At 47.9% G+C, this 71,635-nt stretch overlaps 3 protein-coding genes across 5 annotated transcripts in view; 1 reads left to right on the top strand and 2 right to left on the bottom strand.

The window, feature by feature from the left end:
* SEPTIN8 (septin 8) overlaps positions 1–4,271 on the bottom strand; it is a 23,330-nt gene extending 19,059 nt beyond the window's left edge. For both annotated transcript variants that reach the window (XM_080923599.1, XM_080923600.1), the window contains exon 1: positions 4,007–4,271. In XM_080923599.1, the coding sequence (XP_080779725.1) occupies positions 4,007–4,036 (30 nt within the window). In that variant the 5' untranslated portion in view covers positions 4,037–4,271. The remainder of the gene's footprint in view (positions 1–4,006) is intronic.
* Positions 4,272–41,336: 37,065 nt separating this feature from the next.
* SOWAHA (sosondowah ankyrin repeat domain family member A) lies at positions 41,337–42,995 on the top strand (the record flags this gene model as incomplete). Its single annotated transcript, XM_080924526.1, has 1 exon — positions 41,337–42,995. One exon carries the CDS (start codon positions 41,337–41,339, stop codon positions 42,993–42,995), a length of 1,659 nt encoding a protein of 552 aa, XP_080780652.1.
* A 10,362-nt stretch (positions 42,996–53,357) lies between these two features.
* SHROOM1 (shroom family member 1) lies at positions 53,358–56,955 on the bottom strand (the record flags this gene model as incomplete). 2 transcript variants are annotated; one of them, XM_080922807.1, is made up of 7 exons in its annotated part: positions 53,358–53,690; positions 53,798–54,070; positions 54,193–54,331; positions 54,424–54,975; positions 55,152–55,343; positions 55,894–55,949; positions 56,032–56,955. In XM_080922807.1, the coding sequence occupies 7 exons, from the start codon at positions 56,953–56,955 to the stop codon at positions 53,358–53,360; spliced, it is 2,469 nt and encodes an 822-aa protein (XP_080778933.1). The 2 variants fall into 2 exon arrangements, with proteins under 2 accessions (XP_080778933.1, XP_080778934.1); XM_080922808.1 differs by lacking the exon at positions 55,152–55,343.
* Positions 56,956–71,635: the final 14,680 nt, after the last annotated feature.

Here is a 71,635-nt window from a genome sequence, read left to right as displayed (position 1 = left end):
GCTAATGGAGAGCATCCCAGCTCCTAATAGGGCATTCTGACTCTTGGAGAAATCCCATTCCTCAAACAGATGCGTGTTGCCCCTGCCTAGCCAGCTCCACATCTGGTTAACCACAAAGCTAGTGCATTGTAAGATGTGGCTGGGGGGTCCCAGAACCCTGAAGGCTTCGCAGAAGCAGGAAGCTGAAGAGGCCCTGAGAAACACCTGGAGGCCAGCTGGTCCTTGCTTCTTTGCCCTGGGGAACGGCCCTAAGGAAGCCGGGCTTCAGTCATAAAGACATCCGGCAGTTACTGTCCCAAGCACAGACCACTCCCTAGTTCACCCTAAGGGCTCAAAAGTCAATCACCTCAATGAGCCCTCAGGTGGAAGCTAGTCTTTGGATATTGGGCCCATCTTTGAAAGGTCAGCAATGAAAATCTGCTTCCTCACCCAATCTCAGCCTTCTGACATCAAAAAGACAATGAGCACAAAACATCCATTGCCCATCCAAAGCTTTTGGACAAGCCCTGAGTTCTCCTCTGCTTATTCTCATTGGTCAGTCTCTTACCATAGTCTTTCTTCCTGTGCCAAACTGTCCGCAGTCGGATGCTCCCTTGGGTTATCAACCCCTCACCAGGCTCATAGCTCCGAACCATTCCATAAGGTCCCAGTAAGGCTGGTCCCTAGTGTGTTCGGTAGAAAAGGGAGGAAGGAAAAGGCAACCCTACCTCCTGGAGAAAGGTGAAGGGCTATGGCTTTGCCTGTGGCATTCACATGTGACACCCTTAAAGCCAGGCACTGGGGGCTACACAAGCACCTCCCAGCTATCATTTCTGCCCAGAAAGGTTCGCCAAGGTCATTTTCACAGGATAGGAAGATCTCAGGGGACAGGGCCCTTGAGCCACACTGGGGTGAGAAAGCTGCCTCCCACGTCGAGCTTCGGGACAAAATAGGCACTCCTTGGATAGCATGCTTTTTGGGGAAGTGTCAAGATTACAGGGTGACAACGGATGTAACAGATGGTGCTGAGGATAAAGCAGAGATGGGGGGTGAGCGACTAGCTGGGAAGAATGCCAAGTATGAGGCTGTTTCACGTTTCTTCCTCTCCCCCGCACATCTTTGCTTTGCTGGGACCTACAGGGTCCCTCACCTAGGAGTCTGAACCTTGTTCTATTAGATGCGGACAGGAGTCGCAGGGGCTGGTCAGAGTTCGAGAAGAGTGAGCCTCAGAGTCTAAGAAGAGAGGGACCCCAAAAGTGTGCCAGGAGTCCAATAGCCCAAGGAAGACAAGAGATGACAGAACCCTCTGAGGGCTGGCCCCGCACACATATACAACAGCCATCGACCTAAGCCTCTAAGCTGACCTAAGGCTGAGTAGGATCCAGTCAGAGGTCAGAGATGTGGGGCCAGCAAGACGGCACCTGCTATCAAACCTAACAGCCAAAATTCCATTCCCAGGACCCATATGATGGAAAACTTGAGAGTTGTCCTCTGACCTCCACACGCATACCATCAAACAAGCACACTGCATACATACAGACTGAGATACACACAAATTAATAAAATATAATCAAGATAGGCCTACGGTACGTAGGTCGTGCTGGTAAGGTAAGTCAAAATATCAACATTGTCAGGCGTGGTAGCGCATGCCTTTAGTCCCAGCACTTGGGAGATAGAGGTGGGTGGATCTCTGTGAGTTCAAGGTCAGCCTCATCTACATAGTAGGTTCCAGGACATCTAGGACTATTTAGAGAGACACCCCCAACTCACAAACAACAAAGATACCAACATACCTCTATCTTCAAAAGTTCATTGCTGTGAGAGTTCATCTTAAATTCTAGGCAGCACGGGTGGTTGAACTCAGGGCTGCCTACACAAGTTAAGTAAGCCCTCCACTCCAAACCCTTCTGTATAATCTTGTAGACAGTTTGCAGGTCGACAGGGGCCCCTATGACCACCTTTGCACAGCCAGAGGGGTCAGGGGACACCTTCCAAACGTGCCACCAAACCTTGCAGCTGGCATGTCTCCAATAAGCCAAAAACTACAGTTAACCATCCAAAAAAACTCTTTAAGGAATCAGTATGGTTATGCACAGGATAAGGGAGCAAATTACTTTCCCAGAATGATAAGGAAGGGAAGAAAGAGACCAGACTTCGAAATTCCAGCCCAACTCCACCCAGCATCTCCACCCAAATTCAATCCTACCAGTCCTCCCAGGAGGCAGATGGCCCAGAGTGCAGAGGGCGGGAAGGCGTCCATCCCTCAGGCATAGCCATCACACTAAGTAAAGCCCCAAGATTCCAGCACTAGCTGAACTTGAGTCCCTGCTCTGTGTTTTGGCTCACTGTCGGGATAATATGAAGACTTCCCACAGACATGATCCAAAAGCAAACAGAGGCAAGGTCTTCCCAAGCCCCAGCTAAACAATGTCGCAGCTGGCCTCCTGAGAATATCTCTGGCCACCACGCGACCAAGGCAAACACATTTTCTGCAGCTCTCTCTCTCTCTCTCACACACACACACATGGCTGGGTAACACGGAGGGTTAAACAGCTAGCCAGAGAGGTCCCATGACCAACAAGTGGCATCTCTAGGAATCTCTCAGGACATTCGATGCTGGCTGCTTTCTTTACACATACTCTCATCTGGGCAAGATCAACTGTTAGACAAACCTCTGACCTCAATACAAAACAGACATAACCTTTTCTGGTCAGCTAAGCACAGAAAACACAGTGCTCAGACACAGAAACACACACAGAAACACACACAGACACACAGACACACACACACACACACACACACACACACATACACACCCTTGGGTCTCCATCCACCAGGCAAGTTTAAAAGTACTCCACTGTTTTCCTGCAGTACATAAATTCCATTTTACAGCCACGGGAGTGAAGTGGACCTTGGTTTGGCCTAGCCTCTGCATCTCTTCCCCATACAGTCAAACTTACTTCGAAGACACTCAGCCCCCTCCCCAGGGGGCACAGAACACACCAGTCTATACATTATGAAACCAAGAGCTCCTGCTTTGTTATGCATATTCGCAAAGACCAACAAATGTATTTTCAGATTAAAGAAAAAATTTGCATATATAAATTCAGATGACAGTATTTATAGCAAAATTACATAAGTCCTGGCTCCCTTATTTAGCCCCAGAACCAATTCGTTATCGGTCACACATTCAGAATTCTCCCTCCCTCCAACAGCCCTGGGCCCTCCTCCACCTCCTCCCTCCCCTCCTCCCCTTCCAGCCGACCAGGGCCTCACATGCTGGCAAGAGGACACGGCTTCCTTCACCGTCACAGCCTAGCCTCTCAGACACACCCAAATCCAGCCTTAGACAGCAGACAACCCCGAAAGGCCTCCCTCCACATGCTATGGCCTGTCTCAAGTCCACAGACACCCCTCTTAGGACCACCAAGGACCGTCAGCCCAGAGAGAGGCAAAGCCCAAACACTCAATGGTTTGTATCTGGAATCACTTCAGCTCCTGGGAATGGCTGCCGCAGAGCCAGAGCCTACCACTGAGGCCCTGGACTGTCTGGAGTCACATCCAGGATCCAGGTTCCCGGGAGGGCAGTGGAGATGAACAGTGGGCCTGGGTTCTTCCCACCCAAAGTCTGCAACTCCCCTAAGCTCTTTCGAGAATGTATGTGTGTGTTCTGGGGAAAGAAAAATCCCTGGGTCCCTGGGGCTCTATCCTCACTCTTTGCACCCAGATACCAGCACCTGCGCGGCAAAGGCAAGTCCCCAGAGGTGCAGGAACACCCTGGGAGAGAAGAGTCAGGGGCGTCCAGGATCCTCCCCTCTGGACACGAGTCTGTCTGTCTTCACACCTGCCCAGATCAGCCAAGATCTTGGCTTCTTCCCGCGAAAGGAGCTTACGTCTCGCGAAGCCCAACACTCCAAGACACCCTCCCGGGGTTGGCTCCCAGGTCCCCGAGTTCGAGACCCCGCCGCGCGGTGCTGACAGCCCGCCTCGCGCCCCCTCCCGTGTCCCTGCGCGCCGCAGGCCTCACCGAGATGCGTTCCAGATCGGTGGCCGCCATGGCGAGCTACGCACCGGGCGGGCGGGTTGCGGGGAGCGCCGGGGCCGCGGCAGGGACGAGCCGGCTGCGGGACGCGCTCCGCCCGGGCGGCTGCGGCTGAATGGATCCAATATGGCCACTTCCTGGAAACTCCCCTTGGCGGCGGCGGCGGGAGAAGCCGCGGAGCCGGCCCCGCCCCCGCCCGCGGGACCGGCCTCCCTACGGCTCGGCCCCAGCACAGCGCGCTCCCCGCGGCTGGGACCGACCGGGGGTCTCCGCGGCTTGGCGGGAGGTACTAGCTGCGGGTGCTGCTGGGACTTGTAGTCTGCGGGGTGGGGGGGTCTGGATTGCCACGTCTGGGGGACCCGGGCCGCTCTCCGAGGCCTGCTGCGTGTCCCTGGGAAACTGGATTAGAGCATAGCAACGAGGGGTGCTACGTGTGCCCTGGGGGTTCTGCCTCCAAGCTGACTGTCTCTTCTGGAATCTACAACCGCACTGGGACAAGTCTGAGAGAGACCCCTCAGCCTCTTCTGCCTGTGCCATAGGTCCCACCTGATGCTCTAAGCCAGAGCTAGGGCGGGAGCCCTGGGCTGGACCGGTGCATCCTGCCAGGCAGCCTTTGGCTCCTTGCGCAATGATAAACCGGAGAAAGATGCAGCACTGTTTGGGAAGCGGAGCTCGACCGGCTACGTAGCATATTGCTAGTGATCCTCACCTTGTTTGTCATACGAGTTTGGAGTTGTGTCATTTTGCAAAGAGGACCTTGGTTCTTACAGTACGCACATCTTCTTCGCCAACCATACCACTCAAAAAACCTGCACAAACGTCTCAAGGGGCTGCGTATTCTTTTTCAGTGACTACAAGATCCAGTTGTCCCCGTCTTCCTTTCCCTCCCTTTCTCTCTGGTCTCCCTGATAGTAAGACAAACTTTGCATCCGTTCCTCCACTGCCCACTAGTGTGCACCCCGCCCTCAATATCTTCTTGAGAAACAAGGCTGTCCTCCCACTCAGTGGATATGTATGCCTGCTGGAGGTATCTGAAGACCACATCTGTACTTGGCACACCCCATGCTGTAGAACACTTCCTGCCCCCTCCAACCCCCCATAGCTTCGGTACCACTCACCCTCTGTCTCCGAAGAGGCTTTTTCCATCTTCCTTTACAAACCATAGCTTGTCTCCAAGGTACCCAGCTTCAGTACCTTAAAATACTTAACTGTTTTTATTTTGCTGGCTGCCTCACCTTGCTGTTGTTCCTTGTACACTGCTCTGACAAGAAATCCGGCCCCATGCAGCTCAGTTTGGTAGAGTGCTTGCTAGCTAGCATGCAGGAAGCCTTGAGTTCTGTGCCCGGCACTACATAACCCAGATGTGAAGGAGCTCATTTATAATCCTAGTATTTGGAAGTTAGAGGCAGGACATTGGCACAGCAGCACTCACTTTTAATCCCAGCACTCGGGAGGCAAAGGCAGGTGGATCTCTGTGAGTTGAGGCCAACCTGATCTACTGAATACGTTCTAGGCCAGCCAGGACTACACAGAGAGATCCTGTCTCAAAACAAAAGGAGCAAGGGATGGAGAGACCGCTCAGCAGTCTTTTGGAAGACCCATATTTGGTTTCTAGCATCCAAATCGTGGGGCAGCTTACAACAGCCTGTAACTCCAGATCCAGGGGTTGTCTGATGCCTCTGGCCTCCTTGGGCAAACAAAGACACACACACACACACACACACACACACACCACCTGTACCACTCACTGAATACATTAACACACACACACACCGAAACATAATTTAAATTCAAACAAGTAAACAAACACCTACCTCTAGCAGTTCTAATCAGTAGCTGAAATGGAAACACACACACACATACACACACACACACCGGGAAGACAGGTGACTTCCCTCTCTTGAGATGTGTCCACTCTCCTAGGAAAACTTTCTCCTCATCTCCAGGCCTCCCTCCGATTTCTCATATTGTGGGTGTCACTCGGTTCATGCAGCTGTGGTTTTGCACTTCTGAAGGAGTAAGGATTGTCTGTGGGGACTGAGGGTGAGTAAAATGAATGATCTTTTCGTTTGTAGCAGAGGGTTTTCTACAGCAATATTCCATGTGGTCCTTATACACACCCAGGGATACACCTAGGGCACACTGGTCCCAAAGTCACATGATCAAAGGCTAAGAAGTCCCTTAGGAAGTCCTTAGAGCTTTTGGTTGCCTGAAGAGCATTGTCCCAGAGAAGGCCAAGGATACCGCTCTCTACCCCACCCTACCCTGACCCCAATCCCTCCCCCATATGCAAAGCCAGCAGGAATCTAAACAAGGCAGACCTCACTGCAGGAAACAGAGCCTTCCTGGCCTCTTGCTTCTCATGTGTCTGTTGATAGTTTGTCATTTCTTTTGTTGCATAGAGGTTTCGATATTTTTCATGGTTCTCCTGTTATTTTTGTTATGACTTTCATTTTTCTTCTTTAATAAAAAGCCTGGAATGTATCTCTGGAAGGGGTTGCCTGACTCACAGGAACAAGGCCCCTGGACTTGCTCCCCAGCACTGGTGGGGAGGGTTGTAAAAGAAGTTCTTGATCTTTATCTCAAGTTCATAAAATGTTCAAAGGGTGGGAGGCCAGGGTGTGACTGAGTGGCAAGGCACTTGGGTAGCAGGAGCAGAGCCCTGTGTAGCATCCCCAGCACCAGGGCCGACCAGCTGTGCTCTATCTAGTTCCTGCTGAGCCCACAGACCTCTTATAGTGGATTTACTAACTTTGTTTCTTTAATGTTCTGTTCATATTTTATTTCCTATCCCTGTTTTAATTATGTGTTTGGTGAGGAGGGTGGGGTGAGACTGGGTCTCACCATGTTGTCCTGGCTTTTGTAGAATAAACTGGGCTTAAAGTTGGTAGAGATCCTCCTGCCTCTGTCTCTTAAGTGCTTAGATTTCATGGCAACCATGGCTGGCTTCAAACCCCCTCCATGTGTGTGCATGCGTGTGTGTCTGTGTGGGTGTGTGTCTGTGTGTGTGTGTGTGTGTGTCTGTGTGTGTGTGTCTGTGTGTGTGTGTGTCTCTGTGTGTGTGTGTCTGTGTGGGTGTGTCTGTGTGTGTGTGTCTGTGTGTGTGTGTCTGTGTGTGTGTGTGTGTCTGTGTGGGTGTGTCTGTGTGTGTGTGTCTGTGTGTGTGTGTGTCTGTGTGTGTGTCTGTGTGTGTGTGTGTGTGTCTGTGTGGGTGTGTCTGTGTGTGTGTGTCTGTGTGTGTGTGTGTGTGTCTGTGTGGGTGTGTCTGTGTGTGTGTCTGTGTGTGTGTGTGTGTCTGTGTGTGTGTGTCTGTGTGTGTGTGTCTGTGTGGGTGTGTGTTGGAGATGTATATGCACAGGTATGTAGGTATACTCCAGAGATTCTATCTCTTCCCCACTTTTTTTTTTCTTTTTTGAGTCAAGGTCTCTCCCTGAACACCGAGCTCCCTCCCTTTTCCTCTAGACCTGATCTCTAGGATCCACCACCCCACCAGCCTTTTCATATAGCTGCTGGGGATCTGGACACAGGTCCTCATGTTTGTACGGATGAGCCATCTCCCTGACCCTTTTTCTTTTCCAGGCTGGCCTCACATCTGCAGCCATCCTGTGGCTCAGCCTCTCAAGTTCTGGATTACAGACGAGATCTCCGCCCCTCCCCCATGCTCAATTGTATATTTTCCTATGAAAATATTTTTGTCAAATGTAGGTGACATGGCTAAGAGTATGCCAAGCCAGCTGCTTCATATCCTGTGCTGACATACAACATAAATGGAATTACGAGCTACATCTCTGTGTGTGTGTAGGTCACATGCTAGTTAGAATTAGATCAGTCGCTTCAAAACATTAAAGTTTCTTCCTCCCTCCTCTCTTCTTCCTATGTTGTCCAGGATAGCCCAGTGCTCAGTTGACTTTTCCACACTGTTGTTGGTAACCATGGCTTTGCCCTCATGGTCCAGTGTGGTGGTGACACCGTGTCTGTGAACCAGGGATGGAAAGAGAATGGAGACGGTATGGGGGAAATGAACACTCTCAAATGATTCCTTCCAGAGGCTGCCATGGGGCACTTCCGGTACTTCTGCTTGCGTTCCATTTGCCAGAGCTGGAAAATGAGGTATTTAGTCTGCTTGGCATGTATATAGCTAAAGATTCCATGAAATGCTAGAAAAGGAACTGGGACTAGCTCCAGTCTGCAAAGAACCTGCTGCGTAAACACAGAGATCTGAGTTCAAATCCTCAGCACCTAGTCCTGTGGGGGTCAACCTGCTCAACTGTATAAAAACAATATGTATACTTTAAATAATTAGGCAGTACGATTAAGTGTAAATGACCCCAATGTCACCACCCGGAAATGAACAGTACAGTGTCACTTTACATTATTCTAGAAAGCTCTATGGGACTGCTTACAGACAGGAGGAAAGATAACAGATATTTTATAGATGTGTCCCCTGTGGGCCAGCGAGATGGCTTAGCGGGGGAAGGTGACAGCCCACTACTCTGATGATTCCTGGAACTCCCATGGTAAAAGGGGGAACTGCTTTGTTCTCTGACCTCCATGACTCTGTGGTCTGAACAAACACACATGCCTACAAGAAACAAAATAAATGAAGGTAAAACAGGCACGGTGGTACACACATTTAAGCCCAGTACTTGGGAAGCAGAAGCAGGTGGATCTCTATGAGTGCAAGGCCAACCAACATTGATCTTATCTCAAAAATCAAATAAATAAATATTTGATCTGTAATACCAACGCCTCTAAAATAAAGCATATTGCTTAACGTTCCTTAAACTTAATGGAAAAGAGAGTTGGAGGGGAGTCTTAAGAAAGAGTTGAACCTCAAAGAATGTTTCCTGATTGCACGGGACATTACTTCCTGAAGACACATTTGAGGCTAAACACAAAGTTGCATCACCGTCCAGAGATTTGTTTACATTTCTATTGTATGTAGGTCTTGGTTCCCCCACCTTCACAGCTTTGTTAATTGTTAACTTTTGCAGTGTCTGGACTAGAAACAATCACATTCTCTTCTGGAAACAGAATTCCCCAATTACTCAGAGAATAGAGTTTAATTAATTTGATGCTCATCAACTAACTGTCCTTTCACAATACGCTTCCATTTGCAATTAAAATAAAATCAGTTCAGCTCTTAATGGGAGGGATTTATTTAGTTGTTTTTCCAAGAAGGGTTAGGATGCTTAAGAATGTCAACCTTGCTGGGCATAGTGGCACTTGGAAAGTAAAGAGAGAACCAACTTCCACAAGTTATCCTCTGACCTCCACAGATGTTCTTTCCCTCTCAAAACCCTTCCCTCTCTCTCACACACAGACAAAAAAAAATTTTAAGTTATTTTAGAGAATGTCAATTAGCCAGTAGGAATGGGTGCACCTTTATTCCCAGCATGAGGCAGAAGCAGGAATTCTTTATGAGTTTGAGACTAGCCTGGTCTACATAGTGGGTTCCAAGCCAACCAGAGATGCACAGGCTGACCTTTTCTCAGAAAGCAAAAACAAAATGAAACAAACTTGAGTGTCAATTGCCTGTACCTGGGAACCGGGTATGAACTGGGTAAAGAGGTCACTATTGCTATTTTGTTCTGCTGGGGATTGAACCAAGGGCCCCGTGCACAGTATCAAGTCTTCTACCTCTGAGCCTCATTTCCAACCCTGTTTATAATACTTTTAAAATTGTAACTCCTTTCCTACAGACTATGGTAGGTTTGCCTCTTTTTTCTTCTAGGAAGATATCTGATGCCAGCCTCAGTTTTTTCCCTCAGGGGCGATGCTTTTCTCTTTGGAAGAAGAAAAAAATTAGTTTCACCTTATTTATTGATTTATGTGTTTGTTTGTTTGTATTAGACATTATCTCATCATAGCCCTGGTTGTCCTGGAACTTATGTAGACCAGACTGGCACAAAATTTACAGAGATGCACCTGCCTGGCCTCCTGAGTGCTGGGATTGATGCTGTGCACCACTGTGCATGGTCCATTTTAAACAATGATAGTTATGAGATGTCTTAGTATTCCACATTCGCAACTGTCTTTCTGGAACATTGTCTGACCTGAGTCTGCAGCAGTGTTTGCCTTGTCTTGGTGCACTTCGGTTTTCTGCAGTAGAGGAACTCTGCCTTGGCCCTGGCTTTGGCTTCTCCTCTAGAGCATCACCACGTCGTCCCTATTGTCCTTTGTGCCCCAAGAACTGCTTTCATCTCTTCATCTTTAAAATAAATACTTTAGCTTTTTGTCCTTAGTGGGTACCACCCTTTTGCTTTTAGTTCTAATTGAACGATCTGCTCTGTAATGAGTTTTGTCTTCAGCTTGTTTCTTTTTCCTCCCATTTTCTGGTTTTATTTTCCCCCTCTTTGAACATTCTATTTATTAAATTAATTGATGTATTCACTTTTAAAGTGTTTTCTTATTAGTGTGCATGCATGCATGTGCACAGTATGTGTGTGTATGGAGATCAAAGGACAACTGTCAGGAGTCAGTTTTCTTCCTTTCCTACCTTGGGTCCTGGGGATCGAACTCAGATCTTCAGATCTTCAGGCTTGGAAGCAAACACTGGTTTTTTTTTTGTTTTGTTTTGTTTTTTTTTTTGTTTTTGTTTTTGTTTTTGTTTTTTGGGGGGGGTAGAATTATGTATTTATTTAATGTTTAGGAGTACACTGTAGCTGTGTCACCATGTGGTTGCTGGGAATTGAACTCGGGACCTCTGGAAGAGCAGTCTAACTCTTAACCACTGAGCCATCACTCCAGCCCCCATGTGTTCTTTTAACTGACTTTATAGCCATTATAAGGATCTCCTTTTATTAGACTCTTTTAGAGGAACTTACTCTCTCTTGCCCTCTGTTTTCCTGTTATTAATCAGGGTACTTTGCTCTCTGCTGCCATGAACAATTTTTTGTTTGGTAATGTTCTCTCTGTCTCTCTCTCTCTGTGTGTGTTATTCTGTCTGTCTGTCTGTCTGTCTGTCTCTCTCTCTCTCTCTCTCTCTCTCTGTGTGTGTGTGTGTGTGTGTGTGTGTGTGTGTGTGTGTGTGTTGAGATAGGATCTCTTAGTAGCCCAGGCTGGCCTCAAATTTTCCATGTACCCAAAAGTGATCTTGAACTCCTGATCCTCTTGCCTCCCGAGGGCAGGGATGTGGAAGGACCTGTGTGCACCTCCAGCCCAGCTTTATCCATTTCCCTATGCTTCTGACAGACTTTCTGACCATTGTCCCACTGCCTTCCAGTCTGGTTTTCCCTCTGAGGGCAGTACTGGATCTCTCTTTAAAGATTTGGGAGAGTTTAGCAGCAATAGACTACACACTCTGTTGTAATCTTTGTGTAAAATTCAATCCTGGTTAGTGTTCTCTCTCTCTCTCTCTCTCTCTCACACACACACACACACACACACACTAATAAATGCAAAGTAGATATGAAGTTAGCTACTTACTTACAATTAAAAATATACATAACATGTTCAGAAGGGACACCAGCCAGTGAGAAGCCTGGAACTAGAAGTCTCCTTGTTTTTCTGTGGCCCAAAGAGCCTCAGGAAAGGAACAACAAAGATACCCCAAGACCTCCAGTGCCAGAGGATCAGTACTGCATCCCTAAGGTCCACAGTGGCCCAGCAGGGAGGAAACTCCACTCCAAGCCTGTCTGGAAGAAGCCTTCAGCTTTGTAAGGAATGTGTAATTTGTCTATATCCTCTGCCTGTGGCCTGCCCTGCCCTTAGGCTCACTAGGACTCTGATTTGCCACAGAGTGAAAGCTTTCTCTTGTTTTATCTATGGCCCAAAAGAACTTTTTGGATGGGCTAGGAGAGTGCCAACTATCTAGTAATCAAAGAAATGCAGCACAGAGGACTTTATGTTGAAGTGTGGATTCCAAGCATCCATGAACAGGTGAGATAGAAGCTGGCAGGTTACCTGGCAGGGATGATAAAGTTAAAATCTTTCTCTTCCTTCCTTCCTTCCTTCTTTCCTTCCTTCCTTCCTTCCTTCCTTTTTTTTGACTTTATTTATTTATTCACTTTATGTCACAATTGCAACCCCCTTCCCTCCTCCCCTCCAAGGCCCACCTTACAAATCCCTTCCCCCATTATGCCCCCCCCACCTTCTCCTTAGAGAAGGAAGTTCTCCCTTGGGTACCACCATGCTCTGGGACATCTCATCACAGCAGGATTAAGCATATCTTCTCCCACTGAGGCCCAACCAGGCAGTTCATTGAGGGGAAGGGAGTCCAGTGGCGGGCAACAGAGTCAGAGACAGCATTCACTCTAATTGCTAGAGGACCCACATGAAGGCCAAGCTGCACATCTACAAAAGGGTGCCTAGGTCCAGCCCTTGCCCTTTGGTTCAGTCTCTGTGAGCTCCCATAGGCCCAGGTTAGTTGACTCTGTAGGTCTTCTTATGGTGTCCTGACCTCTTTGCTCAGCTCTTTCTTCTACTCTTTCACAAGACTCCCCAGGCTCCACCTGATGTTTTGGTCTCTGCATCTGCTTCCATCACCTGCTGGATGAAACCTCTCAGGAGACAGTTACACTAGGTTCCTGTCTGCAAGCATAGCAGGGAATCATTAATAGTGTAAGAGGTTGGCTCTCTCACATGGAATGGGTCTCAAGTTGGGACAGTCATTGGTTGGCTGTTCCCCAGTCTCTGCTCAATCTTTGTCCCTACAGATCTTGCAGGCAAGACAAATTTTGGACTGAATGTTTTGTGGGTGGGTTGATGTTCCCCTTCCTCCACTGGAAGTCCTGCCTGGCTGCAGGAGGTGGTCACTTCAGTCTTCATATCTCCTGCTGGTAGGAATCTCAGCTAGGATCACCCCATACACTCCCCAGAGCCTCCCTTGTCTCAGGTCCCCAGCTAGTCCCAGATGTCCCCCCAATAAACTAAATAATCCAATTTTCAAAAATGGGATACAAAGCTAAACAGAAAATTCTCAAAAGAGAAATCTCAAATGTCTGAGAAGCACTTAAATGTTCAACAACCTTAGTAATCAGGAAAATGAAAATCAAAATGACCCTGAGATTCCATTTTATATCCACTAAAAAGGCTGACAATAAAAACTCAAATGACTGTTCATGCAGATGAGGGTGTGGAACAGGGGAACACTCCATTGCTGGTGGGAGTGTCAACATGTATAACCAATTGATTGTGGAAATCAATTTGGTGGCTTCACAGAAAATTGGGAGTAGTTATACCCCAAGACACAGCCATACCACTCCTGGGCCCCACTATACCACAGGGACACTTGCTCAACTATGTTTATAACAGCTTTATTCATAAATAGCCAGAAACTGGAAACAACCCAAATGTCCCTCAACTGAAGACTGGATAAAGAAAATGTGGTATATCTACACAATGGGATATTAAAAACAAGGAGATTGGGGCTGGAGAGTTGGCTCAGTGGTTAAGAGCACCGACTGCTCTTCCAGAGGTCCTGAGTTCAATTCTCAGCAACCACATGGTGGCTCACAACCATCTGTAATGGGATCTGATGCCACCTTCTGGTGTGTCTGAAGACAGCTACAGTGTACTTACATATATGAAATAAATATTTATTTAAAAAAAAAAACAAGGAGATCATAAAATTTGCAGGCAAATGAATTGATCTAGACAATATCATCCTGAGTGAGATAACCCACACCCAGAAAGACATGTATTGTACATCACTTATAAGTGGACATTAGTTATAAGGTACAGGATAACCATGCTATGATCTACAGACCCCAAGGGGCTAAATAACAAGGCGGGCTTAAGGGAGGATGCTTGAGTCTCACTTAGAAGGGGAAAGAAAATAGTCATCTCATCAGAGGTGAATGGAGGGAGGGAACTAGGTAGGAGAGGAGTTGAGGAGGAAAATGGGGTTGGGGATCAGGTGTAACGTGCTAGGGATGGGAAAGGGTTGGGCCTGAGAATGAAATGTTTTTCTTTGGGGGAAAAATGTGAGACCTTCAAAGAGCAAATGTTTCATGCTGGCCATCACATCAAAGAATATACTTAAGAGAGAGCAGATTCAAAATGAGAGGGCCCTGCAGAGCCATACAACAAAGAGAAAGGGCCCAGCAGGTGGAGCCCTCCCCCTCCCCAAATAACTCTACCATCTGCTTTATACATTAAGTTCTCAAAGGCTTCTTCTACAGCTAAAAATAAGTCAGAAACCATGTCTCCTGGGAGAATTTATTCAGAGACAACAGGAGTCCGGAAAAGGCTGCGGTGAGAAGGAACCTGGAGGAACCTCTGAGGCTGCGTTAGGAGAGCAAACAGGAAGAGTTTCACCTGACAGCAGCAGGCTGGCCAGGAAGGTGGGAGGAAGTTCCACGGACAGCTGTCAGGAGTTACTTTAAGTAGGAGAAGAAGTTAGAATAAACGAGCAACAGAGAGAGTAGAAGGCCAGACTGATAGACAGAACCCACCTAGACAGTCGGAGGAGCAGGGAGGGGGCTAAGGCCCATGCACAGTCCGCTGGTCTAGTTCATAGTACTCATTTGTAAATATTCTGGTGGTAGACGTAGGTGGGTCTCTGTGAGTTCCACACCAGCTAGGTCAACACAGCAAGATCTCTCTCTCTCTCTCTCTCTCTCTCTCTCTCTCTCTCTCTCTCTCTCTCTCCCATATATGTGTGTGTGTGTATGTATGTATGTATGTATGTATGTATGTATATATATGGAGCCCCAAGGATCCATCCACCCTCCCAGTTCTGAGATTACCAGTATTTATTACCATTTCTGGCATTTCTTACATGAGTTCTGAGTATTGAACACAGAACATGGTACCAATCAAGCTAACTCCCCAGGCCCTGTCCTCCCTTTCATTGAGAAAAATAGCTTCCCCAGATACCTCCTGGTATAATTTTGAATATAAAATATGTCCCACAGGCTCACGAATTTCTATACTTGGTCCCCAGCTGGGGGCACTGCTTTGGGAGTTGTGGAGTCTGGGTGCTGATGATGATGGCCTACCTGGCCGGAATGGGTCACTGGGAGTGTCCCAGTTCAGCTTGTTCTGCTAGCTGAGCTGGTCACAGCAAGAGCTCTGTCACACGTTGCCACTGCCTCCAAGCCCCTCCCCCTACACCCTCCTTCCTTGCCTAAAACTTCTTTGCTCTCTGAAACTTGGAACCAAGGTGAAAAGATCTTCAAAGTTTTCCTCACACAAACTTAATAAGCAATCTGGAAAGAGGGAACCTTAGATGAGAAAATGCCTCCAAAAGACAACACCTGTAGGCATGTCCCTGAGGCGGTATCTTGATTAGTGATTGAAGTGGAGGAGCCTAAGCCAATGGAAGTGGTGCCTCCCTTGGTCCTGACCTGTATAAGAAAACAGGCTGAGCAGGCCATGGGGAGCAAGCCAGTAAGCATCATCCCTCCACTGGCCTCTGCTTCTGTACCAGCTCTGACTTTCCTCAGTGATGGAGCATGACCTGGGAATTGTAAATTGAAATTAATTCTTTGCTCTCCAAGTTGTTTTTGGTCATGACATATATCAGGAAAATAGACAGCAAACCAGGGCAATGATGTAAGCCAAGTCCTTTGTCACAACAACAGGATAGGTCCCATGGGGCATTCCGGACCAGAACTGAGTCATGTGACTACAATAGGTCCCAGGATTGCACAAGGCAAGCCCGGGCTGATGCAATGCTTGTCAGCTATGTTGGGAATATCTAAGTCTGAGGGAGAAGACAAGAAAAATAAACTAAGAAACAAAGAAGAAGAAGCAGGCGAGGTTGCCGGACAAGCTCGGCATAGACGGAAGTTGACAACTTGTGGGGCCCAATAGGTGCCGAATAAATGAAACCCAGGTCCTAACTGATAAGAAGAATAAGGCTCAGGGGAGGGTTACTTGGAGTTAGAAAAGCACTGGGGCTGAAGAGATGGCTCAGTGGTTATGAGTACTAACTGTTCTTCCAGTGGACCCAGGTTCAATTTCTAGCAACCACATGGTAGCTTGCAATTATCTGTAACCCCAACTCCAGTTCCAGGGGACCTGCCACCCTTCTCATGGTACACACAGTATATAGTATAGCATACAGTGACATGCAGGAAAGACAACTGGATTAGATAGATGTTTGAAAAGGCACTGAAACTCTAACTGAGGAGGTAAAAATGATTGGCAGCTGTTCACCTAGCATCTGACCCCACAGAGACTCCAGTATGATACCGTTAGCTCCTCCCTAGCTGCCTGGTCGGTTTCTGGTACTCATTAGCTCTAACTATATATACTTAGACCAGTATCTGCAAACAGCCTGTCCAAGGCATTTAGTCAAGGATGACCTTGAACCTCTGATCTCCCTGCCTCCACCTCCCAGACACTGGGATTACGGGCATGTGCCACAACCAGGATTTTACACAGCGCTGGGAATTGAATGTCTCCATGCATGCTGGGCTAGCACTCCACCAACTGAGCCACATCCATAGTCCCTCAGTGTGAGTTTGAAGAGGAATCCATAAACATGTAATTTTCAGGCATCTTCAATTCGTCAGCGAGTTACGACCTCTGAACCACTTGCCTGAGAAAGGACTCGCTGGCTACACCCAGATAATCCCACTGGTGACAAACAATAATGTCCTGTCCCCTAGGGCTGGAAACTCAGCTATGTAAGCAGAACCAGGGCTCTGTTAGTCAGGCGAAGGGGAGGGCGGCTGTTGGCCAGAAGCCTGAAGCCATCAGTGCTCTGAGCCAGATACCCTGAGTTCATTTTGAACAAACGGAGGAACTCTTTTCTCTGGTAAATTACAGAGCCGGCCTTTCAGAATTTGCTCATCAGTGAAGCTCCTGTTGAGAAAACAGGGAGGTTTCCGATCTGGGAAGTTTCTGAATCGTGTTAATTTTCCTTAACTGTGACCACACACCTGAGATGACTGGTTTACAGTGAAGAAAGCTCATGGCTCCAGTCACGTGGGTCTTGTTTACAGCCAGGGATGCCATCATACATTATGGCGGGGAGCATGTCGAAGAGAAGGCTTGCTCACCTCATGATAGCAGCAGTGGGGTTGGGTAGGGAGAGGTATTAGAGTCCTGATATTCCCTTCATGGGCTATCCCAATGACCCAATTTCTTTCTACCAGGCCCCACCATCTGAAAGTTCTACCACCTTTCAAAAGTACCACAGGCTAGTCCCAAGCCTTAAGCACACAGCCTAAGGCAGACAGCATAGCTCCAAACTACAATCTGAATACTTACTCATACAAGGACAATTTCCTTATGTGGCAGAAGTGATGGCTCGAAGCTTGTGACCCCAGCATTCAAGAGGTTGGGTAAGAGAGTTGCCGTGAGTTGTCAGGCCTGGGCTACAGTGTAAGAGCCTATCCAAAAACAGGCAATAAATAGATTTACTGAACTCTTACTGTATGCTATAGGAAAAATAATGGCTAAGGCATAGATACTGGCTGCCAGAGTCCAGACTTCAACATGAAACCATATAGCACAATTTAATCCCAGTATTCAAATAGCAGATGCAGACAGATCTTGGTGAGTTGAAGACTAGCCTGGTCTACATATCGAGTTCCAGGATAGCCAGAACTACAAAGAGAGACTCTGACTCAAACTAATAATAATAAAATAAATAAATAAAAGTGTATAGCCCAGTTCTTTTAAGAGTTTTCTTATCGATCCGTGAGATGGCTCAGTGGGTATAGTAGCTTGCTGCAAAGCTTGACAACCTGAGATCAATCCTCAAGACTGAAACAGTAGAAGAGAACCAACTCTGGAGTACACACACCTATAAATACTTTGTTTTTCAATTTTAAAGAGTTGTCTTAGGATTTCCATTGTTGTGAAGAGACACCGTGACCAAGGCAACGCTTATCTAAAGCATGATGTTTAGCTGGAGCTGGCTTACAGTTTCAGAGGTTCAGTCCATTACTATCATGGCAGGAACTGTGGCATTGTGCGGGGAAAAAATGGTGCAGGAGGAGCTGAAAGTTCTGCATCTTCATCAAAAGGAAGCCAGGAGCAGACTGTCTTGTGGGCAGCTAGGAAGAAGTTCTCAAATCCCACCTCCACAGTGACACACATACTCCAACCAGGCCACATCTTGTTCCTACAAAGCCACTCCCTCCCTGCCAAACACATGCTAACCACAAGAGTCTTTTTTTTGTTTGTTTGTTTTGTTTTGGTGTTTAGATCATAGGCACTACTTATCAGTATTATGAAGCCCAAATCCTGAGTCGCCTGTCCTTTTTTTCTGTCTCATCCACCTCATTAGCCTCAGTGGACATTTCCAGAACCCTATTCCCTATCACCCTTGTCCCTGTTCCTATTGTCTGGACTGTGTTTACTGGAAGCCTGCAGACGTCTGAGGAGTCTGTCTTGCAAAGACCGCGCCCTGTGCCCAGATGGCCTGGGGAAACAGGGACACACAAATCAGGAAGTGCCTACTCTTCTTATCCCCAGCTGGCAACCAGAGGCCAACACAAGGGGGGGATGGGGATTTGAAGGCTCCCTTGCCCATGACAATTGGGCTGAGACTTCAACACTAATTTGCCATGGCCAGCAGCTTCCAATAGAAAAAAAAAAAAAAAAAAAAAAAAAAAAGAGCCCACCCGAGGCAAAAACAGTCTCCAGGAATGTAGCCAGGGCCCTGGGGGAGCTGACATGACTCTTCCAGGTCCCCACTGAGAGTATGACAGCAGGGTCAAATCACAGTACAAAAAACCCATCTGCCTTCTCTGCATGCTCCAAGCTGCTCAGAACCGCATGGCCCCACTGCCTGACTATGTTACATGCCCAGCAGGCCACCCACAATCCTGCCTGGTCACCTCGATGCCCCACCCTCTGACACAACTGCCCCAAGGATTAATACCACCAACACCCCCACCCACCCACCATCTTTTCACACTAGACCTAGGCCTTGAAATCTAGTTAACAAACAGGACCAAGGAGCCTACTTGACCCTGGAGCCATGGAGTGAATTAGGCCTTGTTCATGTCCTCACAGGGTCATGGGGGCCAGGAGAGGACATCCAGTTGGCCTAGGTAGCCAGCTAGCCATTCCAGCTATCCTCTGAAACCTTCCCCTCAGCCACCCACCTAAGACATAGTGACTGAGTTCCATGAAAGCTGTGTCCTAACTGCTCCTGAGAGTATTTACTTATCTCTTTTTCTTTTTCCATTTTCCTATGCGTGCATGCATTTATGCAAATGCATTCTCTCCTACTTTATTCATTGAGGCATGGTCTGTCCATCAAACCCGGAGCTTGCCAGGATGGCTAGCCAGCAATGGAGCCAGGGCGGAGAGAGGGAACCTTCTCCACCTTCTGAGGCTGAAATTACAGGTGGGTCAAAGACCAAGCAGTATTTATGAACTTACGTGAGTTCATGTAATCTAAACTCTGGCCCTTACTTTGCAAAACAAGCATTTTTGCCACTGAGCCACCCCCGACCCCCAGACCTTCTCAGGGTATTTATTCTTCTCTGTAACCTCTTTTCCTCACAGCTGAGCTTTCCTTTCTCCTTCATCTACCCTCTTACAATACACATGCCCCCCCCACCCCAAGACTCTACCAGCTAAAAAGCCTTGGGTGGACCCCAGTTTCTTTGGACCCTTCTCATTGGTTCCTTGCCTTATGCGTCCAAGCTCCTGAAGAAACAATCCATTCAACAGCATCCTACCGTATAGCCCTGGCTGCCCTCAACTTCAGGACAAGGCTGCCTCGGGACCCTCTCTGCTGGGCACTCTCTTCAGCTCACTTGTGTCGTGGGTTTTCTGTCACATACCTTAAAGGAAGCTGGTGTGTGTGTGTGTGTGTGTGTGTGTGTGCGTGTGTGTGTGTGTGTGTGTGTGTGTGTGTGTATGTGTGTGTGTGCATCCTTTCAGAGCTGGGAACACATATGCTAAGACTTTATCACTGGCCTAAGACGAAGCCCTTGGGGAAACTGTTGCGATCAACGACCCTTCAATGACTAAGCCCAGTGGCTTTCTGAAGTGTCTGGGCCTCCTCACAGAAGCACACCCCTGTCACCTTCTCAGCTGTATCCAAAATACTAATTTTGAAAAGAGTCAGAGATACCAGAGATGCCATGAAGGAAACACGGGGATCCGTGACAGCCTGCTCTCCTTTCTGGGTTGACATACCCTTTTCCCCTTGTTTTTGTTTTTTTTAACATTTACTTATTTCGGGTCTGCACATGCACACACACACACACTAAAAATAAATCTTTGGAAAAAAAATAGGTTTAGACATCAACCAGACAGGTACACAGTACAAATACATATACCACAGCCACACACCCACACACACCCCACACACACCCCACACACACCCCACACACACCCACACACACCCCACACACACCCACATATACCCACACACACCCCACACACACCCACACACACCCAAACACCCACACCCACACCCCCACACCCCCACATACACCCACACACACCCACACACATACCCCCACACAACACACACACACACACACACACACACACACATCAAAATGTAGAATGCAGACCACATAACAAGAAAAACAAAAGCTAAAATGGTTTAAGATTTCTCATTGGGAGCATTGATTGCTTAGAAGAAAATGCGTCAGAGTTCTCAGGGAGAAGTATTTTCAACCCAGAATTCTATAAAAAGCCACAGCATCTATTCACCGCAAGAGTAGGGTGTGGGAGCTGGAGAGACAGCTCAGCGGTGAGGAGCATTTGTGCTTAGCACCTACATCCAATGGCTCTCATTGCCTATTACTCTGTTCCCGAGGATCCGATGCCCTCTTCTGGCCTGTGAGCTACACAGATGTGGTACACAAATAGGCATGCACACATGCATGAACACACACACACACACACACATGAAAATAAATCTCATGAAAATAATGAAATAAATAAATTAACAAGTTAAAATTTTTTAATGAAAACAAAAAGGTTGTCTCATGTCAGGTGTGAAAAGAGAAATAAGGACAATGCATCCCTGCCATTCTTCCTGTTGTCCACCAACTTCCAGTGTCATCATGTTCTCACTGTGTCTGTCACTGGATGCCGGGCATACTCAGCCATTCTGGAGTACCATTAGCCCTTGGTCTTTTCAGTGGACAGAGAAGACCAATGCCTTTTTGTCTACCTGGCGGTCATTAGCATTTCTAACTACAGTTGACATAGTTTTTCCTTATCTTTTCCTGTTTGGTCTTTGTGTCTTCCTTCTTCTGAAGTGAGACTTGCCCTCTGCAGTGTCAGCAGAGTTTGCTGTTTCTCAGTAAACTCTTTTGGGGCCATCATCACAACCAAGTTTCTGTATAAGATTTACAGTTTTTCTGCAATTCCTTTGTTCTTAACCAGCTTTCATTAAAAATGTATAGTCAGAGTTGGAGGGAAGGGGCTTGGGAGGGGCTGGAGAAAGGAAAGGGGAGGAAGAAGTGATTAATTGTATTTTAATTAAAATGTAAAAAGATTTATAGCCAGACAATTATGTTTAGAGGTTTATTGGATTAAACATTTTTCATGTATCAGTTTTACACACACATACACACACACACATAAGAATTTTACTTATTTTATTTTAATGATTGATTTTAAAATGTGATAAAACCATCATAAATAAAAGTAAGAAATAAAATAAAGCAAGCCAATATCTATACTTTTCCTCTCTCCAAAAACACACACACACAAAAAAAAAAAAAAAAAAAGAGAAATAAGATCTATTATGTTTTAATTTGTTTTCCTTTCTTGTGTGTGTGTGTGTGTGTGTGTCTTTAAGAAACACACTCATCGTGCAGTGGTGGCGCTTGCCTTTAATCCCAGATCTTAGGAGGCAGAGGCAGGCAGATCTCTGAGCTTGAGGCCAGCTTGGCCTGCAGCATGAGTTCCAGGGCAGCCAGGGCTATACAAAGAAACCTGCCCACAAGAAAAAAAAACGCACACAAGTGGGTGATGGAGGAGAGAGCCAACCAACACCTGCAAATTATTCTCCGACCTCCACACACACTGTGGCATGTGTGTATGGGCATACTCATATCCACAATAAATGAATAAATATATGTAAAACTTCTTAAGTGAAAACATCACCCCACCAGACTGGAGAGACGGCTCAGCAGTTAAGAGCACCGGCTGCTCTTCCAGAGGTCCTGAGTTCAATTCCCAGCAACTACATGGTGGCTCACAACCATCTGTAATGGGATCTGATGCCCTCTTCTGGTGCGTCTGAAGACAGCGACAGTGTGCCCACATACATACAATAAATAAATCTTTAAAAAGAAAAAGAAAAGAAAACATTGCCCCCCCCCCCACATGATCACATTTTTTTCCCAGTGTTTTGAAACAGGGTTTCTCCATGTAACCCTGGCTGTCCAGGGCTCTATAGACCAGGTTGGCCTTGAACACAGATCTGCCTCTGCTTGCTGAGCGCAGAGATTAAAGGCACGTGCCACTGTCCCCTCCCGTCACTCAATTATTATATTTTCTTTTCATCATCTTCATCCATGGTTCCCAAACATAGCTTCTGTTCGAGTCAAGTCATAGAGACTGGATTATGCAATCTGTAATGCCCATACTTTTCCTTCTCACCCCTGATCCTCGCTTGGAGCTGCCCATAAAGAAATCCTTTGCTCCGACCCTGTGTGATAATAGATAGTTAGAACGAACGGTGCTGTTCACTTTTTGAATCCAGGGCTTCACATTAGGTAAGCACTCTTCCACTGAGTGGCAATGAGCTCAACCCCAAATACTAAAACATCTGAACAGACCGGCCTTGCTAGTTGTCCCGCCCCTTCTATTTGCATAGTCCCGCCCCTTCTATTATCATAGTCTGACTGCCACCTTGCTCAATCACATTATGCCTGTAGAATGCATTCTTCAGAAAAACCCAACGAGCAGGGTTTCTGCAGGATAAGGGTGCTCAGAGAGGATGAGGAGACTTTGGACCCCTCTTCTGAACCTCAACCCGTTCATCTCTTTGTGTTTGTAATATCCTCTTAATAAACAGGTGAGCCTGTTTCCCAGGACTCTATTAACCAGTCACTGATACCCTGTTTTACAGCTGGTCAGAAGCGAAGATTTAAAAGAGGGTGAGGGGTAGATCTGAAGAGATGGCTTGGTGGTTAAAAGGACACTTACTATTCTTTGAGAGGATCCAAGTTCGATTCCCAGCATCCATATGGCAGCTCAAAAGCGCCTGCAACTCCAGTTCCAGGAGATCCAATGTTTTCTTCTGGCTTGACTGGGAACCAGGCATGCATGCAGTGCACAGACATACGTGTAGGCAAAGCACCCAAACACATACACATAAAATAAAATAAACTAGGAACTGTTCTAGGACTGAGCCCTTGATCTCTGGGATATTAAGATTCTCTCTCTCTCTCTCTCTCTCTCTCTCTCTCTCTCTCTCTCTCTCTCAGATATCTTTAGGTAGACCAGTTGTATCAGAACTGAACTATACTAAAGACACTTGGCGAAGCCCACTCTAGAACTGTTCTCTCCTAATTTGCTTCTAGGTTGCTGTGATGATTTGTATATGCTTGACCCAGGTAGTGGCACTATTAGGAGATGTGACCTTGTTGGAGTAGGTGTGTCACTGTGGGTGTGGGCTTTCAGACCCTCATCCTGGCTGCCTGGAAGCCAGTATTCTGCTAGCAGCCTTCAGGTGAAGATGTAGAACTTTCAGCTCCTCCTGCACCATGCCTGCCTGGATGCTGTCATTCTCCCACCTTGATGATAATGGACTTAACCTCTGAACCTGTAAGTCAGCCCCAATTAAATGTTGTCATTTATAAGGCTTGCCTTGGTCATGGTGTCTGTTCACAGCAGTAAGACCCTAAGACAGTTGCCATGATACACCTTTGACCAAAAGCAACCAGGAAACAATGTTAATTTTCCTTTGGCTTCCAGACCACAGCTTATCACTGAGAGAAGCAGGTAAAAACCTGGAGGCTTGAAGTAAAGCAGAGACCAGGGAACATAGCATGACTGAGGGGAAGCAGTGACTGCCTGACTCAGGAACAGGGGAGCTGGGTGGTTTCAGGAGGTGTGTCAAGAAGAATCATGCCATATACCCTGGTCTCCAGAACTGGATGGGTGACAGTGATGCCTCCCGTGAGCTGCAGAATCCCAGGGGAGGGGCAGAGGGAAGATGGCCAGGTCATTTGGCACCATGCACCCTCTCCAACCTACTTCTGTGCTTGACTATTCATGTAACCCTGGACTGTCAACCTGAGTCTCCTGCTGTCCAAACCGCTGATAACCACAGTTCTTTGCCCACAATAAACACTTCTCCCTTCCCAAGCTCAGAGTGGTCCCAGTCACAAGCCTATGACAAGGCTTCTTCCTCCTCTCGGGGCCAGCTGGCTCACGGGGTGCCAACCTCTCTTGAACACATGGTTCCCACATATTTGCTTATATGGCTGCTGCAAAGACAGACGACAGAAACATCGTGAATTCCCCTGCAGATGCTTTCTTATAAAGGAGGACGAGGAACCACATTTTACTTTGAGCATTCACTCTGCCCAAATGTCACCTTGACAACCATTCCAGAGGGACGCAGGCAATGCCAGATGGGGTTGGAACTGAAAAGCTGAGGATGCCACAAGTAAAGAATGCAGGGACCTGTTCAGCCAACTGACTAAAGCCACTTTTGGACTAAATGGTCAGCACAAAGATAACTCTTCTTTTTAATTGGATATTTTTAATTTGCATCACAAATGTTATCTCCTTTTCTGGTTTTCCCTCCAGAAACCCTTTATCCTACTCCCCTTCCCCCTTCTTCTATGAGGGTGCTCCCCCCCACTCACCCAGGTGGGGCAGTCTTTGGATGGCCTTTCCTTCAGTCTCTGCTCCAAACTTTGTCTCTGTATTTCCTCCTGTGAATATTTTTGTTCTCCCTTCTAAGAAGGACTGAAGCATCTGCATTTTGGTCATCCTCCTTGAGGTTCATCTGGTCTGTGAATTGTATCTTCAATAAGCCAAGCTTTTGGACTAATATCCGCTTATCAGTGAGTGCATACCATGTGTGTTATTTTGTGATTTGGTCACCTCACTCAGGATGATAATTTCTACTTCCATCCATTTACCTAAGAATTTCATGAAGTCATTGTTTCTAATAGCTGAGTAGTACTCCATTGTGTAAATGCACCACATCTTCTGTATCCATTCCTCTGTTGAAGGACACCTGGGTTCTTTCCAGCTTCTGGCTATTATAAATAAGGCTGCTATGAATATAGTGGAACTTGTGTCCTTGTTATATGTTAAAGCATCTTTGGGGTATATTCCTAGGAGTGGTATAGCTGGGTCCTCGGGTAGTACTATGTCCAATTTTCTGAGGAACCTCCAGACTGATTTCCAGAGTGGTTGTACCAGTTTACAACCCCACCAACAGTGGAGGAGTGTTCCTCTTTATCCTCATCCTTGCCAGCATCTACTGTCATCTGAGTTTTTGATTTTAGTCATTCTGACTGGTGTGAGGTAGAATCTCAGGGTTGTTTTGATTTGCATTTCCCTAATGACTAGGAATGTTGAAAATTTCTTTAGGTGGTTCTTGGCCTAAATTCAATATTCCTCAGTTGAGAATTCTTTGTTTAACTCTGTACCCCATTTTTATAGGGTTATTTGATTCTCTGGAGTCTAACTTCTTGAGTTCTTTGTATATATTGGATATTAGTCCTTTATCTGATGTAGGATTGGTAAAGATATTTTCCCAATCTGTTGGTTGCTGTTTTGTCCTAATGAAAGTGCCCTTTGCCTTACAGAAGTTTTGTAATTTTGTGAGGAACCATTTTCCAATTCTTGATCTTAGAGCATAAGCTATTGGTGTTCTGTTCAGGAAAAATTTCCCTGTACCCATGTGTTAGAGGCTATTCCTCACTTTCTTTTCTATTAGTTTCAGTATATCTAGTTTTATGTAGAGGTCCTTGATCCACTTGAACTTGAGCTTTATACAAGGTGATAAGAATGGATCAATTTGCATTCTTCTGCATGCTGACTGCCAGTTAAACCAGCACCATTTGTTGAAGAGGCTGTCTTTTTTCCACTGGATGGTTTTAGCTCCTTTGTCAAAGATCAAGTGACCATAGGTGTGTGGGTTCATTTCTGAGTCTTTAATTCTATTTTGTTGATCTACCTGCCTGTCTCTGTACTAATACCATACAGTTTTTATGACTATTGCTCTGTAATACAGCTTGAGGTCAGGGATGGTGAATCCTCCAGAATTTTTTTTATTATTGAGAATACTTTTTGCTGTCCTGGGTTTTTTTTTTTTTTTTTTTTTTTTTTTTTTTTTTTTTTTGTTATTCCAAATGGATTTGCAAATTGCTCTTTCTAACTCTATGAAGAATTGAATTGGAATTTTGATGGGCATTGCATTGAATATGTAGATCACTTTTGGCAAGATGGCCATTTTTACTATATTAATCCTGCCAATCCATTAGCATGGGAGATCTTTCCATCTTATGAGATCCTCTTCAATTTCTCTCTTCAGAGATTCGAAGTTCTTGTAATACAGATCTTTCACTTGCTTGGTTAGAGTCACACCAAGGTATTTTATAATATTTGTGATTATTGTGAAGGGTGTCGTTTCCCTAATTTCTTTTGCAACCTGTTTATCTTTTGGGTAGAGGAAAACTACTGATTTGTTCGAGTTAATTCTGTATCCAGCCACTTTGCTAAAGTTGTTTATCAGCTGTATACGTTCTCTAATATATAACTCTTACTGAGAGAAACTTTTCTTGCAATCTGGATTCCTTAACACTATGAGATATTTTATTTTTGAGATAGGGTCTGTCTCATATAACCCAGGCTAAACTTAAACTCAGTATGTAGCTGAAGCTGGCCTTGAACTCCTAACCTTCCCATCTCTACTTCCCAAGGGTTGGGGTGTATATGCACCACCACACCCAGCACTGGGTATCTTAAAACAACTGAAATTTATTTTCCACAATTCCTTCCTGTCCCCGACATGAGAACCCTACATGGCCCCTTCCAGCCTTTGGAAGCCCCAGGCAGCCAGTGGCAGGGTCACTCCACTGTCAGCAGGTCACACCCTTACCCCTTCGGCGTCTCCTCTTCTTTCCTTTGTCTCTGCACACACCTCCAGGAACACTTAGTGCATTTGGCATCTACTCAAATAAGAAAGATGGTCTTGTTCTGAAATCCCCTATTTAATTATAGCTTCAAAAATTTCATTTTCAAGTAATGTCACCCTCATGAGTCTTGTGACACATACCTTTTAGGAGGTCAGCAGTTGGCCTGCTATAACTTCTGCGTGCAAAATGAACATACAGTGTATCTGCGATACAATTTGTCTTTTTAAAGATTCTTTCTACTCACTATTGGCATGCTTACATATGCCGCAGCCTGCACGTGGAGGGTCAGAGGATAACTGTGAGGACATGTCTTCTCCATCTACTGTGGTTCTGGGGAGTGACGGCCAGAAGCTTGCCTGGCAAATGCCTTTGCTGGACCCACCGAACCCTCTCTCCAGAGCAATAAACAATTTCTATTGATGAGAAACATAAACAATATTGGTTAAAAAAAATTAGGTGGAACACTGGAATGGGAAAATCACCACCCAGAAGCAGCTGCTTGGAAAAGAAAGAGAAAGAAAAGAAAGAAAGGAAGGAAGAGAGGGAAGGGGCCAGTTCTAGCGAACATTAACCTGATTGTTCCTATCCCAGCTGCCAGAGCCACACAGAAGGCTCTATACAGACTGTGGTCTTATTGTCTGTCCCCTGAGAGCTTCTGAGGCCCAGTGATGTTGAGTTCTTGGGACACGAGAACATTGTTACATTTTGCCAAAATTTTCCAGTCTAAAAAAAAAAAAAAGAGAAAGAAAGAAAAGATTCTTTTGCTGGAGAAAAGTCTATGATCACTGCTAATGAAGGGAAAGATGGGACCAGAAAGAAGAAAACACAAAATACATAAATAACCAAGCATGACCCTGCCCCTTCCAGGGGCACATTCAGGGGAAGAAATGGGAGAGGCTTTTCTCTTTCTAATCACCCCAACACTATTTTCTTTCTTTCTTTCTTTCTTTCTTTCTTTCTTTCTTTCTTTCTTTCTTTCTTTCTTTCTTTTTTTGTTTGTTTGTTTCTTTCTCTGGCTTCTGCCATTCTGTCTAGAATTGGTGTCCTGCAAGGCTATGTAACCCAGACTGGTCTCCTGTGGAGATCTTCCAGTCAAAGCTTCCTGGACACTGGGATTACTGGTATAAACACCCATATCTGGCCTAATGAATTTTTGTATAGTCAACTTGACTATGCTCAACTGGCATCTGAAAAAATTTATCTTCAAAGAAAGGGGGGGTGAAGTTGAAGCCATCCTCAGGGCAAAGCCTGGTAGAGCTGATTTGCAATCCCAAGATTTACACTAAGGTGGGAGAACCATGAGCTCGAAGCCCTTTTTTGGCTATAGTGATTTCAAGACCAGTCTAGGTTACATGAGACCCAGTGTCTCTGTCTCCCTCTCTCTCTCTCTCTTTCTCTCTCTCTCTCTCTCTATATATATATATATGTGTGTGTGTGTGTGTGTGTGTGTGTGTGTGTGTGTGTGTGTGTGTATGTATATACACACACACATATCAAAGCAAAAGTTTCAGAAAAATATCCTTTTTTAAGAACCTACTTACTCCCAGGTCCTAAAAATAATGAGACCAGAACCATTTTGCTCTTTTGCAACATATCCCAGTACTGACTCAGCCAATGACGTCCTTCTCTGACCTCATTTTGAAATGAAAAGCTAAAATGATGACATTTACTATCATATGACAAATTGTTACCATTGTGTTACTGGAGGTAGTGTTTGACACTGTGTGTTTTAGTTCTGCTGCAATTAAGAGTGCCTGAACCTGGCTGTATACTTTCTAAAGAGCTTTATTTGACTCCCTAGTCTGGTGGCAGGATGGTCCAAACAGCATGGAGCCAGAGTCCTGGTGAGGACCTTCCTACAACAACATAATTACAACATAGTAACATCAGAGCACCAACATAGTAACAATGTAGCAAAGGCAGGAGAGGGAGCCGATGACGGCACTCCTGTACTGGTAACTAGTTCAGAGAGATGGAACTTATACCCTTGAAGAAGAGTATAAATCCCTTCCAGATTCGTCTCTCCATGATTTAAAACCCCTCTCACTAGGCCTACAACTTCTATTAGCTCTTTCTCTGAGTCACTGTATCAGTTAGGATTTCTATCACTGTGAAGAGACACCATGACCACAGCAATCTTATAAAGGAAAGCGTTTACCGGGGATTGGCTTTTGGTTCCAGAGGTTTAGTCCATTATGGTCATGGTGGGAAGCATGGCACTTTGCAGGCAGACATGATGCTGAAGGATCTGAGAGTTCTACGTCAGGATTCCTAGGCAGGAAGAGACAGTGAGCCATTAGGCCTGGCTTGAGCTTCTGAAATTTCAAAGCCCCCCACCACACACGTTCCCCCACAAAGCCACATCTCCAATAATGCCAAGCCTTATGTGTCTGTGGGGGCCATTTTCAATTAGACCACCACATAGGCACCTCGTGTAGCCAAGGCTAGCCTTCATTTTCTGTTCTCCTGCCTCCACCACCATCCAGAATGCTGAGGTTAAATTGCGAGCCTTCAACAGTACACCTGGTTTACACAGTGGCAAAGGTGATACTAAGTGAGCTACATCCCCAGCCTGTACCCTCGTATCCATCTCACATGGATAGAATTTCCGTCCTGTGTGTCATTAGGTCAGTGAAGGCAATGTTACTAATGGTTTCATCTGTAGACTGCATGGGATGGGGGTCAGGAGGGTGGGGTGGGGGTGGGAGATGGAGGTTGTTGGAATTTATCTTTCTGTTTCTTGTTCATTGTTCAATGTCACAGATGATTGCTCTGAAGGATGCTAATACATTTGCTTCATATTTACTTAGCTGACAGTCTCAAAGAGGCGGGGACCTGGAACTAAGCTCCTGTTGCCAGCCTAACCTCCACCTTAGCTCTTACCCATGACCTCAGCCTGACCCCTCTCTCAAACACACTATTCCTAGACAGTCTCAATCAACACCTGACATCAGGCTCTTCCTACCACTCACTTCACATGATTGATGGGGGCCCCTCTGTTAATGAGCACTTAGAATACAGACAAGGAAGCAAGACAAGCCCATGTCTTTCATCTAAGTAGATGGCAAGTTAATTATGGCTATGAAAGAGGTTAGGGACAAATTGAACTGTGTCTACCAGGCTGTCTTTAAAACCAGGACAATTCTCTCTGTCCCAAGGGCAAATGCCCACTGGTGGGTCTCACAGCTCCAAACACCCGTGCTATAATTTCAGATCCTGGCTCAATTGGTGCTCATCTCTCGCAGCAAGAAGTGTGGTCTCGGAATCACGCAGCTTGGCTATCAGGGTCACTACTTCACAATCAAGGTCGTGGTTAAACAGCGTTTTGCTGGCCTCTTAAATTAGGCCCATCCTAATTCAGAGAAAGAAAAACTAAGCCTCCAAATTCCCTCAGAGGGGAGGGGGTATGAGTAAAAAAAAAATCTTTTCCATTAAACCTCCTACCACATGTGGGGCTGGGGAGATGGCTCAACCTTTAAGGGCACTTACTGCTCTTGCAGAACAGCAGAGTTTAGTTCCCAGCACCCACACTGGGCTGCTCACCACAGCTTAACCTGCTCCAGCTCCAGGGCATCTGATGCCCTCTTCTGGCTTCTTTGGACACTGGAACACAAGTGTGCATGTGTGTGCACACATATGCATGCATGTACACACACACTTGCTCATACAGGCACATGTACATATACATACACGTGAGTCAAAATAAAGCTTATGGGCAGAGTACCTTCCTAGCAAGAAAAGAACCCTGGGCTCAATATTCAGCCCCTCATAAAACAGACCTAACAGTGCATAGTTATAGCCATAGCCCCCGAGAAGAGGAAGATAGGAAGATCAGGAATTCAAAGACACCCTTACGTACATCACAAGGTTGGGCTAACCTGAGCTGTATGAGACCCAGTCTCAAAACAATTACAACAACAAAATACCTCACATAGTAGAATTAAGCAGGCAGAAAAGAAATGGGGAGAAGGGAAAGTCGCACAGAAAAGCTTGAGAAGAGCCACCTCATGGGAGCTTTCCAAGTCTCCAAGGACCAGGCTTGCTGCTTTCTCTTATTCGTAACCAAGCAACCAGTCTGACCAATCAGAGAAACAGCCTAAAAAAAAAAAAAAAAAAAAAAAAAAAAAAAGTTTTCAACTCTCGGCGTGTGACCTGAAGCTAGGATTTAGAACTATGACTTCGTGAAGTTCAGGCAACAGGCTGCGAGTCTGAAGAAGAAGAGAGAGGCCATCCTGCTCCCCGCCCCCCCTCCCCGGGCTAGTAAGCAAGAACAAAACATAATTTGTTCCGGAAGGAAGTCGTGACTTAAAAAAACAGCTTGCTATCTGGGCAAAGTCCCTTTGCAGTTTCTGCTGGCCACCCATCCCCGCTCAGGTCCCTTTTAACTGGAGACACCCCTGCTGATGTGCTTGGTGAGACACAAGAGACCAGAAGGGGTCCATAGTGAAAGGCCACACATGCAAAACAAGAGATTCCTTCTGCCACAAGTATAAGAATGGTCAAAACCATAAAGCGCCCACGACAGCCCAGCTGGTGTAGGCGTGGAGTTCAGCGGCCAGCGTGGGTTGAACGTCATAATAGAGTCTAATGTTATATAATGTGTGAATTCCGAAGGCTTTTAAAATTACATGTACTTATTTATTTTGTGTGTGTGTGTGTGTAACTGTGTGACTGTGGGAATCAGTTCTCTCCTTCCACCATGTGGGTCCTGGGAATTGAACTCAGGTAACGTGGTCCGGTAGCAAATACCTTTATCCACTGATCTATCTTACCGGTCCCTGAAGAGGCTTGGACAATAAATAGATTTATTTTATTTTTAATTATGTGTATATGTGTGAATATGTGCACTTGAGTGCCCAGAGCCCAGATGAAGGTGTTGGATCCCTGCAGCTGGTGTTTGTGGGTGCTGGGAACAGAACCCCAGTCCTACGAAAGAGCAGCACCAACCCCTAACCACTGAGTCATCTTTCCAGCCCAAGGCTTTTGGTGGTGTTGGTTTTTCATTCTGTCTTGTTTTTTTTTCCCCCCCTGGGGACTCGCTATATAGACCAGGCTGGCCTTGAACTCACAGAGATCCACTGACCTCTTCCTCCCAAGTCCTGGGATTAAAGGCATCCTGCCTAGCCTGAGCTTTTAACTTTTATGTTTATTTAACTCATTAGCCTTAAGAACTATGAAGAGCTTGCCACCCTTGCTCCTGGAGCTTTTAGGGTACAAGCCCAGCCCCTGGCAGCCACCAGCGGCCACTCACCTGTCCTCACTTTGCCAACTAAAGAGACAAGAAATACCGAAGTATAGGGAAAGAGGGTTATCCCATATGACCATACTGGGAAAGGAACAAAGGAAGCGTTTCAGGTCCAACCCACCCAGCAGGTTCACTTCTCTGGCACTGAAGGTTTTAAACCAAAGGCAAGAGATGTATGCATGCATAATTAAACAGTCCTAACCAGGGTGTATTCCCTCTCCTCACAGACCGACCCATTATTGTCTGGCTCCCGTCAGTCTCGAAGGCCCCAGCATGGGATTCCAGGGACATTTTAATTCTTTGGAGCACTTTGTATCACTAGTCTGATAGCCGGAGGGAGAGAGGCCCGACTATCTCTTTAAAGTAAGGGTTCTTAACCTATGGGTCGAGCAATCCTTTCACTGGGGACTCGAAAGACCATTGAGAAACACAGATAAGAGTCACAACAACAGTAGCAAATTCACAGTTATGAAGCAGCAATGGGGTTATTTATGGCTGAGGTCACCACAACGTGGGGCACTGTATTAAAGGGTTGCAGCATTAGGAAGGTTGGGAGTCACTGATTTAGAGTATCTCCTCTCTCACAGCTGTTGCAGCCTGTTGGTCACCAAGCTTCAGCCACCCAGCAAATGACAAGACCTTTCTTTCTGTCCCCACCATGTTCAAACTTTAGTGTGGAATTTTACTCTTGCCATAAATACACATTTTATATCTGATTTTCCTAACGCCTGTAGGCAAATTGCTGAATCATTGGACAAATTGATTCGGTGGCCTCATTGGCAGTGGGACACCAAAATTAAAATGCAGCCCCGGGGAACACAATGCCAGGAGCCTCTACACCCTGATATTTACTCAAATTAGAAACAACTCACTTAAAACATTGACGCCGAGGATATGCAGATGCCGGAGAAGGGAGATGCTAAGGGAGTTTTCCTTAAGTTTACTTATTGAATATTCAGAAGGGTGATTTTAAACCTTGGTGATCTAACTTTGCCAGGTAATCCAGCACAGGAGGCCCCGGGTTTGAGGTCAAGCTTGGCCAGTCCTGACCTGTGACCTTCTGCAAGCTGCTTTGTGTAGTTCAGAGCCTGGCGTCTGCTGAACCCATCAATTCACTTTGCCTGTGGCAGCAATTCCTGTTCAATCAGTTTTTAATCTCCTGTCTCTGCTTGGTGGGCACTGTCAAAACGAGTTTAAACCACATCAATGCTGACAGGCTGGTGCAGTGGTCCTCCCTGTTCCCCTCCAGCCTTCTTGGACAGAGGACTGTAACAAATATCCAAGGTTGTGTGTGTGTGTGTGTGTGTGTGTGTGTGTGTGCTTTCCAAACAGGGTTTCAAGCAGCCTACGTGCTCTTTGAACTGGCTGTATAGCCTCAGATGAGCTTGAACTTCTGACATTTCTTGCCCCGACCTCCTGAACGCTGGGATTCCAGGCACACATACCAACAGGTCTGGTTCCTGTGATGCTGGGTCGGAACCCAAAGCCTGTGCACTCAAGGCAAGCTCTCTACCAAGCATCCCCAGCTTGACAAATATCCATGTTGATTGAGCGTTCCCTACTTAGGAGATCATTAGGAAGATTTTTCAAGGAGCCCAGCAGTTTACCCTGGGTGGGAGGTGACCAAGAAAATTATTCAAGATAGTCATAATATAACAGGAGGAGTGACTTTAAAAATGAAAGTGAAGCAATATAATCCAAGTTTTGCTTCTGATAAGAGTCTTGGCTCCTCTCCCCTTGCTTTCTCTGTCTCTCACAGGGACCTGCTCTTCTTTGTCATATAGCCCAGCATCGATCACACCAGTCTGTGTTGAAGACAGAGCTAGGAAATGATATGTGGGGAAAGCAACTTGGCTCAGCAGGTAAAGGGGCTTGCAGCCAAGACTGAGGACCTGATTTTAATTTCCAGACCAGACAGATCCACATGGTGGAGATAGAGGAGCAACTCCTACAAGTTGTCTTCAGCACTCTACACACATACCGTGGCTTGAATGCACTAAAACACGCGTGCACAATCACACACATATAAATAAATGCAATAAAAGTGTTTTAAGACATGAAGGAAAAAGAAGCAGGGATGGAGAGATGGCTCAATGGTTAAGGGTACTGGCTGTTCTTCTGGGGTGGCACAGGTTTTTTTCCCAGCACCCACAGGGCTAACAGTTCTAGGGTATCTCATGCCCCCTTCTGGCCTCCACCGGCACTGCACACATGAGGTACACATACATACATACAGGCAGGCAAAACATCATGTATATAACATCAAGTGAAATATATCTTTAAAAATAAAATAAAGATGGCCAGGCATGGTGGTACACAGAGGCAGGTGGATCTGTCTGAGTTCTAGGCCAGCTTGATCTCTGTAGTGAGTGAGTTCCAGAACAGCCAGGGATATATAGAAAGAACCTGTTTCAAAACAACCAAAAATGTCCCCCTGGCAATAGGCAAAGAGACGCCATGTTGGTGGCGCTCCTATACCAGTCAGGGGCAGGGCAGATGGTAGTCTTTTGTTCATCCTAGCCTGCTGCTTGTCTTGTTAGCCAAGGACTCATAAAAATCCAATCAAACCAAGTCCAGGCAGCACAGTGCATCAGGAGGAAGACAGACAGACACCCGCAGACTCCCATGCCGGCCACAGACCTGCCATTCAGCTCGCACAGCCCAGGCCAGCCATACACAGCCCACTTGCCACCACCTAAACAGCGCGGTTGGAGGACATCTTCAAAGGGCCCACCAGCCTCATGGTCAGCCTGCCGTGATAGCCACCACCGTGTGCGAGCACGTGGTGGTCAGATGGGCGAGGAAGAGAGATGGAGCACCTTGGGCATTATAGAGATGGGGAGGAGCAGCCTGCTGTGAACGCCCAACCCTCCACCTGGAGTGAAGTCCTAGCCTGGTCCGCGGCTACGCAGCAGCTCATATTCCACTAGAGAGCATGGGGATGTCCCTGGTCGGTGCAGCCGCTGGGGACCACATGGATGTCCAGGGACTGTGCATAAGTGGCCTCGCCCCTCACTGGCTGTAGTGCTCTGGCAAGCTGCCCCACACCCTCACCCTCGGGGATACCAGCAACATGCCCAGTGTGGGACAGCTGATCCCCACTGCTCTGTCGTGAAGTAGCTCGGGTGCCGAGGTGATGCCCTCCCCACCCCGAGCCCTCACAACATCGGGTGTGGGAAAGCAGCCCCCGGGGTCGTGAGCTCAGGAAGGCTCTCACCAGCCGCGATACTCAGAGAGCACACTAACAGCACAGCAGAGCTGACCCTGCTGGTGGGGCACAGGTGATCCGACCCCGAGAGCGCAGGAGAGGGGCCTTCACCACTCCTCTGCTGTGAGGTGACTCATGGCGAAGAACATTTGCAAGTGAAGATGTGTGGACACGGGGATATATGGTCGGATGCACAACAGAGTCTACGATGAGATGTTCTCTATGCTTTTTTGTTTGCCTGTTTGTGTGTGTGCACGCGCGCGCGCGTGTGCGTGTGTGTGTGTTTAATTTTGGGGTGGGAAGGCTGCAAGGGCACAGGGCAGATTTGAGGAGACAGGGACTTGGGTGGGACTGGAGCACATGATGTGAAACTCAAATAGATTCAATAAAAAGTTTAAATAAATAAATAAATAAATAAATAAATAAATAAATAAATAAATAACAATTGGGCTGGAGAGATGGCTCAGTGGTTAAGAGCACTGACTGCTCTTCCAGAGGTCCCAAGTTCAAATGCCAGTAACCACATGATGGCTCACAACAATCTGTAATGGGATCCAATGCCCTCTTCTGGTCTGCAGGTGAATATGCAGATAGAGCTCTAATGCTCAAATTAAAAAAAAAAGAAGAAGAAATGTGCTTTGATCCTATCTGCACAGGATTTCTAACTGAGGTGTGGCTCAGCAGCAGAACATTTGCTTTGAGTATGCATAGCCTTGAGTTTGAGCCCTAGTATCACCAAAAATGAATAAATGAGGGAATGAATGAATGAATATATACATAAGGAGGAGCCTGGCACAGTGGTAAATGTAACACTTGGAAGATTGAGGGAGGGAGATCAGGAAACTGGGAATTCAAGGTGACCATTGGCTATTCTGTGTGTGTGTGTTATCAAGTTCAAAGATAAGCTGGGTTATGAAACACAGTCCCCCAAACATAAATTCACTAGAAAAATACTGAGTGGCTCTCTAACAAGTCATCGTTCTTTTTGTATTTTGGAAACTCTTGCAAATTGGGAACCCATAAATACTGATTTTCCGATCAGAAAATAAGCTGGTCTAGTGCCTCCCACTTGAAGCTAAAATTGAGAATCTTCGTGAGTTCAAGGACAGCTTGGGCTATGGAGTAAATTTTAGATCAATCTGCGCAACAGTGAGACCCTGACTCAAAATAAAAAAAAAAAATAAAATTAAACAGAGAAGCAAGCAAACCGGGCCGGCAGGTACATGCAAGAGGTAAAGGCTCTCGCTGTGAATCCCGAGAGCCCAAGTTCTATTCCTGGAACCCACATGGTGGAAGAAAAGAAATGACTGCTGCAGATTACCTTCTGACCTCTGCTCACATGCCATGGCTTTTACACACACACACACACACACACACACACACACACACACAGAGAGAGAGAGAGAGAGAGAGAGGAGAGACAGAGATAGAAAGACAGAAATGTGATTAAAAACCCAAACAATAACAATAACATATAAATATTTCACTTTTTAAAAAAAGATTTATTTATCTTATGTATATGAGCATACTGCAGCTGTCTTCAGACACACACCAGAAGAGATCATCAGATCTCATTACAGACGGTTGTGAGCCACCATGTGGTTTCTGGGAATTGAACTCAGTACCTCTGGAAGAGCAGTCAGTGCTCTTAACCACTGAACCATCCCTCCAGTCCCCTTCTTTTACTATTTAACAATATGTGTATGTATGTAGATGCTTGTGGAGGCCAGAGGTGTCAGGTCCCCTGGAACAGGAATCACAGGTAGTTGTATAGTTGCTGGGAGCCAAACTCAGGTCCTTTCCGAGAGCAGTGTGCACTCTTAACCACTGAGCCATCTTTCCAACCCAGTAAACTCAGAGAGAGCAAGCTCTCTGTAGAACTCTACTGTGGACAGGATAAAGTTCATACTGGCACCCAAGGCCTCTCAGCCAGGGCAGGAGTGCTAATCTGGTGTTATCTTCTCCTGGAGCTATGGGACAGACACACCCGAAAATGCAAACAAGTTTGGCATGCCTTGCCCTGAACTTAGCTTTCTGTCCTCTCAGGCCTTCAGCCGGCAGTGAGGCCCGCCCAGCCTCCCCATCTGCTGCCCTTGACCCACCTTCTGGCAAGCACCCGGAAAGTCTGTGTTTTGTGCCAGGTAGCAAAACTGCTTGGCAGCTTTTCTCTGACACATTGAGTGATGAGCTCCTCAAAGACTGGTTATATCTTCTTCACAGGGACCCTGACTCACTGCTGACACCCCAAAATAGGCAATGGATGCTTCTGTAGTCAGCTGTAGACAAAGGCAGTGTCATAGACTTGGGGACGATGAGGCAGGTTTTATTAGGGTGTGACTTGGGCTAGATTTTAAGAAAAACTAATATGGACCAGGCTAGCAAGATGGCCCAATAGAAAGGGGCTTGCCAACGAGCCCCCAAAGATAAGAAGATAGTGTTGGATTCCCTGGACCTGGAGTTACAACTAGTTCTGAGTCACCATGTGGGTATTAGGAATCAAACATGAGTCCTTTGAAAAAACAGCCAGTAATTTCTGAGACCTCAGTACCCAGGACCTACAGGGTGACAGGAGAAACTGGTTTCTGAGAGTAGTTTCGCCCTGAGAGGATTCCTGTCTCCTGAGACTTGTCCCCTGACTTTCACAAGCATACAGAGGCATGAAGGTACCTGTACTCACACATATGTACTGACAAAATAGATAAAATAAATTAATATGTTGAGATACACAAGATTTTCTCTCAAGAATGTAGATTTCACTCTTTATGTTGATTGATGACACAGGAGACATTGGTGTTAAATGTTCGTCTACATGGAAGAGACACTTCCTCTTTTTAAAACTTAATTTGCTTTCTTTTTTTAAAGGTTTATTCATTTATGTATTTATTTATTTTTTAAAGATTTATTTATTTATTATATATAAATACACTGTAGCTGTCTTCAGACACACCAGAAGAGGGCATCAGATCTCATTACAGATGGTTGTGAGCCACCATGTGGTTGCTGGGAATTGAACTCGGGATCTTTAGAAGAGCATACAGTGTTCTTAACCGCTGAGCTATTTCTTCAGCACAGAGATATCTTCTTGTTTTACATTTATAACTTTCAGTAAAAAAGACGCAAAATTACAAAGAAAACCAGTAGTCTAAAATGAGTGTCCTCAGAAAACAAAATTAACTGGAAGATATTGATAATGTAGAATAAGCAGGTAATGGGGGTAGAAAGAAGGCTCAGTGGTTAAGAACATTTGCTGACCTTCCTGAGGACCAGAGTTCTATTCCCAGCTACCATGTGGCAGCTCACAACCTCCCATAGCTCCAGCTTCTGGAGATCTGACACCTTCTCCTGTGCTCTGTGGACACAAAGCATGTATGCAGTACATAGACAAAGCACATGAAATTAAATGGAAATTTTAAAAATTAAAAAGAAAAGATACTAGCCACACATGATGGCTCCTGCCTTTAATCCCAGCACTTGGGAGGCAGAGGCAGGCAGCTTTCTCTGTTCCAGTCTATCCTGGTCTATAGAGTGAGTTTCAGGATAACCAAGGCTATTCAGAGAAACCCTGTCCAAACAACAACAAAAACCACCACTACCACCACCACCACCACAACAATAACCCTACTCAAAAGCCCAGCATAGCCAGCCAGGCCTGATGGCACACACCTTTGATCCCAGCACTCAGGTATTGGCAGAGGCAGGTTGATCTCTATAAATTTGGGCTAGCCTGGTCTACACAGTTTCAGGTCAGTTAGGGTTACATAGTGAGACCTAGTCTCAAGAACAAACAAACAGACAGACAAAACCAAAACCAACAAAAAGACCCAGTGTGATGGAACACACCTGTAGTCCCAACACTCAAAAGAGCAAGGCAGGAGTTCCAGGCTAGCCTGGGAACACATTTATTTTACTTGAATCAATACACACACACACACACACACACACACACACACACACACACACACACAGTCAAAAGTCTGTAATCTCAGCATTTAGGAGGTTAGGAGGTAAGGACAGTGTCTGCAGGAGTTTGAGCTCATCATGGATCTTATGAGAGATTTTCTCAGAAAGAAAACAACCGCCCAAGGTGTCTGAGCTGCGTTGAACCCTCCCTGAATCCACAAGGTGAAAGGGGAGAACTCCTGGATGAAGTCTCTAACTTCCATGGCATGCCCGCCTGTGCCCACCACATACACACGCATAAATAAAAGTCGGAAACAACAAACAACAAAAATGAAACAAGCATCCCCGTCTCCACCCTCAGGGCTTCCTCTTGTGAAGAGGCTGTTTCTCGTCTGCATAACTCCCTGCCCCAAGCCCTTGGTTCCCCACCACCTTCACAGGGGATCCTGCCCTGTACTACTGCCCAGCTGGAACTCCCAGCCTGTCCCCGCTGAGCATCACCACGCTGAGCGTCACCACACTCTGTGCTCTGTGGTATTTGTAGTGTATGCTGTGGATCACACAGCATATTCCGGAGCTTTCTGACTTCTGTTTCCTCCTGATAAATGAACTCTGCTAGGTCAGAACGTTTATCTCTGCTAACAAGCATCACAGCCTGGAAGGTCCTAGCTATGTTCTCTATAAATATTTGTGAAATACCCGACGTTTTAGAGATAGCGTGGGCTAGAGGTGTGGTGGTGTAGCCTGGAATTTGTAAAGCCCTGGGTTCCTTACTTAACACCTCAATATAGTTCCTATGTCCCTTTAAAAATGTTTTCAAAGTATAACAGACATATGGATACATAGTGGAGGAAAAATGTCGTTTCTGCTGATACTTTTTTCCCCTTTTTTTTTTTTTTCCCCCTGTAGGTTTATTCCTTAAATCCTATATTAAATGGGTTGTTTTTGGCAAGCATGGTGACACACACTCATAATCCTAGAACTAATGAGGGAGTGACATCACAAGTCCCAAACCAACCTGAACTACATATAAAGACAAAAATAAAGGGGGTATTTTTGGGATGGCTCAGTGAGTAAAGGTGCCTGCCACCAAACCAGATGACCTGAATGTGTGCTCCAGAGCCCATTGATGACAGAAAGCCGAACCACTGCCTCAAGTTATCTTCTGCCCTACAACACACACACACACACACACACACACACACACACACACACACACGAGAGAGAGAGAGACAGAGAGACAAAGAGACAAAGACAGAGAAAAAATTCAATGAATAATTTAAAAATGTAGATCACAAAGCTTGATATTTTAAAAAGTATTATCTTGTCACGAGAAAACCGCTTCCTAAACCTCTTGTAAGCCTCTAGTACCATGCACTCAACGCCACACAGCGAACTGTTCTTGTGAATTTTGTGAATCCATTTTTTTCCTGTATGAAAAGCATCAGAAATTAGACAGGTTATTGATGCAATATACATAGTGCAAGCACATATATATATGTAAAACTTTGCTTTTGTTTTGTGGTAAATAGTACCGAAGGTAATAAATACCCACGCCTCGCCCATCCACTGCAACATCCCCAGGGAACACACCCACCTAGCAACCGGGGAGCTGAGCTGAAGAGTGACACTGCGCCTTTAATTCCGGGGCTGGGGTGGGGGCAGTGCAGAGAGAGAGGTTCCGCTTTCCCGTTCCCTCTGCACCTCCAGTGGCAGCTGTCACCTGTAAGCTGAGCACCGCGCAGGGGCATGGAGCCAGGCGCCCATTGGACAGGACCTCTGAGCAGCAACCTACCCCCGAGTCTGGGGGCCAGGCCGGGCGCAGGCGGAGGTCAGGAGTCCCCGGTGCCCTTCGCCCGGAGACTTCCCAGCACGGCAGCGAGGGCGTGACGGCAGTCCGGTTTCGGGGATCAGAGCCCCAGGTGAGCCCGGCTGGGCGGCTGTAGGACCCCAGAGTCGCAGGGACCGAGCATGGCGCTGGCGGCCGCCGCTGCCGCCGCCGCGGCCGCCGCAGGGGTGAGCCAGGCGGCGGTGCTGGGCTTCCTGCGGGAGCACGGCGGGCAGGTGCGCAACTCCGAGCTGCTGAGCCGCTTCAAGCCGCTGCTGGACGCTGGGGACCCACGGGGCCGCGCGGCCCGCAGGGACCGCTTCAAGCAGTTCGTCAACAACGTGGCCGTGGTGAAGGAGCTGGACGGGGTCAAGTTCGTGGTGCTGAGAAAGAAGCCCCGGCTGCCGGAGGGACCCGAGGCCCCACTCCCCTCCAGCCCTGGGGTGCCCGGCGCGCTGGCCGAGTGCGCTGCTGTCCCAGCGGAGGACGACTGTGCCCCCGGAGCTCCCCATTCCCCACAGCCATCAGGAGAACCGCCGGAGGACTCGTCCGCACCCTCCGAGCTACAGCACACCTCTGAGACCCCACCCTCAGGGGTCACCCAGGTTGAGGCTCCATCAGGCTCAGCGCCACAGCCCGGGGGACCCGAGGATCCAGAGCTACTTCAGCCCTCACAGGGAGCCTCCGAGCTAGCCCGACCGGCCAGCGTGCCGTCGGGGCTGGCCCTGCGGAGCACGGAGTCGCCAGGCCCGGAGCCTGCAGCCCCCACGGCGCAAGCGCCACCGAAGAAGCCTTGCATGCTGCCGGTGCGCTGCGTCGTCCCTGGCCCCGCGGCGCTGCGGATCCGCGCGGAGGAGCAGGGCCTGCGCCGGCAGCGGTCGGAGGAGCCGAGCCCGCGGGTCTCCCCGATGCTCCTGCGGAGGCTCTCGGTAGAGGAGTCGGGTCTGGGACTCCACTTGGGACCCGGCCGCTCCCCGCATCTCAGGCGCCTGTCGCGCGCCGGCCCGCGCCTGCTGAGCCCGGACACGGAGGAGGTGCCCGTGGCGCCGCCGCCGCCACCCGCGGTGCCCCTGGAGCCCACGGAGCACGAGTGGCTGGTGCGCACGGCCAGCGGCCGTTGGAGTCACCAGCTGCACGGGCTGCTCTTGCGGGACCGCGGCCTGGCTGCCAAGCGCGACTTCATGTCGGGCTTCACCGCCCTACACTGGGCGGCCAAGAGCGGCGACCGGGAGATGGCTCTACAGCTGGTGGAGGTGGCGCGGCGTGGGGGCGCGCCCGTGGACGTGAACGCGCGTTCGCACGGTGGCTACACGCCGCTGCACCTGGCGGCTCTGCACGGCCACGAGGACGCAGCGGTGCTGCTAGTGGTGCGCCTGGGCGCCCAAGTGCACGTCCGCGACTACAGCGGCCGCCGTGCCTACCAGTACCTGCGGCCTGGCTCCTCCTACGCGCTGAGGCGTTTACTAGGTGACCCTGGCCTGCGATCTACCACGGAGCCTGATGCAGCCAGTGGTGGCAGTGGTAGCCTTGTGTCTCGGCACCCCGTGCAGGTGGCCGCCACCATCCTCAGCTCCACCACTAGCGCGTTTCTGGGCGTCCTGGCCGATGACTTGATGCTCCAGGACCTGGCCCGTGGCTTGAAGAAGTCAAGCTCCTTCAGCAAGTTCTTGGGTGCCTCGCCCATGGCTCCCCGAAAAAAGACCAAGATCCGTGGTGGCCTGCCATCCTTCACCGAAATCTCTCGTCGACCCACTCCAGGACCTTTAGCTGGTTTAGTGCCCAGTCTGCCCCCTCCAACATGAATGGCGCTGGAGCTACCAAGGCCTTGGTTGACCTAGCAGGGCCTGTGGCACGCCGTCTAAGCCTGTCCAAGGCCAACACCTGCAGTCTGTCTCACTTCCAATTTTATCTATTGCATCCTGCTGTAACCAGATGGGCCTTCACCTTCTGTTTGAATCCAGAGATGGGATTCTTGTTCCCCGGAAGAGGAACCAAGCAGTCATGCCTGAGCTTGGGAGGAGGCTTGAAGTTTAGGGTCAAAGGTAAAGGGGCAGCAGCTGGTCTGGCCCCTGGAGGTATTAGCCAGAGGCCTCTGGGTGGACACATTCCCAAATCAGAAGTAGAGGATGGCTCTCTAGATGTTCAAAGATGTCGACTTTAAGATCTGTAGTGGCTTTGGAATTTGATGTTTTTATTCTGTTTTTAAATTAAAATGAGGTACAGCAACTTTGATAATACCTTTTGAAATTCTCTATTTTCCATTTTTTAGGCAAAGTAGTAAGACATTTTCAGTTTTTTTTTTTTTTCTCTCTTTGGTTAAATACTTTGGAAATCTATCTTTTAAAAAGAGATGGACTAGAAATTAGTCCAAAGCCAACAAGACTCAAGTTTATCTACCTCATTGTAGGCAGTACATACTCTGAAATCTTGACTCTGGAGTAACTATTGTGAGCTTAATGAATGTAGCTCATTCTAATTATACTGTGAATGTCAGATATTGAGAAACAAGGGTACGATTGGGCTTCTGGCTCTCGCCTTTAATCCTAGCACTTGGGAAGCAGAGGCAGGCAGATCTCTGTGAGTTCAAGACCAGCCTGGTCTATAGAACAAGTTCTAGGCCATCTAGAGCTACACAGAGAAACTCTGTTTCAAAACAAAACAAATAACCCCTCCCACCAAGGGGGAAAAAAAAAACTCAAAATGAACAAAAATCAAGAAAAAAAAAAAGAAGTGCATCTTGAAAATAAAGTGATTTAACACAGAGAGAAAGAGACATTTTGGTAAAAAAAATAAATTTAAACTACTCCGGAATGTATTTGTGTTCAGCACTAACCGGTGGCATGACATTTTAATTTTTTTAAATTGTGATTTAATTGTGAATTCTGAATTCATTGTTTTCAGTTCGATGGGAAACTAGTCAAACAAACAAAAAAAGTTATTGTACCAGAAAAAGAAAACTGATTAATAGAAACTAAAGTGATTGCTACTTTTTATATGAAAATTCTGAATAAATAAGTATGTGATACTCGTTTTTCAAAAAGCATTTGAAATGGCAAATGTAGAGCAGCAACCTAGAATGAACTTCCGCACCTTTGTTCCTTCCTGTGAATGGAGCAGCCAAGAGGTCCGGTGGGCATAGCAGAACTGCGACAGTACCTCCCCTCTAAAGGTGTGAAATCTGTTTGCTCAGTCAACCTTTCGTATCAAATCATGATATTACTGTTTTTGAAGATTACGTTTGCATGTCATCAGTCATACTGAGTGGTTCTTGTGGTACACGGAGTATGGCTTCCTTCCCCAGTACAAGGCAGTGAAATCTTTGAAGTCATTAAAGACGTCCCAGACGTCAATCATGGAACGATTTAAACAATGAAATAAACAGTTGTTTTTATTTCTGCTTGTGTGAGGTGCCCTTCTCTCTTCCTTATTTAGTGGAATGTTATTATTGGGGCTGGAGAGATGGCTCAGCGGTGAAGAGCATGTAATGTTAAAAGCTTTTGCGATAGACCCCGGTCTTATTCTCAGGACTCACACCAGTCAGTTCACAACCTCCTGTAACTCTGGATGCCATATCTCTACGCGGACACACACCCATATCCACAAATAAAAATAAATCTTTAAAATAATGACAACAATAGCATCGTGTTCTGTGTGAGAAGGAGGGAGTGTGGGTCCTCATGTGCCATGGAGCATGTGCTGAGGTCAGAAGACACATTTCAGGAGTCCGTTCTCCCCTTCACTGTGAGACCCAGCATTGAATGTAGGTGGTCTGGCTCGCAAGGCAAGTGCTTTACCTGGAGACCATCATGCTGCCTGCCTCCTCCCTCTCTCCCTTCATCCCCCATCCCCAGGGCTAGAGAGTGAATCCAGGGTGTCTCCCATATTGGACAAGATCACCTACTAGCTACATCCTGCTCCTGATTGATCTCTGCAATGGCCTCTTTATATTTCCACTGGCCCTTTCAAGCATTCTATATCCAGAGAGTTCGGATTTTTTTTTTTTGCAAAGGAAAGGAATCATTCACACTGGCATTATAGCTGTGAACCAGAAATAAATGCAAGCCCTGACCCCACTCTTTCTACTCCACCTGCCAGGAACTCTAGCTAGTCTGCATAAATTATTTTAAAATGCAAATTAAATCTTCTGCCTCTGCAGAAAAGAAGATGTGGAGAGGCAATCATCACAGCAATTTGGTGTAGCTGAAGCTCTGGGGGACAGGATGAAACATTAGAGGTTTTCTGTGGTGAAGGAGAAACCTGACTGAGAAGGGGGTGACAAAGGTCCCAGAGGCAGACATGACCCGCCTTGAGAGACAAGATCCCAGCTACAGAGCAGCAAAGAGAACCAGCAATCACAGAGGACTTGCCTCCCAGGAGAGCTATATCAGCCGCCAGAGGAACCTTCATATTTCCCCCAGTACCCTGAAAACTTCCAAGTGACATGAATCATTTGCTAAGAGTTAAGAATCAATAACCCCATAGCTTGGGTGTTAGGAACCATTGCTGCTCCTCACAGGTCAAGACTGTTCTGGAATTGTGTGGGAAGTCAGCGAAAATGACAGCATGTGGGAAGAGCCATATATATTTTTTTAATTGGTGGCCAGTACAAATATATATATATCAATCCAGGTGGCCCGGTGTAGTGGCACCTGCCTTTAATCCCAGCACTTGGGAGGCAGAAACAGGTGGACCGCTGTGAGTTCAGTACTAGCCTGGTCTACACTGTGAGTTCCAGGACAGCCAGGGCTACACAGAGAGACCCTGTCTCAAAAAAACCAACCAAGCAACCAAACAAGCCTGGTGTGGGGCAGGAATTAAGGGCACTGGCTGCACTTCCAGAGGACTCATTTCTCTCAACATGGAGCATGGTGGCATCCAACCTCTGACTTTCAGGTCAGGCAACCTTTCTGAGTTCCCTGGGCACCAGGCACTCACGTGGAATGCCGGCGAAACACGCATGCACATAAATACATTAAAGATGATGATATTAAACCAAGGTGTGGTAGCATGTTCTTGTAATCTCAGTGCTGAAAAAGCAGAGACAGAGGGTTTCCTGGAGCCAGCCTAGCCTACTCAGTGAGAGCGAGGCTACCAAGCAATCCTGCTCAAAACAAAACAAAACAAAAACCCACAGAAGAAACGAATTAAAAATCCAAGTGGACACCCACACATTTACACCTGCATGCAAGTAAACACACACACACATACACACACCATGAAATATACCCAGACACATGTAAATAAATAAATAAATAAATAAATAAATAAATAAATAAATGTAATAGAATAATTAACTGTTAAGGCAATTAAAGTTGTAAAGGTTGCCAGGGAGGAGAATGAGTTCTTTTAATGGAAGACAAGTTAATTGTTAATGCAGATGTGTGTGAGTCACAGCCACAGCACACTTGAAGTGTTTCACATTGCCTTTGAGGGAGGTAGGGTTTTTTTCTAGAACAAGCCTCCGTTGCCTAAGGAAGATTCAGGGCACGGGTATGAATCAGTAAGTATGTTCCAGGCACAGGTTCAATATGCCAAAGTTATTAACAAGCCTTACGTATGGCATAGACTCTTAGCATCTGGGTGCTTTTCTCACCCACCCCATTTGTACATGTGTCTCTGTTTGTGCATAGGCACATACTAGGTGGTACATGTGGGTGCAAATCCATGTGGGGGCCTAAGGTTGATGGCTGAGATAACTCCCAATTGCTCTTCCACCTTCTGCAGTGAGGCAGGGTCTCTCAATCAACCTAGAATTCGTGGATATAGCTAGTCTCCCTAGCCAGCTTGCTCTAGGGATTCCCGGTGTCTCCCTTCTGAGGCTAGACTTACAGGTGGGGCACCATGCTCATATGGCATTAATATTGGTTCTGGGGACTGAACTCTGGTCTTCATGCTTGTTCACCAAGCTCTTAAGTACTGAACCATGTCCCTGGCCCATTGATGTCTAGATTTTAAGTCAGGAGGCTGAAAGGCTGCAGAGCTCGGAAGAAACATGTCCATCGCATCATCCCTAAGCCCATTTATTGACCGTGAGGGTTAGTGTTGGCAACCTGGGTCTGAAATCACCTAGAGAGACAGCCACTGGGAATTACCTTGGTTGTTTTACCGGACCTTGGGTGGAATCACACCCTGGGCAGGGAGTCCTGGACTGTTTAAAACAGAGAAAGGAAGATGAACAGTCAATCACATGCTCCAATTCATCTCTCTCTGCTTCCTCTTTGGACATGGAAGCTGCTCCAACCTCCGGTGGCCTTGAATTCTCTGCCCAGGAACTGGCAGACTGATTGAAGCCTCACTCCCTTACATTGCTCTCATCATATGGACAGAATCTAAAACAGTGACTCTGGGCCAGTCTCCACACTCCATCTCCTTCCTCTGAGGCTCATAAGACTGCCAATTCCCATCCTGCAGACTGTGGAAGGAGGAGCAACACCAGGTGAATAATTGGAAATCTGCAACCTGGGTGGTATAGCAGGCAGAGGGGGTGAGGCAGGCCCTGAGTTGCTTCCAGTAATTTCTTTACATCGTCATTTTTAAAACCACATTTGAGTTTGCAAACAAATATACTTCATTGTATTAGGAAATACAATGACTGCTTCTCCAGATGACCTGGGTCCTATTCCCAGCGCTGATGCAGCGGCTTCTGGTGCCAACCTTTGACTCCAGTTCCAGGAGACCCGACACCCTCCTCTGGACTCTGCAGGCACCAGGCACATACATGCACATACATGCAGGTAAGCCATATACATAAAAACTTTTGGTTTTTATTTTCGACAGGGTCTCATTGTCAGGTCCAAATTCTGTCAATTAGACAAAAGCCAGCATTCCCCAGGAAGACCCGAAGGAGCCAGTCCTGGTATCACTGGCAGAAAGGACAAATGACTATCCGGTGTCTATTGTCATACTAACATATATGGTGACATCTCATGTCATCAGACTCCGTCAGTGTCACAAGCACCTTTACAGAGCAGTGCTGGCATCCTGACCCTTCTCACCCGGCCTGGCCTCTTACCCTAAACTTCTCCAGCTTGTGGGTTTCCCTCCCCTAGCTTCTCATTCTTGTTCTAACTTGCTCTTTCAGCTATGTGCTTCCCCGTCTCCTTTTCAGGCATCCTCTTTACATATATATTTACATATTTAAATAGACATATATCATATATACATATTCATGATAGTACCTGCCTTCAATCTCAGCACTCAGAAAGTAGAGGCAGGAGTATTTCTTTCTTTTTATTCCTTTCTGTTTCTAATTTTTCTAATTGGATATTTTCTTTATTTACATTTCAAATGTTATCCTCTTTCCCAGTTTCTCCTCCCAAATCCCCCTAATCCCATCCCTCTCCTCCTGCCTTTTTGAGGGTGCTCCCCCACCCATCCACGCACTCCCTTCGGCCTCCCTGACCTGGCATTCTCCTACACTGGGGCATCTAGCCTTCACAGGACCAATGGCCTCTCCTCCCAATGATGATAAGGCCATCCTTTGCCACATATGCGGCTAGAGCCATGGGAGGAGTATTTCTTGTGAGTTCCAGGTCAGCCTGGTCTACACTGTTAAGTTCCAGGCCAACCACGGCTACATAGTAAGACCCTTTCTCAAAAAATAAAATAAAATAAAAATTAGAATTATCAGAAAGTGGGTATGGGGGTTCATTCCTGTAACCCCATAAAGATAAGGCAGAAGACCAGAAACTCAATGTCATCCTGAATATTAATATATAGAGCCCAAGGCTAGCTTGGGGTAATTGGGGCCTTGCCTCAAAATAATAACCATCACCTTCAGAAGCAACAATATTACTCTTTCAATGTTTTAATTTTTGTTTATGTTATGTGCATGTATAGGGGAGGGGCATGCATGTGTCTTATGTGTGTATGTGTGTGTGTGTGTGTGTGTGTGTGTATGTGTGACATGGCACATGTGTGGAGGCCAGAGAATGACTTTCAAGAATCAGCTCTTTCCTTCTGCTGTGTGGGTCCCAGAGATGAACTCAGTTGTTGGGATTGGTGTCTGGTGTCTTTAATCCCTGAGTGGGGTGGTGGGAGTGGGGCGGTGGCTCAAGGCAGGGTTTGTCTGTGTAGCCCTGACTGTCCTGGAACTCACGCTATGGTTCAAGGCTGACCTTGAGCTCAAAAATATCCTCCTGATTCTACCTCCCAAGTGAAAGCTGTTCTTCTTAGCTCATATTCCTCTCCTATTTTACCTTCTCCACCCAAACTGCCACCAAGTGATCTGAAAGCACCTGCCAGTCTTTACAACGATGCTCTCGGGCTGGAGAGGTGGCTCGGTGGTTATGAGCACTGCTTGCTCTTGCGGAGGACCTGGATTCAGCTCCCAGCATCCACATGGTCCTTCACAACCATCTGTAACTCCAGATTCAGGGGATCCAGCTCCTCCTTTTGATCCCCAAAGCACCACCAAGCAAGCATGTGACACACAGTCATACATGCAGGCAAAATAGTAAACATAGCTAAATCGAAAAGAAGAGGAAGGAGGAAGGAGGAGGAAAAGGAGATTAAATGGTTTCATAGTAGATTTGTTTTTCCTCTCCAGCCTTTTATCTTCAGAACTGACCTCGCTCTGGGGAACTGCTACACTCTGGACTTGACTCTCTGAAGGACAGAGGATCCAGGGAGGAAGGGAAGTAGAAGGGGAAGATGGAGGAAAAGAGAAGGGTATCCAGCAGGGGATGGCGAGTGGGGAGAGAAAGAAGATATCTTCATCCATCCCTCTCCGATGGAGGAAAAACACTTTCTCTTGGTGGGAATGTGATTTAAATACCAATGATAGCAGGCAGTGTGACCCTCCCCACCCCCCCACCCCCGCCAGCGGCGGCCAGGCTGTGACAGTAACGCTAGGGATCTTGAGAGGATTTCTTCACAGTAAGTGTACTCCTGTCCTTCTCACCCCACCATTCACCTCTTCTGGGTACAACGCATTAGCCCTAACCTTCCCTGGGAGCCTCTGCCATCTGAATGGCCAGCGCCTCCAACAGTATCAGTGAGGACCTAGAGTTTCCGCTAGTTACTGGCTGAGGTACATTTTGTAACGAGCAGAATGTTCTCGACAGCTCGGAGTGCTGAAGAACACAGCTTCCCCGTTTCATTTCCAATTTACAGTATTAAAGCAAAAAGTGCACCAATTAAATTCTTAGGGGGAGGAGGAACAGCGGGGGCGGGATGAGCGGGAGGCCGCGGTGATGCCTGTTGCCCAGCAACAACAGCCCAAGCCAAACATCCAGCAAGGCTCAGGGCGCTGCCTCCAGCAGCGGAGGGCGTGAGCTCAGGCTGCGGAGGCGGCGGACAGATACATTCCTGGACGGATGCTCTGGTCCCACATCCCCGGCTTCCCTCCTCGGCACATCTCATTTAGTCAACAATTTTCCAACGTGGGCCTGGTGGCAGTGAAAGCTTTATTTCCTTTTTCTTTTTAGCTAGCCAGAATTTCTTTCTGACAGAAGCAAAAGGCTCAGTTCCAGCTTTCAAGCCCAGCAAGCCCAACAGGGACAGTGTCCATCAGAGCCAGGCCAAGTTCCCCAGACTCGCCTGTGCGAGTTCCCTAGACTGCGGGTGGCCACTGTGTAGGTGGAAGCTTCCATGGTAAGGGAACAGTGCCATCTGGTGGCAGCGTACCTCAGGGCCAACGTATTCGGTTTCAGATACTCCCCCTCCCCCCAAAAAGAAAAATCTTGCCGTCTGGGATGCCCACACAGAACCTCTGTTGTGAATTCCCGAGTGCCTTCAAAAGAAACCACCGATTGGGCAGGATAAAAAATGAGGCAAGAAGAATATAAGACCAGGCTGGACATAAGGACCAGCTCTGGAACTCTGTCCTACCTTTGGGGGTTCTCGAAAATTGTCAGGTTGAGCACAAAAATCTTATTATTTTATTATCCCCCTTCAAAAAACCTGGCGCAGAACCAAGATTTGTTCTAGCCGGAAGATGGCAGCCGCCCCTACCCCCAGCCATACGCTAGAAGTGCTTTGAAATACACACTTTCCATAGGCTGATTGGACAAGTTCAGATGTGTTTCTAAGACTATCATAATAGAAGCATGCAATGGAAGTTTCATAAGGCAACAGGCAGAGATCAGTAGCTTCCTTACAGAAGGCTCCTGCAAGAGACCTTAGTGCCCAGACCCTGCCCACTGGGTTCAAAGCAAAGTAAAGCATAACGCTAGAGCCCCCAATGGCCTCGGCAGGAGCCCCGCATGTTTTTTCTTATAAAGTCTCACAATGAGAACATTGTTCTGTGCTCAATAGCCTGACTGTTGCAACTGGTGCTTTTTGCATGAATACAGCCATTTACAATTCCCAGCCCTTTGCACTTAGTGACGGTACACATCAGAAAGCAAGGCCAGAAGCAGAGATTTCTCACTTTGAGGTCTGCTGGCTTTAAATACACATACGCGCTCCCTTTAATGTGCCCAAAACTTCCAAAAATACCCTGAGCTTTTGAGAGAAAATATCCTTATCCCTGCTGTTTGCAGCTGAGATACTGAAGCCAATCTCCTGTTCATTTGCAGAGCTGGTCATCTATTTATGAGGCTGTCGTACAAACGAAGACAGGTTTGTCCTGTGCGTTGGGCTATCACATACAACCCCAGGGTCAGCCTTTCCAAGCACAGTACAAGCCCTAGCTGCCTTTCTAGGACTTCAGGCCTCATCTTCAATTCCTTCCCTCTGCTCCATCTTGTCTGGCTGATTCAGAGCTGCTCTCTGACCAACAGTTGGCTAAGCTCAATGTTTTGAGGTGTGTGCGTGGGGGGGGGGGGCGTTCTCAATAGTTGCTAGGTTGGTCTGTAACTCATGGTTCTCAAGAAAACCTCCCGCCTCTACCTGGCAAGTGTTATGATAAGACTCTAAATTCGGTGGACTTTATTATTGTTTTTTTGGAGGAGGCATAGTTGGTTGGTGATGGTTAGACAAAACCGTGTGTTTGCATAAGGTTATGTGAATGCCACAGCTTTCGTGTTGGGTCAAAAGACAACCTCTGGGAGTTGGTTCTCTTCTGTAGACTCTGGGGTTTAAACTCAGGTTATCAGACTTGACCAGCAAGTTCTTTGGCCAACTGAGACATCGCACTGGCCCAAGACCTAAGCTTTTGTGGAGGTGATCTAGTTACCAGCACAGTTGGCTATTGCTGGGGTGGGGGTGGGGCAGTGGAGTGCCCCTCAGCCCCTCCTTCTTCCAAACCTGGTTCTCCAGTCTCCCCAGACATTCCTGGGCCAGACTGACACCCTACCAAGCCCCTCTTCCGTTCTGGTCATCCTGGACTGCTGCTGGGGTTTCTCATTGTGACACCCCCCCCGCCCTGCTTTCCCTCACCACCCCACCACTTCCCCTTCTCGAACACAAGCAATGCATGCTCTTCTCAGAGAATTTATTAGAAAATAAAACGTAATACCTGTTTACACCTTAAGCTGCAGTGTTCTCTCCCTCCCTTCTGTCTCCCACCAACTCTGGCAGGGGGACTCAACATTACTCGGGGAGCGTGCAGGGCTTATGATCCTTTGCCATGTTTTGTTTTTGATGATGCTGTACGAGAGACTGAACCCAGGATCTCACACGTGTCAAACAAGCGCTCTGCAGCCCACTCTATCTGCAGCCCTCTCTTTTAACTCAGATTTATGTTTATTTGGGGGTGTTTTGCCTGCATGTATGTATGTGCACCACCTATGTGCAAACCAGAGTGTCGGATCCCCCCCTAGGGTGTGAGCCATACAACATGAATGCCCGAAATGGAACCCAGATCCTCTTGAAGAACAGCAAGTGGTCTAATTACTGGGCCATTGCTCCAGCTTCCCACCCCATATCCACCCCCGCAGCCCTCTTTTTACATTTTATTTTGAGGTTTCCCAGGCTGGTTTTGAGTTCCCTTTGTAGCCCAGATAGGCCTTGAACTCACAATCTTCGAATCTCAGCCTCCCATAGAGCTGGGATTACAACTACTCCACCAGCCCAGGTTTTGAATACTGACGTTTTTAAGACCACAAATTAGTTCCCAAATAATTACAAACTTGAATAAGGTCACAGGAGAACACTGTGGGAAGGTGTGTCCTGGGAAGGCCTGATCTGACTTCTCCCTACTCCCTAGAGGGACAGCTCTCTATAAAGCATGGCCCCAGTTGTGGGTGAGCCTGAGACAGTGTTCCCTCTGCCACCTGAAACTAGATAAGGGTAGCAAGAAAAGGTTGTTTGTCTAGAGGACGGATTCCTGGGGCCCAGGATAATCTGGGAGAAAGGGGATGATGGCTGAGGTCGTTCCAGATAGTGTCCAGTTGGTCCTTAAGGAACCGAATTCGATCGTCTAGGCTGCGCTGCTGTGACAGGATCCTGGCCTTGGAGACCAGCAGCACACAATAGGAGCGCAGATGCTCTGCCGGCAGCTCCCGCTCCAGCACCTGACGCAGGGTTTGCTCTCGCCGAGCCACGTGCTCCTTCAGCTCCTTGGCGTCCTCTTGCTGTCGCTGCAGAAGCAGGAGTCGCTGCAGCAGGGAGGCCTGGAACCACCGGGAGAGGGCGCAATGAACACCGCTGCTCTTTGGATGATCACAACTGTAGACCAAAGGGCCCCTCCGAACCCTTCCCTTCCCCCAACCTCTTTTACCCTCTCATCGGGGTCGCTGTCTGAGCCTGCCCTAGCCAAGGCGAGGTTCACACGAGTCAGGCGACTGCCTAGCAGCAGCAGAAGACCAAGCACACGCTCTAGATCAGTCATGAACCGACGGAACCGTTCCAGCTCCCGGGGAGTACAGGCTTGGCCCACTGCAGCCTCCAGAGCCCCGTTGCGTCGGGTCCAGTCTGCGGCTGTCCCCCGCAGTCGCTCCTGCTCAGCGTGAAGATCCTGCAGCATCTTTTGGAGGAGACGGGCTAGTTCCACCTGCCGGGAGGGCCTACGTATTAAAAACAACTGGCCCAAGTCCGGATTTCTCTAACCAGACACTAAACCGCGGCCCCATCCAGTTTCCATCCCCCGACCCACCTCAGCCCACCCCCACTCACTTTCTTGGCCTGGGCGCTGTTTCCTTCTGGGAATTCCTGGGCACTTGATTGGTCAGGCACAGGGTCGGGAGTAGAGTTTTCAGATGTCGATACCTCCTGGGAAGCCGGTATTTCCTGGGTGAAGTGGTGTCCGTAGGACCTGAGGACAAACCCAAAGTTCTCTGACATTTTCTGCCTTAGACTGCAGATACTAAGAATCGGGAGTCCTTGGAGCCTGCCCTTAGTGCTCACCCTTCCTCCGGTGCACCAGCAGCCTTCTCTGCAGCCTCCTCACAGGCTGGCTTCATCGCACTCTGGACCTCTGCGGCAGGAAGAAGCCCATCCAGCAGGCCCAGAGGTGGCTCTGGACCGGGCTGGGCGGCAAGACTATGGCTCAGAGAGGGATCCAGTCTGGCCAACTCCTGAACCAGTTCCTCAAAATGCGGACTGGGCCAAGTAGGCTTGGAACCAAGCAGGCCCCAAGTCAGGGAAGTGTGGTGAGGAGACCCTGGAGTCTCGGAGTCCGAAGGTCTCAAGACATCGACTGAGGGAGGATTGAGGGGGGTTTTCTCTGTAGCTGCAGAGGGGTCAGTGGTCAGCAGCCCATCAGGGTCAAAGGTTGGGATGTTATCTGTGGTCTCAGGAGTGCTAAGGCTTGTAGGTCTGGAAATATCCACAGAGCCATTAACCCCTTGACAATGGATGTCTGCTCCTGTGATTTCTGGGACCTCCTGGAGAGTGCCCTCTGCTGTAGTCTGACCAGATTTTTTGCTTAAGCCATTTTCATGCTGCTGGTAGGAGGTGCTGGAAGTGGAAGGGATATGGAATCAGAAAAGACTCAGGTACAGACAAGAGCTGGCTCTTGCCGTCCCCACTACCTGGGCATTACAAGAGAGAGCTCCCGGCCCTCTGGCATTTTCTAGATATATGAGTTTGTGTGGAGAGTGTCTCTCTGTGCTTGAACACAAGAGGGAATTCACCTGGTTGGGAGCCCTTGGGGGGCATAAGAATCTTGAGGTGTTTTGCCTTCTTTCAGGAACACGTCATCTTCAGGGAGGGAGGGGCCCGGAGTAGACACCGTGGTCTCAGAGCTTCTTTGACCACTGCTGGCTGGTTTGGTCTGAAGCTCCTCCCCAGGACACAACCCTGCAGCCTCCTTCTGACTCAAGAACCTGGAGGCAGGGACGCCACAGTGACCAGGGAAAAGGTCCTTCCCACTGCACCAGAGAAACAAGTAGAGCATGAAGTTTGCACAACACAGAAGTCTCCGACTGAAGTAGGTGGACTCCTATGAGGGTTAGACTGTTGTCAACTTGACTGGATTTGGAATTACCAGGAAACACCCTTCTGACTGACTGGGAAGGGGGTTCCAGAGAGGTGTCACCGAGGAGGGAAGAGAGTGTCTGAGATTGTAATCTGACTGAATGTGGGTAGTGCCATCCCCTGGACTGGGGTTCTAGGACAGGAAAGAGAGAGCTGAGCACCAGCAGGAGTCTGTTTCCTGATGGAGTGTAACCAGAAGCCTCACACTCCCTGAATCCACGCCTCCTGAGGTGTTGGACTCAAATAAGTATGTCTTCTTTAAGTCAGTCCCTTTCTTAGGAATTTGGTCTCAACAATAGGACAGGTAATGAATACAGGACCCGTGATCACTTTTTAAAGCAAGACCTGTGAAAGTTGACTCCAGACAACTTAGTCCCCAGAGTGTCTCACGTCTCTCACCTGGAAAGCTTGGTCTGAAGCAGTGGTCTGAGGGTTTCTGCTCTTTGAGGAACAACCTAGAACAGGAAAACAGCGGCCTGAAACATCGTCCCCCGATGCAGCCCTCCCCCACCAGCCGACGTCTTTTATTTTGAATACCCGGACAGTGGCCACAGTGCAGGGACCCATGACCTCGCCTGAAACACTCTGACTCCGACTCGCAGGCCTATGGGCATTGCCAAGATCCGCGGACCCGGAGTTGAGCTCCACTGAGCTTAGGGACTGAGTCTCCAGCAGCCTTTTGGACTTAGCGTGCATCCCACGCGGCAACTCCTGCGTGGAATAAGCCTCTCTCAAGCCCTCGCCCGTGGGCCCACCGCTCCAACCCACGCGATGTAGTTTGCCTGGCTCCGAGAAGCAGCACAGCCGCTGCTGGCAGGCGAGATGCCCCCGGCCAGCAGCACCCAGCGCCGGGACCGCTGTGCGCGCCGGCTCCGCCCCACCCAGCTCCTGGCTGCTGGAGGCCGAGCGCACGTGCAGCGTGGGAGGTCGCGCGGGGAGTGCGGGACGCAGGCGGCCGGGCAGGCTCATGCGGAGCTCCTTTCGCTGGAACGACGTCTCCCGCAGCACCCGCCGCTGTGCGCCCTGCAGCCGCTGGCGGTAGGCGGCCCGCGAGGCTGGAGGGCTGGGCGGCTCCTCCGGGTTCGCTGTCGCTTCAGCCTCGGCAGCCAGCGCGTACAGCAGCGGGGTGTCATGTCTGCTTAGTGGTCCTGGGCTTCCCTGGACCTCGGGGGGCCGTGGGTCACTGTGCCCAGCCACTGCCGACCCAGGTCCCTGGGTCGTTGAAAGGGCAGCATCTTTCGAGGTAGGGGATCGGCTGCCCCAAACCACTCGCACGTAGTCCCAGTCTAGGTAAGGGAGGCGCTCGGTGCCAGGGGACGGCGTGCGCGTCTCGGGACCACCAGATGCCGTGGAGAAAGAGCTGTAGGCCGAGTCGGCGCACGTGGACAGCCGTCGCAAGTCCAGGTTTTCAGTGGCTGAGGCCTGGGAGGTGCGGTCTCTCGCAGTACCCAGGGCCTCCATGGTTGTACGGTTGGGAACTGGAGTTGGCGGACCTGGCGAAGGCGGAAAAGAACAAAAAAAGAAAAAATCAAAACACAGATGGGCTGGGTGGGGGTGAAGAATTCAGGTAAGGGCTAAGATAACCTGTTGGCTCCTTTACCACGGAAAACTGGGAGCGTACATGTCCCCTCTCTGGTCACACAGTCCCTAGCTCTGGCATCCTTTTTCTCCTCAGTATGGTAGAGAAGGTTTTGACGTTAAGATGGCATGGACAACGGTACTTATAGAGCACAATTCTGGGTGCTGAGAACCTTAGTTCTGATGCAGCTGGTCCAGTCCCTTGCCAGAGCTTCCCTAGCGGCACCTCTGCTGACACACCTCCCTTAGTGCTGAGGACAGGCGCATGCTCAAACCCCAGTCCCACCCAGGCTGCTTCCTGGCCATCCTGTTAGCGTCTCTGTGTGATCTTTCCCTGATAAACAATGATCAGGAACGTTGAGGTCACAGAGGAGTCCAGAAAAGGAAGGCAAAAGGCAAAGCAGGAGCAGAGGCAGCTCCACTATCTGTCCACCCCAACTGTGTGCCCTTTCCGGTCCGGGTGTGTAACATACTCACCTTGGTCTTCATCTCCCTATGTGCATTTTTACAGATGAGAACCCCGCGGTTCTGAGGCGGAACTGATTGGCTGGCACACACACACACACACACACACACACACACACACACACAGTTCTTTAAGTGGCAGAGCCCTGGCTGGAATCTAGGCATGCCTCCAAGTTCACTTTCTCAATTTCCTAGAGGCAAAACCCAACCAAAGTCCTTGCCATGGTCCATCTTTCTCCAAGAAAACCCAAAGTCCAAGTGGGAAATAAGTCACCTTTAAGAGCCATACATTGCAGATTAATACAGGGTGGGCCTGCAACTCTGCCTTCTATCTAGGGACCTTCAGCAGACACCCGCCCCCCCCCCATGCTTCACCCATAGGACTCAGCCAGGAGGTCTTGAGGTACTTTGGGGTCTCCACCACATTACTTATCACCCCTACTCTGCAATTGTTTGCTATTTGCTCCTCCCATTCCCACCCCTGGGCTTCCTGGGGACAGGCCCTGCCCTTATTTGTCACCCAGTGCCTGGCACCAGCTCTGGCATGTAATCAATGTTAAATAAATAGTTGCTGAATGGCAAAGGAACGGGACAGACAGATGGAGGCATGGGGAGTTGGTAGAGGGATGGCCTTGGTGGCCTTGGAAGAAAAGAAGGGGTTCCCTGTCTTTCACACTCCCCCTTCTCCCCTCCCTACTAGTCTTTCCTGGGGAAGGCAACAGAGTGGGTGAGAAGGCCCCGGCTACTGTGGGTATGACCAGGCTACTCATGCATTATCAGGAAGAAACAGAGCCTGTGGCTGAGCAGGACTGGCTGGAAATTGAGCTCTCCCCAGTGCCAGGAGGAAGGGGGAAGGCCTGTGTGGTTGCTCTGGGGCTGGCTGAGAGCAGCTTTGACTTGAGGGTCTGTGACTCCCAGTGAACTATGTGGAAAGTCTGTCTTCCTTGACCTGCTTGGTTGGGGTGCAAAGGTTAGGGCGGCACACACCAGGGGTGTGGTCCGAAAGCAGGCTTGTTTGAGCTTCCCAGACACTTGGGAATTCAGGGTCATCCTTTGTCTACCTCTCTGGGATGCAGAAGACTATACATCCGGGGGTGGGTCCAGGAGCACAAAGCCTTCCTAAAATGGAGAGGCAAGTGAGCCTTCACTAGCCATAGGGCCAGACATCCTGATGTGACCACACTGGGTGACTCTTCATGCACGGCAAGGCCAGCCCTGTTGGTTAGTCTTTACACTCAGGATGGGGGAATCTACTCTCTAGACCTCAGGAGGTCAGGAAACTACTGAGTGACAACCCCTAAGAGAAGAGTCAGCTCTTCTAAAAAAATCTACCCTGGCTGTTCAGACACCAGCACAACACCCCCCCCCCCCCCAGTTTTCTTTTCTTTAAAAAACCTTTTTTGGTTGGACAGTGGTGGCACACACTTTTATTCCAGCGCTTGGGAGGTGGACGTAGGCAGATCTTTATAAATTCAAGGCCAGTCTGGTCTATAGACAGAGTAACATAGAGAAACCTGTCTTTAAAAACACAATAAGATAGATAAGTTTTTTTGGGAGGCTTGTGCATTGGAAGCCAGAGGTGAATGTCCAATGTCTTCCTCTGTCTTTTTTTCACCAGCCCCCCACCCCCTTTGAGACAGAGGCTCTCAATTATGTAGCCTTGGCTGTCCTGGAACTTCCTAAGTAAACCAGGATGGACTTGAACACTCAGAGATCCACTTTCCTCTACCTCCCAAGCGCCAGGATTATACACATATACCACCAAGCTTGGCTTCACCCTGCTTTTTAAGACAGACTCTTTTGTTTTGTTTTGTCTTCTTTCTTTTCTATTCGTTTTTGAGTCTAGACAGGGTTTCTTTGTACACCCCTGGCTGTCCTAGAACTTGCTCTGTACACCAGGTTGGCCTAGTTAAAGGTGTGTGCCACCACTTCCTGGCTGAGACAGGCCCTTTACTAAACGTCATCTAGCTAGGCTAATTGGCCAATGATCTCCAGGACTCCCCTCATCTCTGCTATTCCCTACACACCCAGCAACAGCACCCCACTCTTTACTTGGGTTCTGGGGATTCAAGGCCAGGTCCACATGCTCATACAGCGGTGCTTTACTAACTAGGCCAGCTCTCCAACTCCTTGCTTCCCAATCTTTCTAAACCCACATCATAGGCTGGCACACATGCCTGGCCATGTTGGCATGCTAAAAAAGTAGAGGTGTTGAAATACAACGATATTTCCTTAAAGAAGGCTTTGAGGCTGGAAACATGGCTCGGTGGGTAAAATGGCTGCCAAGACTCAACTTGAGTCTGATCCCGGAGACCCATATGAGAGAAAGAACCAATCCAACATGCTCATTAGCATTGAGGCATGGGTGTCTGCAATCTCTCTCTCTCTCTCTCTCTCTCTCTCTCTCTCTCTCTCTCTCTCTCTCTCTCTCTCTCTCATGCACACACACACACACACGAATAAATAAGAAAAAATATTTAAAAAAATAAACCATGAAAATTTATTATCAAGTTTCTGTGTCAACAAAGGAGTTTCTTATCACCAGATTAAAAACAGCTTAAGATGGCTGGAGAGATGTGCTAAGAGCACTTGCTACAATAAATATGGTGGTACACACTTTTAATCCCAGCACTTGGGGAGAAGGGGCAGGAGGATCTCTATAAATTTGAGATCAGCCTGGTCCACATAGCAAATTCTAGCCAAGGCCTGTCTCAAAAATCAATCAAACAAACAAACAAACAAAGAGAACTTGCTGCTTTTCCACCCAAATTTGATTCCCCAGCACCCACATCTGTCGATCCCCATCTGACAAATATCTGTAACCTGAGTTGCAGGGGATCCCATGCCTTCTGTCCTCCGTGTGCACCTGACATGCATGTGGTACACACACATACATGAAGGCAAAACACACTCATAAACATAAAAAAAACATAAAAACAAATCTTAAAAACAAAATAAAAACGGCTTAAGAGACAGAAAGGTGACTCATTGGGCAGGGCTGTCCGCTGTGCAGGCCTGACAACTTGAGTCTGATCTCCAAGATTCATATAAAAAGTCAGATTCGTGGGCTGGGGAGATGGCTCAGTGGTTAGAGCACTGACTGCTCTTCCAGAGGTCTGGAGTTCAATTCCCAGCAACCACATGGTGGTTTACAACCATCTGTGATGGGATCTGATGCCCTCTTCTGGCATGCATGGTATATGCAGATAGAGCACTCATATATAAAAATAAGTAAAAAATTTTAAAAGTCAGATTCAGGAGCTGAACAGATGGTTCAGCAGTTAAGAGCACTGATTGCTCTTACCATGGACCTAGCTTTGGTTCCCAGCACCCACATGGCTTACAACCAACTATGACTCCAGTTCCAGATAATCCAACACCCTCTGAAGGCTATTGTATGTGCTCAGCCACATACACATAAAATAAAGTAAATACTTTAAAAAAAGATTTATTTACTTATTTTATGTATATGAGTGCTCTATCTGTACGTACACCTCCAAGCCAGAAATTCCTATGTAGCAGGAGAAACAAGAGAGACCTTGTCTCATCGTGATGATTTGTACATGCTCGGCCCAGAGAGTGGCACTATTAGAAGGTGTGGGCCTGTTGGGGTAGGTGTGTTACTGTGGGTGTGGGTTATAAGACATCTTAGCTGCCTGGACACCAGTATTCTCCTAGCAGCCTTCAGATGAAGATGTAGAACTCTCAGCTCCCTCTGCACCATGCCTGCCTGGTTCTGCCATATTCCTGCCTTGATAATAATGGACTGAACCTCTGAACCTGTAAGACAGCCCCAATTAAATGTTGTCTTTATAAGAGTTGTCTTGGTCATGGTGTCTGTTCACAGCAGTAAAACCCTAAGACACTCATGGAGGTAGAAGGTAACAATGGAGTCCTGAAACTTCCCCTCTGATGTCCATAACACACTATAACACATTCAGGCTCATACTAACACACACACACACACACACACACACACTAAATTCATTAATGAAAACACCAATTTATAATGAACCATTAAACTTGTATCTTTTTTCTTATTGCCCCTAAAATAGCTAAGGGATGATACTGAATTGGGTTTCTGTCCACACAAAATTCCCATATTGTGCCCTTTGTAGGACTGGGCCAGCAGAGCCTTGGAGCCTCAGCACAGACAACACAGAAGGTTCACATTTGTCCCCAGAGCAGGGATTGCAATACAGAGTCTGCTAGAAAAATAGACTGGGGTCCTGGGGATGGGGGAAGGTACTTGTTCTCTGAAAAAGGAATAAGGGGGTTCAGGGCTCAGAACTAGGGCTCTTAAGGGTGGGAACACCAGACCTGGGGGATGAAACTGGCAGTGGAGGCCGGACCTAGAGTGAAGGCGGACCCAGGCAAGCAACCAGACCTGGGACTTCAGTCAAGGAATGCTGGGGAATCTGATGAAGTTTTAGTGGGTGAAACCACACTAAGGCAGGGTCCAGGTCAGGGGACAGGAAAGGTACAGGAGAAAAGACAAGCTCAAGGCTAATCTGGAATGAAACTGTCTTCTCAAGGGCCACCTCCCATCTGTCTTCCTGTGAGGACCTGTGCAGGCCTCTCCTTGCCTCCAGCCTTCCGTCAGTACCTAGAGCAACTGCACTCCCTGACTCACCTAGAGTCAGAGGTTCAGGATTCTTGTTCACAACCTTCCAGGCTGGTCTCATGGTGAGCTTTCTGGAAAACTTCTTGGTTCTTTTTCCTACTCTGCAAAGTTGTGGGTGACATTGTACCCCTGTGTGACATCTGTTCTACAACATAGTGGCTGGTTACACAGTCTCTGCTGGCCTTGGGCAGACTCTGTTGAGACCCCACTTCCAGGAGGTGTAGAAAAAGCCGAGTGTGACTGACACCTAGCTATAGATGGTCACTGTCATGGGCAGAGCACATACCTGGTGCTTGGAATCCTAAGCGAAGGGCAAAAGAGGATTGGAGCTAAGCCCTGGGGACCACAAGGGGCAGCAAAACCACACCGAGAGATGAGGAAAGGGGCGCTTGGGACCCTAGGAGAGCGGGTGGCCTCTGATCAGCGCGTTTCTAAAGCTTTTTGTGTGTGTGTGTGTGTGTGTGTGTGTGGACATGACCCGGGAAGATCGGGTACTGGAAGGGACCTGGATTCTCCAGTAATCGACGCTCAAGAACGGAGGGTCGCAAGGCGGACGCCACTGCGTACATTGCGTCCCTGAAACAGCTGGGCCACCTGGACAGCTCTGTCTCCTGCCGGGCCTGGCCGGGAGTAAAGGTGTTCAGGGGCCCGATTCCACTGGCGCAGCCGGTCTAGACTCCCGGTTGGAAGGTCCAGACAGAAGGACGATCAGGCTGCTTCACGGCCACCACTGTGGCCGCCCCGACCCTCCCGTCCGTGTCTCCCTCCTGGGAAGTGGCCCGCGCGCTGTGTGCCCCCTCACCTGGTCCCGCTGCGTCGTACCTGCGGCTCCAGCCCGAGACGCGCTCCTGGGCTCCGGCGATCGCGCAGTGACATCCGAGCCCCGGGCTCCAGCTCCCGACGCCACCTCCAGTCTCCGGCCGCCGCAGGGGAAGCGCCACCTCCGGCCGAGGAGGGGCGAGAGTCTCGAGTGGCGGCCGGGCTCTGGGAGCCGCGCCCCTTCCTCTTATGATCCTGTACGTGGCCCCAGTCCCCGGCCCCAGACCTCTAACCACTGCCGACAACTCGAGCCGGAGGGCGATCGCACTCGCTCCAAGCACTGCCGGATCCGCAGGCAAGACTTTGGGACCAACAGGCTCCTCGGTGCGGAGGTCAACCCCGCCCTGGAGCAACACAGGCTCACCCTTCCGTTTTTATTTATTTATTTATTTAATTTTTTAACCTTTAAAAAATTACATTTATTTATTTTCTTACTCATTTGGTACATAAGTAATGGGGGAGTTCCCTTGTGGAAAAGTGGGGTCTTTTCTTCCACCCTGTAGAGTACTGGGATCCAGCTCAGGAGATCTGGTTCGGTGACGTGAACCTTTATCCACTGGACCATCTCTCCTGGCCGGTTCTCGTAAACTCCACGGAGAAAACAGATGTGCCTGGAGTTCCTGCCTCATGCTCTCCCTCTGAGTGTGCTTTAGATGGCTGGCTACTTGATCAAGTCGCTCTTCAGACCCACATTTCCAAAACCATGCCACCTACTGGATTCCTTCCACCCGCTGGTGTATCTTCACCAGACCCGGACCAAGCAGATCCCTGAACATATGTGCTTACATCTGCTGCTGGGATGGAGTCTTCAGCTTTTGGGACAAGCCCATCTGCTAAGAATGCTCTGCTGGAGCTAATGCAGTGCACTAGCGACGGCCCAGTGGTTTCGACCACATGCTGCTCTTTCAGAGGACCTCAGTAGGACTCCCGTTCACCAAAGTGGTGACTCACAATCATTTAGACCTCCAGTCCTAGGGGATCCAACGCCCTTTTCTGACTTTTGAGGGCACTAGGGATGTACATGGTGCACACACACACAACATTCGTACACGTAAGACAAATAAAAATTGAATAATATAAAAGAATGTTCTGTTGCTGGGCAGTGGTGGCGCACACCTTTAATCCCAACACTCGAAGGCAGAGGCAGGCAGATCTCTGAGTGTGAGGCCAGCCTGATCTACAAAGTAAGTTTCAGGACAGAGAAACCTTATCTGGTGGGGGGAGGGGTAGTGACCTGTCTTCACCTGCCACTGTGCTGTCTGTTGTCCAACTTCCCAAAGTCCGAGAGCACCCACTCATAGGAACTGAGAGACAAAACTCCACCAGGGAGTCAGGACTGCCAGGTCCTGGGCCTAGAGTGCCTGAGGTCTATATTTTCCTGGGTCTTCTAGGGCTAGAGAAGACAGCCAAAGAGCCTGACTCCTGAGACTACCCATAACCGCACCCCCTCCACACGAGGGGGGAGGGGAGAGGAGCAGGTGGCACTTGTCATCTGAGCTGAAAAAAAAGACCTTTATGACAGGCATGGAGTTCAAAGCCAGTCTCAGCTACATAGTGAATTTGAGGCCAACCTGGCCTGCATGGAACCCAGCTTCAAAAAAACAAGCAACAAAAAAAGCAATTCAGAAATTGTCCAACGAAACCATGTTGTCAGTCTATGCTTTTTATTTTGTAATCTGGAGTTAGAGTTTCAAGCAGCTGTAAATGGCAGGTGGGGGTGCTGGAAACTGACCTGGGACAGCAGTACACAACCTTAACTTCTGAGCCATCTCTCCAGTCAGACGTCTATTTCTGAAATGCCAACAAAATGTGAATCATGGCTTAGATGCAAATATCTGCTTAAACTGTAGATAACCCTTCAGGGCAGTTCTTTTGACTTTCTGTTTTATTTGAGAGAGTCTCAGGACCAGGCTGGCCTGGATTTCACAAATCTCATGCCTCAGCTTCCTAAGTGCTAAGCCACAGATGTGAGGGCAATTGACTGTGACATCTGTCACCCCACTGATTACCAGAGTTGACTCAGCTGATCTAGCTGGCCAGGTGGGTGTTCCTATTCTCCATGTATGTCCCTTTCCCACGCAGATGGGGACCAGTCTTTGATCAAGAATATAAGCAGCTGTTCTCACCTGCTAGAACCTCCAGACAAACTTCCACGTGTTGAGCCACCGCACCCAGCTGTTTACCATACATACACACATGCATGCATACATACACACAAACATACAGCTGTTGGATGGTTTTCAAGACAGGAATTCTTTGTGCAGCCCTGGCTGTCCTAGAACTCAGTAGGTAGACCAGGCTGGCCTTGAACTCACAGAGATTCACCTGCCTCTGCCTCCCAAGTACTGGGATCAAAGGTGTATGGTGCCACACCTGGCTCTGCTCTTTATAAATTATTATATATTTTAAAATGTATTTTTTGTGTGTGTGTGTGTGTGTGTGTGTGTGTGTGTGTGTGTGTGCATGTGGAGGTCAGAGGTCAATCTTGGATGTTGTTTCTCAGTAGCCACTTACTTGACTTTCTGGGACAAGGTCTCTGAATCCTGGGGCTTAATAATTGGGCCAGGCTGGTTGGCTAGCAACCCCCAGGAATCTGCTGATCCCTGCATCTCTACTGCTGGGATCACCAGTGGGAGCCACTCTGCTGAGCTTCATATGCGGATGCTGGGGATCAAGCCCAGGCCTTCATGCTTGCATGGCAAGCACTTTACCCAGTTAGCGGTCTGTTTGCTTTTGAATTACACACTCAATTCACTTAACTCGTCCAAAGACAGGGCTCTGGCCACAGAGAAGGGAGCAGAGGGGGACTGGAGCTTGCCATCCCCTATGGGGTTCCCAGCATCCAAGATCTAAGTGAGGCTTGGGGAAGGTTGGCTGTCCTGGAGTGTAAACAGCTCTTCATTTCAGACCTAACTATTCTAAAGAAGGAAGGTTGGTGGTGGCATTCCTCTGAATATATAGATATGTTTTCCCCATAGATGCCGTTTGCTTTGATTAAAATAGCCAACTTTCCTTTGCCATCCAGACTCACACCAGGCCTGGGATCTTCCTGCTCTGTCCTCATTTATGCGTTACCCACAGGTCTTTGCACTGAAGGAGATTCACAAGGTAAGTGGACACAGACCTCTGTCTTCAACCAGCTCTCGTGGGTCTCACTTTGTTTCTCTGGTCAGTTGGCACCAAGATGAAATTCAGGTCTTCTACAGTTCATTTTGGTTCTCAAAATTAGGGACTAACTTAGGGGCTGGGGAACGTAGTTCAGTTGATAGAGTTCTTGCCTTGCATGCACGAAGTTCTGGGTTCGATTCCCAGCATTCTGGAGGTGGAGGAAGGAGGATCACAGTCACTCGTAGAACATTTGAGGCCAGCCTAGGACACATGAGACCCTGCTTCAAAACAAGAAACAAAGGCACCTTTAATCCTAGCACGCTGGAGGCAGAGGAAGTCGTATCTCTCCTGAGTTCAAGGTCACTTCCAGCCACAGAGTTCCTGGCCAGTCAGGTTATATGACCTTGTCTCAGTGTCACACCCTCCCCACAAAAGAAATGTAACTAAGTCAGATCTGAACTGGTCTACAGCTGTATCCTGGGATCTCAGCCTCCCAAACTTGCATGGTCAAACTGTTCAGAGATTCGTCATGGCCTCAACGCCGCTCTGTGAAAACCATTCTTCTGTTCCAGCTAAATCTCCCAGACCTCTATCTGCTGAGGACTCAGCTGACCTGGAGTCTAAGGGAGCAACCGTCCAGTTCTGGCTCAAGGCTGCACAGGAGAACTGCACAGTAGGCTTGGCACAGAACTGGGTGACAGCATGCCCTGTGCACGTGGCGTGAACGGTGATTGTTGGCTCTGGAAACAGAGAAGAAAGGCTCCTGCGCTCACCTAGAGAACCTTTCTGCTTCTAACTGAGGGTCCACAGTTAGTCAGACTTTTCTGTGAAGCATAGGTGTGAATACATTGATTTCCAAACATCCTGGTCCACATGGACGTTTTTTTAATAGGGTCTCTAATATTAGCTGGCCTTGAACTTGAACGTTCTTTGGGTTTCTTTTTTCTTTCTTTTTTCTTTCTTTCTTTCTTTCTTTCTTTCTTTCTTTCTTTCCTTGTGTGTTTGGTTTTTGCTTTTTCAAGACAGGGTTTCTCTATGTAGCCTTGGTTGTTCTAGAACTTGTTCTGTAGACCAGGCTGGCCTCAGAACTCACAGAAATCTGCCTGCCTCTGCCTCTGCCTCTTGAGTGCTGGGATTAAAGTCATGAGCCAAGACTGCCTGGCTGGCCATGTATCCTTTCTTTATAGCCAAGGATAAGTCTGAACTTCTGATCCTTCTGCCTCTACCTCCCAAGAGCCAGCACTATGGGTGTGAGCCACCATGTCCAGTTTACATTATTCTGGAAATCAAATAAATCTAGGGCTTCATGAACTTACAACAGGCCTGCATCCCAGGGACTATTTTAAATATTCTGCTATCCTAGGGGTGGTTGTGAACACACACACACACACACACACACACACACACACACACACACACACCAGAAAGTGTAGTATGTTCCAGGACAACTAGGGGTATATAGAGAGACTCAGTTTCAAAAATCTCAAAAAAAAAAAAAAGATAAAACAAGGCCACAAGTCACTGTTGACTCTCCTGGCAGATCACCTAGCAAGACAAAAGGGGAATGTGTCTGTGAACCGGGAAACACTGAAGGAATTCTAGCGCAAAAAGCAGCTGACCCCAGCTTCCCAGACACAGCAGCGATGGAGCCCCAGATGAGTTCCTGGCCCAGTTTAGATTCCTCACGATAGAGCAGGGCAAACAGGTATTTCATCTACAACTCAGCGCTAGGAAGGCCAGAGCCACCAAAAAGCACACGTGAACTGAATGCCAGTAGCTGTTTGACGCAGAGATCTCAGCCTTCCTGAGCTCTGGTTCCTCGTTCATAAAAAGAGAGCCTGCTCCATTCCTGCCGGGCAAAGATGGGGTGGGATATGGGCCCAGGCCTCCAGTTCTACACTGATAGTAACATCCGTTGATGCTGGGTTATTTTTACTGCCTACACAGACTACCATGAGTCCCAGTCAGTGTAGTATGTCCTGTCCAAGTGTCTGTTTATACAAGAGGGTCATCTGGGAACATCACTCATACTTTGGGAGCTCCTCACCCAGCTTTGTCCCCACCACAGTCCCCAACGGGGCTGAGCACCTCATTTGGGGGCAGGGGATGTACATTGTATAAGTATTGGGGAGAAAGAACCTCTCCTCCTACACTGAGAGCTAGATCTAGCCAATATGTCTCTCCCAGCATCAGGACCTCTCGGGTAACATGGAGATGCAGGGACAGGTAAGACACTGTCCTGAGTAGGTCTTGTTTCCCTTAGTCACTGGCTGTTTTCATGGTCTGGCTCTCCAGCCTTCTGGTTAATTCTGTGAGCCACCAGACCTCCTGGAAACATACTCCTTCTGGAACGAGGCAGAACTGCTTGCTACGCTTCCAACCATGACATGTTCTTATGTGTTCTTGTTCCAGGCTACCTGTGTTGGGAAGAGGGACATGAGCCAACCAAACTGTGATGTGCAGAGCTATGAGTTTCCTAGGAGAAATCACTATACTACCACCCCCCCACACACACCCCACACCCCACACCCCCCACCTCCCATTCCCCCACCCCCACCCCCCCACACACAAAGGGGAGAATTCTACCATAGGTTCCCTGGGGTTCAAGGAGGTTTTCCTGCCCTTTGATGTGGCAGAAAACCCTCTAACAAGTCTTACACAACCTCAAAAGTAGGGAAACAGGATAAAGCAGGAGAGGTCAGGAGGGCAAGTTCCTGGTTCAAAGTCATAGACACGTGCTCTACAAAACTGAAAATAAGATTTCCCTCGATAAACACAAAATCAAAGGCAAGAAAATGTGGACAGCGCTTGCTTTTTCCTATCCCTGCACCAAGGAGGGCTAACTTCGAGTCTGCTTTTTCTTCTTACACTAACATGAGCCAAGAGCTGGGGTGGGTCAGGTAGGGTTAGGTAGGGTCAAGTAGGGTCAGCTTCCATCCCCGAGCCGCCTGGCATGGCTGTGGGCCAAACTTCCTTTTTCCTTCCGTCTTCCACTGGCAAACGATGCTGGTAATGAGCAACCCTGACGCTGAGTTTCACGATCCCCAGCCAAGCTTCACCTCCTGGATAGACTCTCTCCAGACCCCCAAGCAGGAGCCTTTGCTCTCTGCGCCACCAGACACCTCTATGGTTTAAATGTTTACTGTCACCCACAGGCTCAGGTGTTTGAACATTCGCTCCTCAGCTGGTACCAGTGGCAGGGAAGGTTGTGGAACCTTTAGGAATGGAGCCAGCTAGCTGGAGGAAGTGGGTCATCAGGACACCTCTGGAGGTTTTCTAGCCCAGCGCTACTTCCTGGTCTCTTTCTGATTCCTAGCTGGGAATGAATCGTGACCCACCACTTCCTGTTCCTACCATCAGGCCTTCTAGCCAGCAAGGGGTGGACCTCTGTGAACTGTGATGCAGAATAAAGTCCTCTTTTCTGACATTACTTTTGGCAGGTATTTAGCACAGCAATAAGAAAGATTACGTGCAGCAGCCACTGGGGACCACAGGTTCATTCAGGTGTCTGTCCTGTTAGAAAACACTCTGAAGGACAACAGATATTCCCCGAAGTACCAGGTTCAGTGCCCGTTGAATGAGTGTGTGGGGAATATACCCCCATGACAAGGGTCTCGTTCTCTGAGTTCACAGTTGGTAAGAGCATCGCTCTGGCCTCAAAGATGCTAAGATCAGCACACGTGCATCTATAAACACGTATCACAGGCACCATGGGGGAGACCACCCAGACAGAGTTTCAGGCACCAAGGAGAAGTGAATAAATGAAATAAATAATCTATTTAACTGCAAGCAGCTATCGAGGGCCATGCATGAGAGTGAATGGGGGGGGGGGGGACAGAAGTCATAGGTCAGGACAAAAAATGTCAACAACAGCGTTCTATCCACTGAGAACCATTACTAACAAGCTCTCAGCCCAGGCACCAGCCACTCTGAAGAGACTAGAGGCCCCACTCATCCCTCAAGGGGAACATACTTTGAAGACAAAAATTATAAATATGTATTTGGGGGCTGGAGAGATGGCTCAGTGGCTAAGAGCACTGGCTGTTCTTCCAGAGGTCCTGAGTTCAAATTCCAGCAACCATATGGTGGCTCACAACCATCCGAAGACAGCTGCAGTGTAGTCATATACATGAAATAAATAAATAAATCTTTTAAAAAATAAATATGTATTTTATATAATAAATGTATTATTATAGTCATTATTATTGTTGTTGTTATTATTACTGATACAGGGTTTCACTACATAGCTTGGCTTGGAGGAACTTAGTATATAGACCAGAATAGCTTTGAAGTCAGAGATCCACCTGCTGCTACCCCTCAAGTACTGGGATCGAAGGCATACACACCGTCTTGCCTAGCTGGGACCACATTTAAAAGAATTTTTTTATCATTATTTTTAAAGACTTGTTTATTTATCATATGTAAGTACACCGTAGCTCTCTGAGGAGAGCATCTGATCCCATTATAGATGGTTGTGAGCCACCATGTGGTTGCTGGGAATTGAACTCAGGACCTCTGGAAGATCAGTCAGTGCTCTTAACCACTGAGCCATCTCTCCAGCCCCCCATATTATTATTTTTTGAGACAGGGTCTCATTATATAGGCCTGGCTGTCCTGGAATTCACCAGGTAGACCAAAGCTGCCTGGAACTGACAAGTGTGTTGGGATTAAAGGTATGCTTCAGAACACCCTGCTAGGAACACATTTTTTAATATAAATTATTGTATGTGTCTGGGTGTTTTACTTCCATGGATGTTTGTGCCATCTGTATGTACCTGGTGTTCGTGAAGGCCAGAAAGAGGCATCAGATCCTCCGGAACTGGATAGCAGACGGTTTGCGAGGTACCCTGTGGGTGGTTGGCATTGAACCCGGGTCCTCTGGAAAAGCAGCCAGTGCTCCGAATTGTTGAGCCATCCTTCCAGCCCTTGGAACAAACTTTCAATACAACATTTGACAATGAGTTGGCTATTTACTTCAGGTCTCCACAATTCGTTTTGCACTTGGAGTTGGGCTTGCTTGTTTGGATTCATTTTTCTTGGAGCATGAGTGTATGGTGTGCACGTGTGAGTGTGCACATGCCATGCCATGTGAACATACATGTGCGGGCAGAGCCTAGAGGTCCTCAAGCATTTCACTTATGTGCGCTGTATGTATGGCCAGTGCCTTCCAAAATCTGAAGAGGGAATTAGGCCCCTGGAGCTGGAGTTCCGGATTGCTGAGAGCACCAAGTGGGTGGTGGGAACCAAACCTGAAAGCTCTAAGCACTGAGCCGTCTCCAGCGTCCACTTTATGTTTCAAAACAAAACGAACCTAGATCTACTGATTTGAACTCTGGCTAGCAAGTCAGAGTAATCCTCCTGTCTCCACCTCTCAGTGAGGGCTGGGAAACCTTTGCAGACTGAGCCATCTCCCAGCCCACTGTTGGTGTTTTTTAAATACTTCATTTTTATTTTATGTACATTAGTGTTTTGCCTGCTTGTGTGTCTGTATGAGGGTGTTAGATCCCCTGGAACAAGTGTTACAGGTAGTAGTGAGCTTCCATGTGG

The sequence above is a fragment of the Micromys minutus genome (assembly GCF_963924665.1).
Source record: "Micromys minutus genome assembly, chromosome: 10".
NCBI classification, from domain to species: Eukaryota; Metazoa; Chordata; class Mammalia; order Rodentia; family Muridae; genus Micromys; species Micromys minutus.
This window is presented reverse-complemented; position numbering and strand designations above follow the sequence as displayed.